The sequence below is a fragment of the Trachypithecus francoisi genome, unplaced genomic scaffold, assembly GCF_009764315.1.
Source record: "Trachypithecus francoisi isolate TF-2019V2 unplaced genomic scaffold, Tfra_2.0 Lachesis_group15, whole genome shotgun sequence".
In the NCBI taxonomy this organism is placed as follows: domain Eukaryota; kingdom Metazoa; phylum Chordata; class Mammalia; order Primates; family Cercopithecidae; genus Trachypithecus; species Trachypithecus francoisi.
Window position 1 is genome coordinate 81,702,779 of NW_022681460.1, and position 72,089 is coordinate 81,774,867.

The 72,089-nt window shown below is 40.3% G+C and overlaps 1 protein-coding gene across 3 annotated transcripts; it reads right to left on the reverse strand.

The window, feature by feature from the left end:
• Window positions 1–12,868: 12,868 nt before the first annotated feature.
• Window positions 12,869–51,041, reverse strand: MYB (MYB proto-oncogene, transcription factor). Of its 3 annotated transcripts, XM_033235389.1 has the most exons (16): window positions 50,788–50,968; window positions 46,346–46,463; window positions 44,457–44,528; window positions 42,420–42,512; window positions 41,955–42,175; window positions 39,726–39,960; window positions 38,069–38,149; window positions 37,528–37,632; window positions 35,984–36,238; window positions 34,672–35,034; window positions 32,665–32,807; window positions 31,524–31,638; window positions 31,308–31,433; window positions 30,280–30,390; window positions 28,716–28,823; window positions 12,869–14,174 (listed from the first exon to the last, which is right to left on the reverse strand). In XM_033235389.1, the coding sequence occupies exons 1-16, from the start codon at window positions 50,808–50,810 to the stop codon at window positions 14,058–14,060; spliced, it is 2,286 nt and encodes a 761-aa protein (XP_033091280.1). In that variant the 5' UTR covers window positions 50,811–50,968; the 3' UTR covers window positions 12,869–14,057. The 3 variants fall into 3 exon arrangements, with proteins under 3 accessions (XP_033091280.1, XP_033091278.1, XP_033091277.1); XM_033235387.1 differs by lacking the exon at window positions 34,672–35,034 and having other exon boundaries at window positions 50,788–51,041; XM_033235386.1 differs by lacking the exons at window positions 34,672–35,034; window positions 50,788–50,968 and adding an exon at window positions 49,026–49,307.
• Between the last annotated feature and the right edge of the window lie 21,048 nt (window positions 51,042–72,089).

Sequence of the window (72,089 nt, forward strand, 5' to 3'; positions counted from 1 at the left end):
ACTCAGAGGAAAACAACTAGAGGAATAGGAAGAGGATGGAAGGAGGGAATTGTGGAGAAACTTAGTCAATTGTCTTGCAGTAGTCAGTCAGGAAAAATTCTACTCCACCAAAATCTGTTATTGATGTAGTACTTTATTCATGGATTTCCCTGTGGACATGATTACTGGGACTTTAGCTCAAGAAAAAAAAAAAAAAAAAGAAAAGAAAAGAAAATGAGGGCCTCTGATACTAGTTTGTAAAAACAAGAAAAAAGAAAAAAAAATTTGGCTGGGTGCAGTGGCTCACGCCTGTAATCCCAGCACTTTGGGAGGGCAAGGAGGTCAGGAGTTCAAGACCAGCCTGGCCAGCATGGTGAAACCCCATCTCTACTAAAAATAAAAAATTAGCTGAGTGTGGTGGCATGTGCCTGTAATCCCAGCTACTCGGGAGGTTGAGGCAGGAGAATCACTTGAACCCGAGAGGCAGAGGTTGCAGTGAGCCAAGATCATGCCACTGCACTCCAGACTGGGTGACAGAGTGAGACTCTGTCTCAAGGAAAAAAAAAAAAAAATTCAAAAATTAAGCCCACATCAAAAACAATCCTGTCACCCTATTGGTTATGAAGATAATATGAGGTTGTAACCATTTTGAGACACAGAGGGTGCTCTTAGTGGGCATGTAGACTTGTGTGGGCAAAGGCAACAGCAACTGAGCCATGGAAATGAAGACTAAAGGGGAAATTGTGCCATCAGAATCACCGCAGCATCCCAGCTAACCAACCTACCAGCTCAAGGCCTGAGTATTGTTGCTGCCGAAACCCTTTGTGTTTCTCCCACACTTCTCTTTGTGTCCTTACAGAAAGGCCCCGTTAGCTGAGACCACCTGAGTCTGAATGTGTCTCGGGTCTTTGCAATCTTCAGTAGCTCAAATAACTGGAAGTGGAGACCTCTAATTCTAAGGTGGGCTAGTACTCTGGACACGGTATGTGTGTGCGGGGGGCAAAGGAAAGAGCTATATAATCTTCACTCACACCTCCACAGCCTTCCTCCTGGGAATTATGAGGACTGTAGATACATGAGAGGCAATCTAATTTCATAGGTGATTAAATAGGCCTGTGTTTATAGCCAGTGGCAATAAGAACCAAGCAGGAACCTAAATCTGACTCCTGATGAAGCTCACTTTTTACTCTTCTTTTTATCTATCAAGCAGTGCACAAGCTCTCTCTCTCTGTCTCTGTCTCTCTCTTCCTGCCCCCATACAACTCATCCATCTTTCCAAGTGAGCATTCTCTCCCTGTTTTCCAGCTGACCTAGTGATGACAGACCTTGGCAAAATGCTATTTATTTATTTATTTATTTATTTTGAGACGGAGTCTGGCTGTGTCGCCCAGGCTGGAGTGCGGTGGCCGGATCTCAGCTCACTGCAAGCTCCGCCTCCCAGGTTCACGCCATTCTCCTGCCTCCGCCTCCCAAGTAGCTGGGACTACAGGTGCCCGCCTCGTCGCCCGGCTAGTTTTTTGTATTCTTTAGTAGAGATGGGGTTTCACCGTATTAGCCAGGATGGTCTCGATCTCCTGACCTTGTGATCCGCCCGTCTTGGCCTCCCAAAGTGCTGGGATTACAGGCTTGAGCCACTGCGCCTGGCCCAAAATGCTATTTAAAAGAGGGATTTTCAGAAGGCTAGGAAGCCCTGGGCTCAGTGATTTCTATGGGCCACTACAGTATTCCATGCTTCCCTTTTGTAGGATTCATACCCACTCTTGAGGTCATGTATTTCTCTCTCGAGTGTATGCTCCATAAGGACAGATATTGTTTGTCTTATTCACTGCTATATCTCAGCATCTAACACAGATGAAGTACCAGCATAGAATCTGCCAGAATTTCATTATCTGCTCAACAAACACATACAAAGGACTTACTATAAGCTAGACACTGCGCCCATGGAAGATGGTAACGGTACAGTGGTTCTCAAACTGTGGGTCCTGGACCAACGGTATCAACGTCACCTGGGAATTTGTTAGAATTACAAATGCTCAGGCCTCATCCCAGACCGACAGAATCAGAAACTGAGGCGTTGGCACCAAAAATCTGTGTTTTCACAAGCCCACCAACTGATTGGATGCATGCTGACGTTTGAGAACCACTATGCAGGATTGCCCCAATTATTTATTATAATTGTCCACATTCTCTCCTCCAGTTGGAAGAAGTCTAGAGCACCCAGCACATGGGTATTGCCACAAGCTCTTAGTTCCATAGTTCTCAGGCCCGGTTGCACTTCAGAATCACCTGGGATGCTTTCCAAAATTACCAGGGGCTGGGTTTCTCCCCTTGAGATTCTGCTTCAGTCGGTCCTGGGTGTGGCCTGGGCATTAATTTTTTTTTTTTAAGTTCTTCAGGTGATTCTAATACACAGCTAAGATTAAGAATAACTGAGGTAGCTGGAAGACTACAAAGGGAATGAGAAATTGAAACTGAACACACTGAAGGAAGCCAAAGTATTAGGTTGAGGCACATGAAGGTGACCACATATTGTAGGTCAAATCAGTCAAATATTGGCAATTTAACCTACCAGATGTTCTCAACTCCCAAAGAGAAGCAGTCATGGTGTGTAGCCAACAAAAGAACCTAGGTAACAGAAAAATCACGGCTGGGTGCGGTGGCTCACGCCTGTAATCCCAGCACTCTGGGAGGCCGAGGCGGGTGGATTACCTGAGATCGGGAGTTCAAGACCATCCTGACCAACATGGAGAAACCCTATCTCTACAAAAAATCCAAAATTAGCTGGGCATGGTGGAGTATGCCTATAATCCCAGCTACTCAGGAGGCTAAGGCAGGAATCGCTTGAACCCAGGAGGTGGAGGTTGCAGTGAGCCGAGATTGCACCATTGCACTCCAGCCTGGGCAACAAGAGCAAAACTCCGTCTCAAAAAAAAAAAAAGAAAGAAAAGAAAAATCATAAGCTCACTTACACTGTTTAACTGAAGCAGAATCCATTATCTTCACCACTAATACTGCTATTGTGATTTTTGATTACTTTTCTTCTAGGGCTGGGGTCACAAACTTTTTTCTGTAAAGGGCCAGATAGTAAATATTTCAGGTTTTGGAGGCCACATGGTCTCTGTTACAACTATTTCACTCCACCATAGCAGCGGAAAACTAACCATAGATAATATGGGAAATAAAAGGATGTGGCTGTGTTCCAATAAAACTGCATTTATTAAAACAGAAAGTGGGCCAGATTTGGCCAGGAGCTATCATTTGCCCACCACTGATCAACAGTATTGGTTTTTCACAAGAACGTTAGAAAGTAGATGTAAGTTGTTTTAGACTTTTGCATGATGAAACAGCTGACCAGTTGGCTTGTGATATGAACTAGCTGTAAGACATACAGAAAGCTTCCTGATGTTGCATAGCATTTAAGTGACACAGCTGAGTATTGCTGGGTTCCTTCCACTCCCATTTAAGCAGAAATTCTGAGGCTTGGGGATAGAGATGGGAGGAGACCCAAAGTGTGGAAATGCCTCCCTTCCTTTACTTGGTGTTTAGCAAATGCTATCATAGGCATTACCTTCATGAGCCTTCAAACAAATGCTCTAAAATCACTGTAGTTTTGTTACCAGTGGAGGGTGTTCAGGTTCTTGGTGTCTTGGACAAAGAATTGGACAAAATGCGCAAATAAGGCAAGGAAAGAATGAAGCAACAAAAGCAGAGATTTAATGAAAATGAAAGCATACTCCACAGGGTCAGAGCAGACCTGAGCAAGTGGCTCAGGAACCCAGTTACACCATTTTCTGGGACTTAAATACACTCTAATGGTTTCCCATTGGTTACTTGGTGTACACCCTATGTATATGAAGTGGTGGCCCATGATCAATCTGATTGGTTGTGGGAGGGGACCAATCAGGCTGAAGTGAAGTTACAAAGTCATACTCCTATGCAAATGAAGACTTGACCCATGACCAACCTGATTGGTTGCAGGAGGGAACCAATCAGAGGTACCTTCAATATTTCATCTGCCATGTGGAAAAAGTTGGGGGATTGTAAAGGGAGTAGCCTCTGGTCCTTTTGATAGTTGGGCATGGCAGGTTGGGGGTTTTCCTTTTGATTTATTTCTAGGAATTAATTGTGAATCAGCCCTAGGTTCCCTGCCTCTAGACCCTATTCTCCTGCCTGTTTCCCATATCTTCATGACTTCATTTACTCAGAGATAATTAGAGTTGGAGGGAATCTATGGCTGAGCTGATCCCAACTAATTTATAGCTGAGCAAGCAGAGACCCACAGAGATGAAGTGGTTGACCATAGTAACACACGTAGGGTGGAGGTGAGACCACTCACAGATGCTCAACCACATTCATACATGGATTGTCTGAATATTTACTGAGCACTTATGTCATGCTGGGCATTGGGTTAGACACTAAAGGAAAAAGGGAGTTTCCACCCTGAAAAAGTTCAGACATGCATTAACCCATGAGCCACAGTTAAGCATGCGGCTCTGAGTGTCTGGAGACAGTGGACAAAGGTTTTGGGGAGCAGAACACCTGCTGGTTTCATTACTAATGAATGTTAAGGGGCCGGGTGCAGTGGTTCAGGCCTGTAATCCCAGCACTTTGGGAGGCTGAGGCAGGTGGATCACTGGAGATCAGGTTTTCGAGACCAGCCTGGCCAACATGGTGAAACCCTGTCTCTACTAAAAATACAAAATTATTCGGGCACGGTGGCACACGCCTGTAATCCTAGCTACTCAGGAGGCTGAGGCAGGAGAATTGCTTGAACCCGGGAGGCAGAGGTTGCAGTGAGCTGAGATCTCACCACTGCACACTCCAGCCTGGGTGACAGAGTGAGACTTTGTCTCAGAAGAGAGAGAGAGAGAAAAAGAAACCTAAGGGGTTCTTTCTGAAATTTCTGCTGGTTAATTTCCAAGCTTTTCCTTTATTTTATGGTATCAATTATAAGACCCTATGGGTTTATTTATTTATTTATTTATTTATTTATTTATTTTTTGAGACGGAGTCTCGCTCTGTCACCCAGGCTGGAGTGCTGTGGCGGATCTCAGCTCACTGCAAGCTCCGCCTCCCGGATTCATGCCATTCTCCTGTCTCAGCCTCCCGGGTAGCTGGGACTACAGGCGCCGCCACGTCGCCCAGCTAGTTTTTTGTAGTTTTTAGTAGAGACCGGGTTTCACCGTGTTAGCCAGGATGGTCTCGATCTCCTGACCTCGTGATCCGCCCGTCTCGGCCTCCCAAAGTGCTGGGATTACAGGCTTGAGCCACCGCGCCCGGCGACCCTATGGGTTTAATAAGGTTTCAACAAAAGAAAAATCAGACCATGTTAAAGACACAGTCTGATGTCAGAAATGGTAAAAGATGAAAAAGAATATGTTAAAGAAATATGGTTATTAATAAAGCAAATTTGAAACAAGCCTGTTTCTTAGTACATCTGGGAGTATCCAAGAAAATATTACTCTGCCAGTAACTTTATATATATGTTATATATTGTTTATATGTAAACATATATGCTGTATATGTAATACATATTTGTTTTGAATTCTGTCTTGCTTGCAGAGGAGGTGCTCAATAAATATTTGTTGAATAAATAAATGAGTTATAGGCTCCTGACAAATAATCTCTTACCTGTTGTTTTCTTTAACTTGTATATTTATGCCCCTTATTTGCTGATTCATTGTCATTTAGTGAAATTTCCTGATGGAGTGGCATTCGTTCCTATTTTCAGTCATGGTATTTAACCAGAATACATGTTCCTAATGTCTTTCATTTTGGAATATTTGAAATGGGGAAGGAAATAAACCTGGGATGTTCAAAGTAAGACCAAACTGGCGAGTACCCTAACCAACGACCACTTTCCAGGGGGCTTCAGGTCATACACTGGGCACTGAGTGCCTTGACTTGGAAACCGACCGAGAAAGGGAAGGGAGTTGTCTGTCCATCGTTAGCTATTTAGGACCATTAAAGAATAGGTGGATGGATTTGTCTTCTTTAGAAAAATGACCAAATGAAAACAAATCCTGAGTCTATCATCTGCCCCCAAACACAGGTGAAGGGTGATTTGTTAACTTAAAAGTTCATTTCAGAGGATGTTTTCTAGCAGGAAAACCTCACAATTATATCGTTGGTATTCCAATGTCTCTGGGCTACTAAAGCTTTCTTTCAATTTTGTCTTTGATCTGAGGTTCTCCCTGGGCTTTGTAACTATATACAGGATTAAATACTTAACTCCATTTAAATAGAAATCCCAAAGCACAGAGGAGTAAAGTGATTTGAAGTAAGGGTTTTTGGCAAGTTGATTAGAGACTGGTTTAGAACCAAGGATTTCTGAATGAAAAGTGTTTTTTTGTTTGTGTTTTTTTTTTTTTTGCTCTTGTTTTGTTTATGTGCTTAACTTCTTGAGATATAAATTTCCTTATGACAGATCATATGCAACTGAACCATATTTCTAAAGAGGTTTAGATATATACAAAATTATGTTTCCCCATATACTATAAAAATCAAACAAAAGATGGATCAGAGGCCAAGGCTAGCCTTCATTAATACCAACATCTGGAACATAATAATTCTCTGGATTTAAGAAAATCTACTTATAGTTAGGGTCTTAATATTTTTCTAATACTCTATAGACAAATGGGCATTTTAATTAAAAATTATGGGCCCCACAGGAATTGAAAGCTCTTGGGGAGTGTTTAGATAGAAAACACAGGGTTGGGGGGAGTAAGGCAGGGTGTTTTAGTGTGGTCCTCTCAGACCACCTGCATTAGAATCAGCTGCAAGCTCGTTAAACACTCCTAGGCCTACACCTGACTCATAAATCAGACTCTCCGAGGGTGAGGTCAAGAATCTCCATTTTAAACAAATTTCCAATGTGTTTCCGAGAATCATTGACTCTACAAATGCATTCTAGATTAAAGAGTAAAAGAAAATATAAAATTAAGCTAAGAACACCTTCAAGAACAAATATTGGCAGAATTTCTTAATGACCAAAATATCAAAATATAATCAAGGATTATTCCACATGAAAAATTCAATAGAAGATTTGCCTTTTGAAAATGATGAGGAAAGTTTTAGATAAATTATTGGTTGATAATATTCTGCTCTTAAAAGAGAAAAGTGTGTTAAGTAATCACTTCTTCCTGAACTAATTAGTGCTATAAGTATGGACTATAAAAGGTGAAAACAGCCCTTATGAACTTTGGATCAAAAGATATGTTTTCAATAAGATTTTTCTGGGATTAAAGCGCATTCTTTGGAAATTAAGAAGCAGTAGGAAATGCACTATGTACAATCCAATTAACTGAGTATAAGATTCAGGCTCTGCCAGGATATGGCCCTGCTAACCTAAGGTTTAATTTTATACTGTGTATGAAAAAGGGATTTGAACAAAATTATTTATATGAATCAGATATACATGAGTAATTTTATATCCCTGCCGAAACCATTCAATATCTCCCCATATCTCTATGGACAAAGTTCAAGCTCTATTTACAGTGCTTTTCTCTCTGGCCTCATATCTTTTTTTTTTTTCTCCAGGTTTCTCTTTCAGTTTCTCAAAACTCACCTCTCAGCCACCACCTTTCTTCTTTTCTTGCTCCCTCTTTCTTCTTCCCTAGCATATTGTGAGCACTTCATAAATATTGTGTCATTACTAATGATGTCATTACAGGTAATAGAGAAAGCAGACACACTTAAGGTACACTTTGCAGGTAGAATATTCAGGTCTTTCTGACCACTTGAGTGTAAGGAGGGTATTAAGGTAAAGAGAGAACCCAAGGATGACAAATATTTGGCTTGAGGAATGAAGAAATTAAGATAAGGGCCAATTACTGCTAATGAGAAAAAAGCATTTAAGTGATTATGAGTTCTGTTTTGTTCTTACTTAATCTAAGATGCTTATTTGGGGAAGATGTTAACATGGAATAGGCTGCAGGAGTCTTGAATTTCAGAGTGGGCTCAGGGGTGAAGAGATGGTATTTAAAACCACAGCACTGATGAAATCCTTTAGAAGAATGATGGAGAGAGAAGGAAGGACCACTTGAGGCCCAAAGTGAGGAAGAGCAGCAAACAGAGGGAACCAGTGAGAAGCAGGAAAACCAGGAGAGTCATGCCTGAAGCCAAGAGAGAAAAATGGTTCAAGAAAGAGGCGGTGTCAACTCTGTTGACTGCTGCCAATAAGTGAAGTAAAATGAGGCTGAAGAAGTGACTACAGGATTTGGCAAAATGGAGCTCACTGGTGACACTAAAGAGGCAGGCATGGCAGAGTGGGTGCAATGAAAGTTCATGTGGAGTGGGCAGCAGGGAGGTAACCTGGGGACGTGGGGACCTGCCATACAGAATTCTCTTAAGCAGTTTTGCTGAGGAGCAGATCAATGGGGGTGATATGATGGGGCATATAAGGGGATATTGTCCACTTGAGTCCAGGAGTTTGAGACCAGCCTGGGCAACATGGTGAAACCTCATCTCTACAGAAAATACAAAAATTAGTGGGGCTTGGGGGCGCATGCCATTGTCCCAGCTACTTGGGAAGCTGAGGTAGGAGAATCATATGAGCCCAAGAGGTGGAGGCTGAGGCTGCAGTGAGCCCTGATTGTGCCGATACTGATCAGCCTGGCATGACAGAGCATGACCCTGTCTCAAAAAAACAAAAAACAAAAAACAAAAAAAAAACTATACTGTTAAGGGAATATTGTCTTTCCTGCTGGGAGTTGTAGACCATGTTAATGTGATGCAATCATTGGGAGAGAGGAAGACAATGAAGATGTCGAGGAGAGAGAACGAGTATTCACAAGAAGAAGCCCCTGAGGATACAGAGGAATGACTTGCAGAGGCCAAATGGATGGGCCATTTCATGATTGTGGCCGGACATGCTCACCCATGCTAACAAGAGACAGACAGAGTAGGCATGCAGGTGTGGCTGTTGATGGCTTCTCTTTTCTCATTCGTGCATCAGTCAAAGTTGTCTGCTGGGACTGGGTAGAAATGGGATGGAGAGTTTGAGAGAAAGGGGTGTGAAACTGTTGTTTGGAGCATGGGAAAAAAATATACTAACTAGATATACTCAGGTAGTAGAATTGCCTGAGTGTCCACATACAATATATCATCATGAATTTAAAGATAAGTTGTTATATTTCGGTGTTTTTATTCAGCAAGTTTAAGATGTCACATCTTACTCTACTGTCCCTTCCAACTCTTGCCTGACTTTATCTGTCAGTCCTGCCTAGGTGTCAGTTCTGTAGGAAACCTGTCTTGTTCTTCCACGTCTAGTGGTGCTCTCCTGTGGTCTCTGTTATCCCTATTCTGATTATTTTGTAGTAACCTTTACTCATCTGCGTCTCCCATCTGAACATAAGCTCACAGAGGGCAGGGACTTTGATCTATGTTGTTCTGAGCTCTAACCCCAACTTCTGACACAGCACCTGGCACAAAATAGAGCCTCGACATGTACTAGTTGAATTAAAGAAATATAGTCTAAAGACAAATATCAAACAACCTCTTTAATTTCCACATTAGCATCAAGATTATTTTCTTTTCATTTCTCCTCCTCCTCCTCCTTCTTTTTCTTCTTCTTCAGATGGAGCATTCCTCTGTCGCCCACGCTGGAGTGCAGTGGCACAATCTTGGCTCACTGCAACCTCCACCTCACAGGTTCAAGCGATTCTCATGCCTCAGCCTCCCGAGTAGCTGGGAGTTACAGGCACGCACCATCACGTCCCACTAATTTTTGTATTTTTAGTGGAGACGGGATTTTGCCATGTTGGCCAGGCTGGTCTCGAACGCCTGACCTCAGGTGGTCCACCTGCCTTGGCTTCCCAAAGTGCTGGGATTACAGGCATGAGCCACTGCACCCGGCCAAGATTATTTTCACTGAATATTAATTTTAAAAAATTATTAACTGTTTATTACTAGAACACTAACAAGTCCCATAAGATTTACAATTTAGCTTCTTTTTGCTATAGGGAGCAAAGTTACTATGTATAATTGTATATAAGTAAACTTTCCTTTTGAAATTTATTTGTTTTCAGAGATGGGGTCTCTCTATGTTGTCCAGGCTGGTCTCAAACTCCTGGGCTCAAGGGATCCTTCCACCTCAGCCTCCCAAGTCGCTAAACTTTATTTTTACAAAGAGGTTTGTATTTTAGCTGACTTCCTTTCCTTAACTCTACCCTCTAAAAATGGTGACTAAGGAAGAACTGATTTTTATAATAGTAATGGTTGAAAGGAGAAAAATAAGCCCCAAAGTTGTAAGTATTTTAAGTGGAGTGTAATAGATCTGCACATCACATTTTTTTTGGATTAGAAAGCAGCAAGCTTAAGGAAAAATATGCCACCTACTTCCCACATACATATTTGCACAAGAAGGAGAAACATATTAACTAAAACATGTTAGAATGATTAGGAATATTTTGAGAAGATATAATTGAGTTTTAAAGTAAGTTTAACATAGAATAGTTTTAACACACAATTGGGGACATGGGTCTCGGAGGTATTCACTTCTCCATCGCTGGGTAACAGGCATTTTTCTCTAATTGATCATAAGTCATCATGGTGACTAATCAACAGGCACTGCAACGTTTTACAGAGATGCGAGAACGTATTTACTTGCAGAATCTTGACTTGAGATGCAATTTTATCTCCAGTGTAATTAAAATATAAGTAAAACGAAGCTTTGAGAGATTAAGTAAAACATACAAAGTCACGCGGCTGGTAAAGGGTAGGGTCTGAATTCAAATCAAGATTGGTGGCCGGGTGCGGTGGCTCATAGCTGTAATCCCAGCACTTTGGGAGGCTGAGGTGGGAGGATTGGTTGAACCCAAGAATTTGAGACCAGCCTGGGCAAGATGGCAAGACGCCATCTCTATTTAAAAAGAAAAAGAGGCCGGGCGCGGTGGCTCAAGCCTGTAATCCCAGCACTTTGGGAGGCTGAGGCGGGCGGATCACGAGGTCAGGAGATCGAGACCATCCTGGCGAACACTGTGAAATCCCGTCTCTACTAAAAAATACAAAAAACTAGCCGGGCGAGGTGGCGGGCGTCTGTAGTCCCAGCTACTCGGGAGGCTGAGGCAGGAGAATGGCGTGAACCCGGGAGGCGGAGCTTGCAGTGAGCTGAGATCCGGCCACTGCACTCCAGCCCCGGCGACAGAGCAAGACTCCGTCTCAAAAAAAAAAAAAGAAAAAGAAAATATGGGTCCCGCTTCAAAACTGATTTTCTTTCAATAAAGCAAGGCAGTGAGTCCCTTATTGGAAGCCCTGATGATATCTAATGTCTCTTTCAGTTCTAATATTGCATAATTTCTAAAGAAAGAAGGAAATGTATCCCTGGGCATCTCTCTTATCTTGAATTTTCAGTCCCATCTAGAGGCCGGGGACACATCAGTCTTCTCAGTGTCTCTCCTGTTCTCTGGATGGACATAGGCAGAAGCAACTTAACACATAGCAACTCACAAGTGCAGCCTTTCATTTAAGTAGTATATAATACTGTTTTCACTTATACTACCTGAATTCCTGCTGTAGAGAGTAGGATGATTTTCAAAATTGATCAGAACAATCAACGTTTTGGAGATGCTTGTGAACTGGGTGTTCTGTGAGTGTGAGTAATTGACCATAACAGCTAAATTTACACTCCTTTTCATGAAGTTAGGTTTTTAGTCTCTAGTTATTGGGTTGCAAGCGTGTTTGAAATATAAATATCTATTTCAGTTCTGTAAGATGTTGAGTTCACTCTTGTCATTAATAATTAAGTGATCTCTCAATCTAACTGTGTAACTGGCAGCGCACATTATCAGCAAGATGGGCATTCCACACACTACACAGCAAGCGTCACTGGACTATGGAAAGTGTACATAATAACAAACATTTGTGTAGTGCATTACTTAATAAAAGTTTCACTGTGGGAAAGAACTCATTGCTCAGATAAGGAAAAAAGGCTCAGAGATGTGAGTGACTTGTCTAAGTTCAAACTGCTAGTAAGTGGCAGAGTCAGCACTTGGCAAAATACTCAGAGACGGCACGAATATAAAGAGCTTCCTAACACTGGGAAGACGTGTCATGTCATCTATCAGCAGGACAGTAAAAGTCCACCAAATCGACTTAAAAACTAGTAATTAGGCGTAACAAATCCTTGGCTCTATGAACACCAAGTGTATCATGCCTATGAGAATTCAGAGTTGGAACAGAGTGAGTAAAGGAAATTTAAATGAATTTATGTTAAAAGGGGTATTACGGTATAGGGAAGAGAACACTAAGCTGAAGATGGAGCCAGCAGAGATTCATCTGTGAAATGGGGTTATTTTGAATGAACGACTCCGCATACCCATGAAGGCTCACAGGCTGGCTCCCATTCCGGGAGCTCCCTTGTCCTCCAGCTTCTGGTTGGTTCTGCCAATGAGGACCCCTGGGCAGAGATAGGAGAAACGGGGAAACAAAGTTAGGGTTTACCCTTGGCTCCCTCCCTGCGAGGTCTCCTTCGATGGCAGTGGTCTCATCAAAGGCTAGTGCTCCTCTCAAGGGCTCCTGCTTTCCTGACTGTCCCCCTCCAGGCGGCCTTCCAGGCGCCTTCAGGCCTGCATCCTGTGGCTCTCCTAGCCCCTGCCCACATCTGTGGTATCAGTACATTTGTGAATGAATCCCCCTTACAGCATCCCTACTCACATGCTGCTGGACACTGACTGATGCATTCTGGAAGAGATTCCTCGCTATCGTCCATGTGATTGTGAACTATTTAACTTGGTTTGCTTGCTCTTTCTTCTCCATTGTAACGATTCCTGGCTTCTTCACACAAAGTGCATATGGTGTGCAATTATTAGAGGAAAGTGCTTTGAGACTGCTCTATTTTTTTTAAAGTGTAACTGTTGTCCATAGTGACAAGTAAGAGAGAAAACAAAGGTAGGTAAAATAAGGGCACATCTTTATTTTGCTACAAGGCAGTAAGTACACCGTCATATCTCAAAAGTTCAGTGCTGGCCATCTTGCATCAAATGTTCTTAAGGCAGTGACTGGCTATCAACCACAGTTTTCTGTCTCCCCAGTTGCAAACACAGGATCCATGCAACAGTTCTGAGACCATACACTTAGAAACCACAGGGGATGCGGATTAAATGCAGAACTCCCAAATTATAAAACAGTCAGGCTACACTCAAAACAAAACATAGAACATCAACAACACAGATCTCCCAAAAAGAAGTGCAATGCATGCTTTTATAAACCAACAATAACCAAAAAAACCACAATAAAAAATGCAGAGTCTCCCAAACAAGTTTTCAAATGTATTACAAAAGGAAAAAAAATGTATATATATATAAAATTAAAAAGTCTGAAATACTAGTGCATAGTCAATTACCTAACACCAAGTTTCTTTTCTTTCCGTCCAAGCTCTACTGCCCTTCTGATACTAGCAGCATGTCTACAGGCTAAGACCATAGCAGCAAAAAACGTTTTTCATTTGGCATTTACAAAATTAAATTACTGAATAAAAATATAATTTTTTATAAAACTATTTCTTACAGTAATAATTTTTAAAGCAAGCTAACAGAAAACTCATAAAATGGTTTGGTACAATAAATGTACCTTCAATGTCATTAACCATAAATGAGCATTTACAATCTGGATTAATTGTCTCATGGTATTAAGTCTATACTTATAGTAATGCTTTTACTGATTTTTAAAAATATATGCATATATTTAGTGATCAAGAAAAGTGAAATACTGGAGTACCTTCTATGTGTAAAATTTCAAAAAACCCATCATAGGAAAAAATACTGATCTGTTGGATCCTTTAAAATACAGATAAATCATTTTATGTTTTTAAAAAAATCTGCATTAAGATATTAACAACTGGCTACAATTCATTACCTAATAATTTAGGTAAGACTGTTATTTATTTTTAAAAATCCTTTTAGTTGGGTGAAATCCAATAAGATTTCATTCAACTAAATGCACCTGGTGCTGCTCTCAACTGTTGTACCACAACAAAAATAGGTTCTTCTCCCATTCATGAAAAGTTTCATGTTGAGGAATGATATATCCCAAGTTAACTTGAAGTGTTCTGAAAACCATAATGCTTTTCTGGAAATGTCTCACATGACCAGCGTCCGGGCTGAGAATGCATTCACGTATTTACGAGCTTGACTGGAAGCTGTCATCTGCTCCTCCATCTTTCCACAGGATGCAGGTTCCCAGGTACTGCTACAAGGCTGATGGGGAAAGAGAGGGCAACAGAACGTCAGACAAGGAAGTTCATTTTATAGTCCCAGCAGGGCCAGCACTGACCAAGAGATGGCAAGTGGTTGACACCAGAAAGGCTTTGTCAGATAGAATCTTACCTCCCTGGCCCCCAGAAATCCGGTGTTCCTAAGGGATATGGATGATCAGAAATTATATGTTAAGAGGGAAAACCCATTCCAAGCAGCTTCATAAGATACAATCACATCTTCACATTTTAATGCCTTCTGACTATCAGGCAATTTTACAAAGCTGGAGACAGGAATGAACATTATTCTCCAGATACCTAAGGTGAGCTATGGCCACTTACTCACTAAGCAAACTGCTGAGTGCCTGAGCCACAGCGCAAAGCAGCTCATGCATGCACTGGAATTGATCAACACCTGCTAAGTGTTGTATATATGTTTTCACCAGTTACTTTAGAAATAGTTATCAGTATAGTTTAATTTTTTTGTTTGTCTCCAAGAGTCATGCTCTGCCATACCAGGCTGATCAGTATCGGCATAATCACAGCTCACTGCAGCCTCAGCCTTCTGGGCTCAAGTGATCCTCCTACCTCAGCTTCCCAAGCAGCAGGCACTACAGGCACGTGCCACCAAGCCCCCGCTAATTTTTGTATTTTTTGTAGAGACAGGGTTTCACCATGTTGCCCAGGTTCGTCTTGAACTCCTGGACTCAAGTGATCTGCCCATTTTGGCCTCCCAAAGTGCTGGGATTACAGACATGAAATCAGAATAGTTTAATTTTGAAAGATACACTAGAAGGCACAAGATGGACCTAATATCTAAGGACAGCATCTCCATGCCAGGGACAGTGGCACTTCACATTTCACATGCATTCTCTCATTAAAACACGAGGCTGGTTCATTCTCTCTCTAGACAGGCTAGAGAATGGAGACAGAGAACGGAGGTCACTTGCCCAAGGCCACTCTGTAGGTAAGTGGTGGACTGGCTTTGAACTTTGCTGTCTCCACCTCCTGCGGTGCCTCTGTGTTGCCTCAAATGCAAACATGTACTATTTATGCCCCACTTGGTTTCCAAAAGGATGTAAGATGATTACAAAAGAAATACAAGACAACAGAGTTTTAAAATGTGTATAAAGCAGAGTCATAGGGAAACAGATTTGGAAAAAATAAACACAGTTGGCTCTCCGCTTCTGTGGGTTCCATATCTGTGGGTTCCACATTTGTGGGATCCACATCCATAGATTCAATCAATGGCAGATCAAAAATATTCAGAAAAAAATAATTGCTGTGTATTAAACATGTATAGGTTTTTTCCTTGTCATTATCCCCTAACAATATAACAACTATTTCCATAGCATTTACATTGTATTAGCTATTGTAAGTAATCTAGAGATGATTTAAAGTATACAGGAATTAATGGGCACAATGTACGTTATTCTGGTGATAGATACACTCACAGCCTTGACTTTGACCACTATGCAATACATCCATGTAACAAAATTACACTTGTACCCCATGAATTTATACAAATAATTTAAAAAAATTATATGGGAAGATGTGGGTAGATTATATGCAAACACTATGCTATTTTATATCAGGGACTTGAGCATCCACAGACTTTGGTGTCCTTGCAGGTCCTGAAACAAATCCCCCATGGATACTAAGGAACAACTGGAACATGAAGATGGTATGAGATCTGCACACAAAACTCCTGCCATAAAGCACAGCGCCCCAGCTAGATGTAATCTCCCTCTTGACTCTGATCTCTCTAGCAGTCAATGCAGAGAGGGGAACAGAAACACAAACAGATGTAAGATTTGGTGCCAGTAGGCTCAAAAGGAAACCCGTGGGTTAGAAAAAGCACTATTCCTGGTATTGCTATCTGGAGGGATTATTTTCCATGGGACAAAAGAATAAGAAAGACCTTAGCTTTTCAGAGCCTCCAGTGTCCTTTATGAGACAGAATGGACACACGTGAAACAGGAGGAATAATAACAGGCAGTGTGTGCAGGCTTCTGGCGTTACCCAAGGGGAGAGGGGATGGGACACTGAGGAACTGTCCAGGCAATGCTGTGGGGAAAGGGTGAAAACAGCTAAGATTAGGGGAGAGGTGGAAACACAGCGATGTCATCCAGGGAGCGAGAAAGCAGGAAAGAGGCAGGAAGCTGCAATTTGTACATTGCCAGTGGGAGGGGATGTGTGTGTCTGGGGAGGAGCAGAGAGAGAAAGGGTTAAATGACAACATAAAACAAGCCCTCACGATATGCCCCCATGCCTCCAAGTGTTATTTATATAACTCCTCTCATTTAATTCTCACACAAAACACCTGTGGCATAGGTACCATTCACCGCATCCATTTTACAGACTAGGCAATTTGAAAGGAAGAGAGGACTTAGGCGCCATACTCAAGGTTACCGGGTAAGAAATGATGGAGCAAGAATGTCACCCACGGGACCACACCCCTATATTCAAGTTCTTATCAGGAACAATAAAAGGAACCTGGAAAATTGTGTGCTCAGGGTACCAGGGCCTTGGAATCCAGGAAAGTGTTGAGATGGGGTGTGACAGTCACCAGACTTCTTAGCAAAGAAATATAATTCTACTAAAACAAGGTACGGGTTACAGTGGTAGGGTTTCCTTGCCTAGTTGCTGGAACAGTTTCCTGACTTTGGGTTTGCAGTGTAATGTTCTAGCTTTTAAACTTTCCTAGGGCATAAAGCTTGTGCCATCTCCCCATTGATGTCAACAGCACTGTCTATGAATAGAAATGTTCACTCTGAAAACTCAGAGGCTCAATGTATAACTTGAAATACTACATAGCAGGATGGATTATCATAATATTTTCCAGGAACTGAGTATCTCAAAAATGACAAGACAAAGATAACAGACAGGTATTCTGAATTGCCTTCTATTCTGAATTTAATGTTTTCCTAAACAAAATTACCAGGGTAGTTACAGTATTTGAAATAATTCTGAATAAATCATGTTTCTCTAGCCGCAAGCATGCAGGTGAAACACATAGCTCTCTGGTGTCTATCTGTCCATACAAATTCCCACAACATGAAACTGACACAGGAAACCAGTTAGAAAACAAAATTTAATGTTATCTTTTCAATTACTGAGCTTGCATTTGCAGTCGCTACAACAATGTGACATATTATAGCGACTACTTGAAGGTGAATAGTAAAATATGGTGAATACGAAGTACGATGCAGGGCTTACGGCAATGATTAGATGCACGTGGAGCCAAGAACTTGGCTCTTAAAGAACAAGTGACAAAACAGGAAGCAGAATAAAATATCTTAATATCATAATATCTTGTATGTAAATTTAAATTTACATAAAGATACACACAGAAAAGAAAAATACTTGAAACGAATGGAAGGCAGGGGAATGAAGGTGAGAATGGAAATGTGAGAACCAAGAAAGAAAGGATTGTTTCTGTTTTGCTCTGGTTAAGAATTTTTCCAAAGTCTTTAAAACGGCCTATTAGAATTTTTTTTTTTTTTCTATTTAGCTGGGCTTCAATCAATATAGAATTTTCTTTTCTATTTTTCTTTTTTTAGACATAGGGCCTCATTCTTTTGCCCAGGCTAGAGTGCAGGGGCATGATCACAGCTCCCCCAAACTCCTGGGCTCAAGCGAGCCTCCCACCTCAGCCTCCTGAGTAGCTGGGACTAGAGGCGTGTGTCACCATGCTCAGCTATATTTTTTAAAAAAATTTTTTGTAGAGGGGGTGGGTCTCGCTATGTTGCCTAGGCTGGTCTCAAACTCCTGGCCTCAAGTGATCTTCCTGCCTTGGCCTCTCAAAGTGTTGGGATTAAGGATAAGCCACTGCAACAAGCCAGAATTAATTTTCTAAACGTGTAAATTAAATGTTATGTTAAAACAATTTTACGCGTGCTATTACTATGCTTCCTGTTAAAAGTCAAGTTCTCTGTCTTTTTTGTTTTTGTTTGTGAGAGAGGGTCTTGCTCCTTGCCCGGGCTGGCATGATCACAGCTCACTGCAGCCTCCATCTCCAGGGTTAAAGTTGATTCTCCAACCTCAGCCTCCTCAGTAGCTCGGACTACAGGCAGGTGCACACTACACTTGGCTAATTTTTGTATTTTTTGTAGAGACAGGGTCTCACTGTGTTGCACAGGCTGGTCTCAACCTCCTGGACTGAAGTGATCCACCTGCGTCGGCCTCCCAAAGTGCTGGGATTACAGGCATGAGCCACTACACCTGGCCTAAAAGTCAAGTTCTGAACCTTTGTAATATAGTCCTTAGGTTGACTCAGAATTCCCAAAGTCAGTTCAGGAGAATCTAGTACTAAGTATTATCAACTGAATGTATTTTCAACTTGAAATTTGACCGTGTTGCTGTGAGATCCCCTACATGGCTCATCACTTTATTCATATTTAGCTCTTCCTCCAGGACTAGGTATTTAAAAATGAGATCACTATAAAGAAGGTACCATATATTTGTAATCAGAGTTCTGAGAGACCTTTCCAAATAGTTAGCTTCTCCTAAGTCAAAAGAGAATTTACCAAGAAACAAATAAAAATGAAATATCCAAATTCCAGAAAGCATAGCATTTCTGAGTCATATATTCCATGAAGCTCAGAGCTAGGGCAGCCAAGATGACTTGGAACGCCTGATTCTCCCAGTACAGACAAACACCAGGATGTGGTAGCCACCGTGTACAAGAACCACTGTGTGTAGGAACAAAAAGGCCACCAAGCATGACCGAGGGAGCTCCTTTTCTGCACCAGGAAAGCACAAGACAAGCACATCTTACCACAAGAAATGAAACAAACCGGTCAGAGTAGACATATGCCTATGCTGTGAAAGTCAAGGAAGATCAGAAGATTGAGTACTTTGGTACAAAAAAAAAAGAAATGCTCCCTTTCTCCCATCTTACCTGAAGCCTGGGGCCCCATGCCAACTTTTCATGCAGACAGAATTATTTTGACAAAGGAAGATTAATGTCTTTGTGCTGGAAGAATATTTTTAAATACTGTCATACATAATCTTTGCAAATTCTCCTTGTTCTCTCTCCATAAACTTTAGTTTCATTTACACTAAAGAAATGCTGAGAATTACGGGTTTCTGCATATGAATTCTTGTGAAGTTACTAACCCATGGTGCTCTTGCAGACATGTCACTCTATCATAATTCATTTCAACATTAATAATCCTACCCACACATCCTCCTCCTGTGGCCGGGGAGTCATCTCGCTTATCCTGTAATGTGCCTTTAATTGCCCCTGGGCAGAAGTGAACTATAAACAGTCTGTCAAAGCTTTAACTGGGATATCCTGTTAAAGCACTTTAAATAAATATTGCCATCCTTTGTAGAAAACAGAAGAAATAAAAAGAAACAAGACCATGTCCACAGGTGGTTTTCTGTCAGAATTAGATGATCTTCACATTTTCATTCAGAACATGAATAGTTTTTTCATCAAGCTGAACAAAAACGGTTCTTATTATTACATTCATACAGCAACTTCACCCAGTATCTGCTGGCTTCAAAAGCCTTGACAAATTATGTGTTTTACAATTTGCTGACCTAATAAGAAACTTGTATAAACTGAAGAAAAAAAAAAAAAGGTAAAACCAAAGCAACTCATCAGATGGTATTATGTTTTTATTATGTTTTGTTTTAAAACAATAAGCAGCCATCAATGGTATCTAAAACAGTAAAAATAAGAATTTTCTGCTTATTCTATTTCACCTATCTGAAAAAAAAAATACTTACTCTGGACTAAAATTCTAAAAATGAGAATTCCTTCCCAAAGGGATATCTTGAAAAAATGGATCAGTTATAAGAGAGACTGTAGAAATCTTTAGTTGTCTCTTGAAAGTCAGGGATAAGCTTAAACTGAAATGTTGCTAAGGTAAGGTTAATGGTTACCTAACTTTTCTCGAGAGTAAATGCTTCCTTAGGTTGGCACAAATCAATTAAATGCCTCCAACTTCAGCACTGCTGATTTTCTACAGAAAATAATCTTAAAAGTTAGGGAATTAAAAGTCGAGATGGTGACTAGAAGTTGCCTCATCCACCAACGCCTCCACTTCCCAAGCCTAAATTAACAATTGCAAATGTGGATGGATGTGGATGGACCTTTCCCAAATTTGGAGTTTGTCCCAGATGTCTCTAGAGGTCTCTTCACCTTAAATGTTGATAGACTTTCTAAGTTTATATCATATAGCCTAGGGTGGCACAACTTTTTGCAATATTCTTTTCCTTAGTCACATATGAGTTCCAGACTACTAAAGATTAAGACCAGAGCCAAATTGCTCTAAAGCAATTCTCTCTTTGCTGGCCTGCCCAAGGAAGATTTTATCTCAATGTTTATTCTCTCTAAGTGTCACCAAACAAAACAAATGAAAAATCCACATCTCAAAATGTCTGGGGCAGGGCATTCTGACTCTGAGCTCAACATAGCTTCTCCCTTCACTTAGCCCTTCTCAGTTCAACCCAAAAGCTGTACACAGAAAAGCTGCTTAATTTATAACATTTTTTGAAAGCAGGTCACTGAATTACTACTGACAGCTATGTGAATTTCTGCCAGGGTAAGTGGAAAAAAGTGACCAGAAGGGAGAACCAAATGAGTGTGCAGGCATCCAGGGGAGCGGGTCAGCACAGCACACTAAATGAAAAAGGCTCAGAAAGGTCTCTGTCATGTGCAGACGGTTTCCATGTCTGCTTAAATGCCAACACGAGCAGCAGAAAAATAGAGAAAACCAGTAAATCAGTTGCTTCATCTCCATCATACCGCAAGGTCTGACTACCTTTATTTCAAGGAATCAGTTGAATCAGCTCTCTCTTTTGCTGACCCACTGACACAGTTCTGTAGGAGTGGGACAGGGAATAGCATGCCAGAGGAAATAATATACCACAATGAAAAAAACAAAACAACAACAACAAAAAACAAAAAACCACCCTGGCCTTTGATGAGGGCTTCTTGCCTGCATTTCAAGGACAGGGATTATGTGGAGCCTCTGCCTAATACACCACCGGTGTACAGTGGCAAGTGTGCCGCCATCTTGAAAGCAATATTATATCCATTTGATCTTCACAGTAACCTGTGTGATGCGTGAAGGATATTCCATGGTCCCGAACTTATAGTTTGCTTAATTTTGTTCACTTGATGAATTAAAGTCATGCCATTTGAAAATGGTGGAGTCGGCTGGGCGCGGTGGCTCAAGCCTGTAATCCCAGCACTTTGAGAGGCCGAGACGGGCGGATCACGAGGTCAGGAGATCGAGACCATCCTGGCGAACACGGTGAAACCCCGTCTCTACTAAAAAAAAAATACAAAAAACTAGCCAGGCAAGGTGGCGGGCGCCTGTAGTCCCAGCTACTCGGGAGGCTGAGGCAGGAGAATGGCATAAACCCGGGGGGCGGAGCTTGCAGTGAGCCGAGATCGCGCCACTGCACTCCAGCCTGGGCGACAGAGCGAGACTCTGTCTCAAAAAAAAAAAAAAAGAAAAGAAAGAAAGAAAATGGTAGAGTCTAGCCTGGAACCCAGGTTCTGTTGCCCCCATATGCTTGTTTATTATACTGCTTATCAATGCCTATAAGGCAAAAAGGATTTGCCTTATTTTTTGAAAAATATAAAAGTTCATAAACAACATAAAGATAGAAGCAATCTAAAACACACTGAATCGAAAGCTAAGGAGAGTATCAACTGCTAGCAATATTCTAAAATTCTTTGATGCTGTGCAGATGTGTTTAAATAATAATGGCTGGAGAAATTTCTTTAACTTAAATTTCTTGTTTTAAAAAAGTCAGGCCACGGGCAAGCCAAGTCAGGAAATTAAAATTTAAGGCTGTCATTCTGTGGTTACGAAAAAGAGGAAAGTGAGTGAGTAGAAAGCCTATGAACACATCTTTTACCCTTGGGTTTTAAATAGGAATAAAAGCAAATTATAATTTAAGAGAAAAATACAGAAGTTCAGAAGGCTTATAACTTAAAATACAGTTTTTGATCTACCAATAAAAATGTCTACCTTAAGAAAAGTTGATTAGCATAATGTGCGTATTTCAAAACATAAAGGAAATGGAAAGCATGCTGAGGAAAGCAGACAACTCTTTTCTCCTTGCTGAGGAGGGAGCTGTGTGTCTGCCTCGGTCTCTCTCGGGTAACTACTGAATGGTGGAATCCAGCAGCATTCCACAGTGCCTTTCCTGCCACAAATGCACGCTTTCTAGGCTGAATGTTTTCACTACTTACTCATGTGTGACCATTTTATAAGCTTCTATACTCTATCCTCCACCCCACACAATGTGGAGAAAAGGCTGAATACTGACAATGATACGACATGAAAATCTCATATATTCTGAGCCACATGAAAGACACAAATATGAAAAAATCTCAGAACATTTTTATTATAAGAATATCCTGTTTGCTTTTACAATTTAAAATTAAAACAACTGTGAAAAAAATAAAAGAAACACAATGATTATAAGATTATGCAGCTGTTGCAAATTCCTTTTGGAAAAAGACTAAGTAATTAAAAAAAAAATAACATGACTGTACATAATGGCTTATAAAAGCCTCTATTTAAGCACTGTAGATTATAGATTAGGGGATACGTGGAGAGTTCCGGATTATTAAAATTCACTGAATCTTGGCTGGGTGTGGTGGCTCACACTTGTAATCCCAGTACTTTGGGAGTCTGAGACAGGCAGATCACCTGAGGTTGGGAGTTTGAGTCCGGCCTGGCCAACATGGTGAAACCATGTCTCTACTAAAAATACAAAAATTAGCCAAGTGTGGTGGCGGGCGCCTGTAATCCCAGCTACTTGGGAGACTGAGGCAGGGGAATCGCTTGGACCCAGGAGGTGGTGGCTGCAGTAAGCTGAGATTGTACCACTGCACTGCAGCCTGGGTGACAGAGTGAGACTCTGTCTCAAAAAAAAAAAAAAAAAAAAAAAAAAAAAATTTGTATCTCAATGACAACCCATATAACAATGGGCAGACTTAGCACCCTGATTTTGGTGTCTATGTACCATTTCTCACTAAGACGATTCAGAGCACCATGGGGAAATGGCTGATTCCAGTAAGAGAGTAAGGAAATATGGCTATTAAATTAAAGCAACTTAAATTCATTCAAATTGAAAATTCTGTTCCTCAGCAGCACTTGCCATATTTCAAGTGCTCAAAAGCCACTGGCTATCATAGTGGATAGCAGCATATTAGACATTTCCTTCACATCACTGTAGAAGTTCTATTAGACAGCACTGGACTAGAGAGTAAAAGAGATTTAAGAGGCTTAACCAAATGCAATGTGTGAAATTGTTTCAATTTTGATTCTTTTTTGGATTAATGGGAAATTTAAATATACCAGAGAATGAGAAGATTAAAGAATTATTGTTAAATATGTAATGATGGTATTAGGTTATATATAAAAATGTCTATGTTTAGAGACCCATCTGGAAGTACATGAGAATAAAAAGTTATATTAGTTGGAATTTACTTTAAAATATTTCAGGCTGGACAGGGTGGCTCCTGCCTGTAATCCCAGCACTTTGGGAGGTCAAGGCAGAAGTATTGCTTGAGCCCAGGAGTTTGAGGCCAGGCTGGGCAACACAGGGAGACCTTATCTCTACAAAAAACCAAAACAAAACAAAACAAAAAACTAGCTGGACATGGTGGCATGTGTCTATATTCCTAGCTACTCAGGAGGCTGAGGTAGGAGGATTAATTGAGTCCAGGAGGTAGACTGTAGCAAGCCATGATCTTGCCACTGCACTCCAGCCTGGGTGATAGAGCAAGGCCTTGTCTCAAAAAAAAAAAAAAAACAACTGGCCGGGTGCAGTGCCTCACATCTGTAATCCCAGCACTTTGGGAGGCCGAGGCGGGCAGATCATGAGGTCAGGAGATCCAGATCATCCTGGCTAACACAGTGAAACCCTGTCTCTACTAAAAATACCAAAAATTAGCTGGGCGTGGTGACACGCGCCTTTAGTCACAGCTACTTGGGAGGCTGAGGCAGAAGAATCGCTTGAACCTGAGAGGTGGAGGTTGCAGCGAGCCAAGATCGTGCCACTGCACTCCAGCCTGGGTGACAGAACAAGACACTGTTTCAAAAAAAAAAAAAAAATTAAAATTTAAAAACAAAATTAAAACTTCATAAAAAAAGAGATGAAGTAGGCCCGGTGTGGTGGCTCGCACCTATTATTCCAGCACTTTGGGAGGCCGAGGCAGGTGGATCACTTGAGGTCAGCAGTTCGAGACCAGCCTAGCCAACATGGTGAAACCCCACCTCTACTAAAAATACAAAAATTAGCTGGGCATGGTGGTGGACATCTGTAGTCCCAGCTACTCAGGAGACTGAGGCAGGAGAATCACTTGAACCCGGGAGGTAGAGGCTGCAGTGAGCTGAGATCACGTCACTGTACCCCAGCCTGGGCGACAGAGTGAGATTCTATCTCAAGAAAAAAAAAAGAGATGAGGTAAAGATGGCAAACTGATAACAAGTGTTAACTATAGAACATAGTATATTTTCCATACTTCTATATGTGTATAAAATTTATAATAAAATGTCAAACACATAGCTTCTTGGCATTTCTAATTTTAAAACAGCAAATGTAATTTATACATATTTACAAATAAGCACGTGCATTTATATGTATGTTAGAAGCAAAACCGTAATGGCCCAGTATATGGGCCTCAAAAACAGTAATAATTGCTTTTCTAAAATGTTATTGCCATAATCAAGCCGGGGTGATTAAAACTGAAATGATAAAACACAAAATTGTGCAGTTCCTGTGTTCTTCAATAAACTGTTCTTGCACCTAAGTTATTTAGACAATTTAGAGGGATAGAGGATCAACTGCATTACACCAGTTGCAAATATTTTACATTTTAGAAGTATTCAAATTTTAAAATATTTTGAAACTCCTATTTTGCTGTTTTAATAAAACCATTGTGACGAAAATGTCTAGATGGTTTGCCTAAAATCCCACTTAATATTTGATTTATTGTAACTACAAATTACAAAAATTAGAGATTATATAAAGTACTCTTAAGTAAAATACATATTTAATAAATGTGCAATATGTTCAATAATACCATGTGTGAGAAATATGCCTAATTAGGTCAAACTGGATTATCAATAGAACTATATGAAATAGTACTGTGTTTTAAACAAATAAAATTAACAAATTGCAATAAAAACATACATAGAAATATTACTTAAGTCAGGATTATATGAAATATAGGCCATACATGTTTAAATATTTAGAGTCACTTGATGCATTTTCCAATAGTTATCACAATAGTCTGAAACATTTTAGAAATCACATATTTCTGTGGTATCAGAAGCTAGAATTCCATGACATAAAATGAAGGAGATACTTGGTGTATAGCATTCACTCACTTAGTGAAGATTTATTTTCTTCTCCCAACTGGCAAGTATGCAGAGCAACATTCAGTAAGTATTTCTTAAAATAAATTAGTATCTATTATAGCAGATTAACTTTTTTCTTTTTCTTTTGAGATGGAGTCTCACTCTATTGCCTAGGCTGAAGAGAAATGGCGCGATCTGGGCTTACTGCAACTTTCACCTCCCGGGTTCAAGCAATTCTCCTGCTGCAGCCTCCTGAGTAGCTGGAATTACAGGTACGCACCACCATGCCTGGCTATTTTTTTGTATTTTTAGTAAAGACAAGGTTTCACCATGTTGGCCAGGCTGGTCTCGAATCCTAACCCTGTGATCCACCCGCCTCAGCCTCTTCAAAGTGCTGAGATTACAGGCGTGAGCCATCGCGGCCGGCCTTAAAAAATTTTTTTTAGAAACAAGGTCTTGCTCTTGTCTCCCAGGTTAGAGTGCAGGGGTATAATCACAGCTCACCGTAACCTCGAACTCCTGGGCTTAAGGGATCCTCCTGCCCTAGCCTCCCAAGTAGCTAGGACTGCAGGTGTGCACTACACCCAGCTAATTATTTTTTAATGGAAACTGAGTCTAGCTATGTTGCGCAAGCTGGTCTCAAACTCCTGGTCTCAAGCTATCTATCCTCCAGTCTCAGCTTCCCAAAGTGTTGTGATTACAGGCATGAGCTACTGAGCCTGGCTTTATAGCAGATTATTAAAATATATCTGGTCAGTGTAAACCAGTGAACTATACAGTTTAGACAGGAGTATTGACTGTAAAATTAACTTTCAAGTCTCAATTATTCAGTTTGGTAGAATTGACAAATACTACCTTCACCATACACAATAATCTCAGTGTACAGATGTTAGAATCCATAAAGTGCCAGTATGACTCACTGATAGACAGGAGAATACAGATTAATAAAATAGAGCTACAACTTAATTTTGAGTTTCAGAGATAACCAATATTTCCATTAAATAAAATACAAATATACTGATAAAGTTCAATACTGAACTATGGGTTTTCAACTTATGTAATGGTAACTGTCCCCAAGTATATTTATGTGTTTGCTTTTTGAAATTTAGAACAGACTTTTCCTATACTACTATAAATACAACTTGGCCCCAGGCTAGGTTAGAAAATATACATAAAACTTAATCTAACTGAATTAAAACATTAATAACACTAATAGCAGTAGTTGAATTCTGTTCTCTAGAAATCAAGGGCCACGTAACTTAGACGGGAAGGAAAAAAAAAAAAAAAGCAAAAGCTTTCCTTCTGGACCTAAGAACAGCTCTCAGGAAAAGTTTGAAATGGCTGCCCTTTGCCTTGGAATCTTTGTAATTCCCTTTCTGGGTTCCTCTTATGTCTGGGTGGAGTTCATTTTCTCCTTCATCTCCCAATTCTTTGTGATTTTTTTTTTTGAGATGGAGTCTCATTCTGTCACTCAGGCTGGAGTGCAGTGGCACGATCTCGACTCACTGCAGCCTCTGCCTCGTGGGTTCAAGCGATCCTCCTGCCTCGGCCTCCTGAGTAGCTGGGATTAGTAGAGATGGGGTTGTACCATGTTGGCCAGGCTGGTCTCGAACTCCTGACCTCAAGTTATCCACCTGCCTTGGCCTCCCAAAGTGCTGGGATTACAGGCATGAGCCACTGCGTCCAGCCTCTTTGTGATATTCTGAGTCTTCTCCACACGGGGCTGACTCTAGACTCACTGACATAGGAATGTGTCCAGATTCCCCATAAATACTGACTCCCTGTCTCACACTCCAGTCCACAGCCATTTTACCAAAACAACCGCTGTCAGAGAAAGGCCAGGAAGGAATAAATCTGATTTAATTAAACAAAATGTGCTTGCAACTCTTATTTCAAAATAATACTAAGCATTGGCCAGGTGCGGTGGCTCACACCTATAATCCCAGCACTGTAGAAGGCTGAGGTGGGCAGATCACTTGAAACCAGGAATTCGAGACCTGCCTGGCCAACATGGCAAAACTCTGTCTTTACCCAAAAATACAAAAAAAATAGCTGGGTGCCAGTGGCTCACACCTGTAATTCCAGCTACTTGGGAGGCTGAGGCACGAGAATCACTTGAATCTGGGAGGTGGAGATTGCAGTGAGCCGAGATCACCCCACTACACTCCAGCCTGGGCCACGGGGTAAGACCCTGTCTCAAAAAACAAAACAACAACAACAAAACCCGAAAAACTAAGCATCGCAAATACTTAAACAGGGCAAGTTTTAAGATTCTCACAATTTGGAATGAGAAACTATCACAAGGATGGAAAACCCCTTTAAGGGAATGGGCAGACTCTCAACGGTTGCTATCCTATGATCGTGCCATTTAACTTACAGCAAGAAATATGACTTTCAACTTCTGAATCCAGGCTCTTCAATTTCTCTAGGGTTATGAAGTTTCCCTCTGCATGGCACAGGGGGATGGAGGAGAGAGGGCTCTGCAGGTGGCTGGGTATTGGGCTATTTAATGTTAGAAACTGCTTTAAATAATTTAGGGAAGCAAAATTTGCATTCTTATTTACATTTGGCTCAGGATTAATTTGGAATTTGTTATATTTCATCAATACACACCCACTTTAGGGTTACAAGGGAAATCTCTTTTGATATTAAAACCTCACAGCAGATGGTCAACTTCAGATTGGCCTCACAACATTGACAGTTGACTTTCTTATTCTGACAGTCAAATACATTGCAATTATTTTCTGTCTGACTAATTTCAGACTTCATTTAAAATTGGAACAGTCTCTGAGCTTTGGTTGCCTAGGGATACAGCATAAAAAATAAAAAATTTGGAACATAAAGTAAACTATATCGATATATTTTTATAAAACATTTGAGGGCAGAAGATAGTGACACACGTGTAATACATGATCTTAGTCTTAGTCACAATAAGAAATGTTTCATTTCATCATGCTTTGGGAAATCTGCACTCAAAAATTTCTAGCATGTCTCATATGAGTAGCAAAAAGGAATTATTGGATTTTTCTAGACATCAAGAAATAGTATACAAGCATTACTCCTCTATGTTAAAATGTTGAAAACAAAAAACAGACCACCAGCACCACCACCACCACCACCACCACCACCACCACCACCGCCATCAAAGATGACAGTTTTTTAGCGAATGAATTTTAAAATACCAATGTTGGAATAGTAATTACCTGCAAGGGGCTCGCCAGGGACCTGTTTTTAGGTACTGTAAATGCTTTGAGAACATTGTCTTCATCTTCTGATGCTGGTGCCATTAAAATGGAGCTTGTAAGAATATTCTAAAGGGAAGAGAATAATTTGAAATTTAAATGAGGTTGGATAATATGAGAGCCAACATTTCTCTAACACTGTGGAGAGTAGATTACTATGAGATGATACACATTAGCATAAAACTACGCAGTTATCTGCCAGAAATTCTCCTCACTACGAGCTAAAAGGAGAACTCAACTATGTCTGAACCTTAATCCCATTGTGGCAAACATCACCACAACACAAAGCTCCTTTGGGATCCCAGAATTCTAGGCATGTGTTAGGCACTCGAAACACATCTGCTGAATGAATTAATAAATACATGCCTTTCAAAACAGAAGATTAACTAAGTTCTGGGGACAGAACACTTTATTTCTATACTGGTATAGAACTATCAATACTTTAGAGCTATAAATTATTGGTAAAAAATGGTGAAAAGTAGGGAATTTAGAACAAGACCTGAGTTCCAACCCAGCACCATCCCTTATTAGGTATATAATATTGAGCGAATGACTAAGCCTCTTTGTGTCTCTGTTTTCCAGTTGACATAATAGAAATGATAGTAATTCCCACCTGGCCGGGTGCAGTGGCTAAGGCCTATAATCCCAGTACTTTGGGAGGCTGAGGCGGGTGGATCACCTGAGGTCGGGAGTTTGAGACCAGCCTGACCAACATGGAGAAACCCTGTCTCTACTAAAAATTCAAAATTAACCGGGTGTGGTGGTGCATGCCTGTAATCCCAGCTACTCGGGAGACCGAGGCAGGAGAATCGCTTGAACCCAGGAGGCAGAGGTTGTGGTGAGCCGAGATCGCGACATTGCACTCTAGCATGGGCAACAAGAGCGAAACTCCGTCTCAAAAAAATAAAAATTAATAAAAATAATATTAACCTTACAGGATAATTGTGAGAATTATTTGAATTAATTCAGTGAAAGCCCCTAGAATAGTACTCACCACTTAGTACCTACTAAATAAATCTCAGCAGTTGTTATTAGCTCTGATTTTCCTTAAGACATAAGGACAACCATTCACAAATTATAAACTTTAAAAATGGTGGTAGTAACCCAAAGCAATTGGGTATAATACTGGGCATCTGCTATAGACACTGGTTGATACCATATGAGATGCTACACAAACCAAACAAGAGACAACAAGAAGACAATATTATTTAGAAGACAAATAAAGGAAAATATAAAAATTAACATAGTTTTTATATCCATGTAGCAGATTTTTTTAAATGGCAAAGGCACTCAAATCATAAGAAAACAAATAATGAAAAAGTCTGCAATGTTTCTAATACATGAAAAAACTCAACTTTATACTCTACATTAATAATCATTTTTTAAAAACCATGCACAGGAGAGTATTTAGAAATAAGATGCCTTAAAGAGGCAGTGCTGAAACCGCAGCAGCCCCACATGCCACACACAGGACTGTGTGAGGCGCCAGCGTCATATAACAACTTGGGGGCCAATGCACACTTACTGGTGCATCTGCCACAGGCGAGGTCTGCGTGAACAGCTGGGTATTCAGACTGTCCCCTTCCCAGTGGTGTGAGCAGAAGAAGTTTCCTGATTTATCAGTTGGAGATTCCACCTGAAAGCATATAGAAAGTGCTTTGTTGTTTCTAGAACTTCCTATGAAACATGTACAGTCAGGAGTATATTTCTGGCCAGTCCCTCAAATACTTACATAAAACTATGTTGCTAACTTACACTATCAGCTCATTTTGCTCTATCTTCTGGATTCAACAAAGAACCACTGATGGCAAATTTAAAATGTGACTAGCTCCCAAATTTACTGCCCATAAAGCTCCTATGTTTTCAACCAACGTTCTGATTCTAGGTGTTTATTCTATTATAAATATATTTTAATGATATACCTAGTAGTGTTGTATCTGTCAAGGATTTTATTTTGGTGACATAAAGGGTCTTTTGGTGACAAAAGACTGGCTTTTAATCATACTTCTGGTAAAACTCTGCATTATTGAATAAGCAAATCAGATTTTTAACCACGAAAAAAATATCAAATACTTATCTCTACATGAAAATAAATTCAAGAAGCACTGTATCTAACCTGCTGGGAAACAACTGTGGCCAACAAGCTAAAACTTTGATCCTTGCAGGTTAGAGTCCCTTTTTTTAATACAATGAATTAAAGATACTATTATTTTAATTTAAATTCCAATTCTTCACACCTAAAAATGAAATATCAACTTTCTATAATCAGTAATGTTTAAAAGTACATTAAAAAGCTGTTTCCCTCCCTTTTCTTGATCCTCTCTAGCATGTTTTCTGTCCAAACATGAAGTAGATAGAGATGGCTTGGCTTCCCAAAGGAAAGGTCAATGATGCCTACAGTCTGGCAGTACCTTTTCACTGCACCTTGTATGAAAATCTTGCATGAAAAGTGGTGGTGTTGCACAGTGCCAATGGCAGACACATCAAGCTGCACACAAGGAACAAAGTGGGCAGGATTCTCAGCTTGTTGCTTCCAAAGGATTTCGTGTTTACCTCTTGTTTGATTTTCTTCAGTAAGGGTGGTCCATTTTCTTGAAACTCAGCAACAATTCCAGATTCATCAGATTCCTGTTTGATCACATCCTGCAGGTCTTCTACTAGATGAGAGGGTGTCTGAGGCTAAAGGGAAGAGTGGGTATTTTTGCATCAGAGAGAACTTCTGACGGGACTAATAAATCAACTAAACCCAAGAACTTTTCTAGAACTTACTAGCATCTTCAGGGGACCATATTTAATTTCTTGAGCTGCAAGCGCGTGTTTGAATGGTGTAGGAGTTCTTGGAGAGCTTTCTAAGATTGACCTTTTGATAGCTGGGGTTCTAAAACTTTAAAAAGAAAAGAAACAGTGGCTCAATATAAAACAATACATGTCCCTACATGGCTTTACCTGTTACATTTAATATTTTTCCACTGAATACAACAAACTCTGTTATGGATTTGGAATTGGGTATGCTGATTAATCATATTATTCATTAAGAAAAAGAGAATATGCAAATCACATATTTTCAAATATTTCAAAATATTATACCTCAAAGAATAAAAGCATTAAATGATTTTCCATCTTTCCTTAATGGCTCTGAAGACACATATAGTGCCTATGATCTGTATAAGACTATGAGCATCAAGAAGACCTGATGTCATTTACAAATCAGTTTTCCCTATTCATGAAAACAGAGCCCATACTACAAAACACATTAACCTTTCAAAATTTACTTTTTGTACTTCGAAATAAGAGTGCATTTCTTTTCAAGGTTTCTGATAATTCACACTTTCTCTACCATTTTTCTGAATTGATTAAGGCTTTATTGAATAAAAATGACTGCTTACTCATCCCTTGGCTTCTAATCATATAATATTCCTGGGGATGTCAGAAGAGGTCCTATCTACACATAAATTCAAAAAGAAAAAATAAGATTAAAAAATACAAACTAAAAATAAATAAATAATAAACAAATAAAATTAAATAAAAATACAACTAGGTAAGAAATCATACTCATTCTTATTCTGAAACTTATAATTAGAGAGGAAAGGAGGTTGAAAATCTGGCTTTCATAAGAAGGCCTTATGGAGGGAACAAACAAACTGGATAAGTTTTATGAAAACTACTTGTGCATAGATAGGAAATTTTGGAGTAAGTTACAAAGGTAATTTAGTTTATCTTCCCATCTACCAGTAGGTAGTGGAAATATGCCCAGGACAGATATATTCAAGGTGAGAATAGACATGATTATATATAAGTGGCCAGTAAAATTATGCACATACAAGTGGATCAGACATCTGGGGACTATATTCTATTAATTAAATATAAGTAAATAAGATAAATAATTTTATTTCCTGAACCAAAGACTTACACAGTATTTTCCTTTTGAGTTTTCACAGTCTGGTCTCTATGAAATGGTGTTGTAACAGTCAATTTGTGACCAATGAGAGGGGTAGAAGTTAAAGAAGGCATTTCCGAGTCTGAGTTTTCATGGTTACTGGAAGTGTTTAAGAACTAAACATGGAGAAAAAGAAAAAAATTACTTAGATGAGATGGCAATTCTTTAAATTTAAAAATCACAATTTAAAAATCACACCTAGATAACAAGAATGTTTTACTGACCCACTATACTAAGTAATAAAGATGCTAACAAGCATGTCATGTTGACTAGGGTATTGTTTTATTTCAACTGAGCACCCAAGATTTGGGTGTGGTTTCCAAGAAATAAAATTTAGGGTCAATGCTGAAAAACTTGCAAAACTGTGAGAAAATAGTCTCAATAAATGACACTTATAATTAAAGATAATGAGATGTGTTCTTCTTTTTTTTTTTTTTTTTTTTTTTTTTTGAGACGGAGTCTCGCTCTGCCGCCCAGGCTAGAGTGCAGTGGCCGGATCTCAGCTCACTGCAAGCTCCGCCTCCCGGGTTTACGCCATTCTCCTGCCTCAGCCTCCCGAGTAGCTGGGACTACAGGCGCCCGCCACCTCGCCCGGCTAGTTTTTTGTATTTTTTAGTAGAGACGGGGTTTCACCGTGTTAGCCAGGAGGGTCTCGATCTCCTGACCTCGTGATCCACCCGTCTCGGCCTCCCAAGAGATGTGTTCTTTCTTAACATTTAAAAGGCTTTAGTGATTTTGGGGAAAATAATAGTTAATAATTAATAGTTTCCTTTCATACTTTGGTTTTTCTCTTTAATAATATATGAACCAAAATTAGTATTACAAAAGGTTTACATTATGTGGAAAATTCTTGAATAATAAACTGTGTCTCTCAGAACACTAAAGTTCTGGGAAAAAACTAGGTGTTCCATAAAGAATTCCAAGGTAAAATAAATTTGGGAAACACAACATATTGTAATCTTCTCCTGGAAATTCACAAGGCACAACGGCATATTAATAACTCTGAGAAGGCCTGCAGTTAAAAAAAAAGTTTTTAAAGAAATGGGGTCTTGCTACATTCCCCAGACTGAACTTGAACTCCTGGGATCAAGCGATCCTCTCGCCTTAGCTTCCCCAGTAGCTAGGACTACAGGCCCATGCCACTATGCCCAGCTAAGAAACCTACTTTTAACTTTTTGTTTGATTCAGTGTTTCCCAAATGTACATACCTATATCATACCTAAATCTGTTCTTAAAACAAATTCAATAGATACAATTGGAAAAATGTTTTAAAGTACCAAATTATCTACTAATTTTAATTATTTAAATAATTTAGGAACACAAATCTCTGATAAGCATTGTAATTTTCATGCCTTAGAAAAAGCTGTATGAAATAAAAATATTCGTTGGCAAAAACTGCACTAGTAATGTGCACTAGCATGGCACAACTCAAAAGAGCCAATGTTGAGAAACAAATTAAAAATATGTTCTCTTCCTTAAGCATTTGTTTCTCCTCTTCCTCCCAAACTCTTCCACTTAAAGATGAATTGGAACCTTTAAATTTTCTAGTTGCACCCCAAATGTTATATAAACACAATTTGGTTCCCTCCTCCCCTGGGTCAGTGAATCGCGTAAGAATAAATGAAAGAGGCAGAAATGATGTTAACAATTTTAAAGGGAGGGATCAGATGGGAGAAACAGAAAGGGACAGAAATGTTAAACTCTAATGTTGAAGGAAATAAAAGTATGTTTCATGCAACTATCTTTCAAAACCACCCAAAAAGTAAAAGAGAGAGAATGATGCCGAAATCAACAGTTAGCCTGCAGACAGCCTAAACTTTGGGAGGCAGTATAACTTAGCAACAGCTAGATTCAACTACGGAATGAAATCAGCGAAGGCAGCAGTAATTAGTCATTTGTTCCGAAGTATTAGTTTCTAGATTATTAAGGCTCAGGTGTCTGTTGAAAATGAGTAACAGCTGTGCAGAAGTTGTGTTCTACCTGCGAGGGAGAGAAGGGTAGGCTTTTGACAGGGGAACGCTTGGGAGTTGAACTGCTGACGTCAGCAAATATGAAGGAGCTAGAGTCTCCAGTGGCTAAGGGGCTGGCTTGGTCCCGTTTTTTTCGAAGGATGACCAGCGGAATTGTGCTGTGCCTTGCAGGAGGTAAGACCTTGGGTGGGTCAAGTGAACTCTCACTCAACATACGTTTGTTCACCCTTGGGCTAGGTTCTCCTGCAGGTCTAGTCCCATTGCCCTCTCTTTGCTGAAGATGTAGGGCTTTGCCTGTGTGATGTTGGCTAGGTGAAAAATCTGCTTCTTCAAAGAATTCAAAACTGCTGAGATCACACCATGATGAAGAATCCTGAAACAATGTGGGAGGCACAGAACTTTGAGACAGTGTGTGCCATCATCACCTGAAACACAGCACTGAGAGAGAGATGCTCAACGCAAAGCAAACACTGGGCCCATTGGTTTGGCTTCTTGAGCAACAGCTTCAAGATGAGCAGTTGCTCTGTTATACCGCAGTAGAGCGGGGTCTAGCAGGCTGCCTCGAGGCTGGCCCTCTGACGTGCTGCAGGGACCTCCCGACACTCTACATCTGCATGCAATGGAAAACAAAATGAAGACCTTTTCTAGATGGCATATTATGGCAATGGTCATCTCCTATCCAATGAGTGCAATAAATGCTTTTTAACCAACTGGGAAAGGAACCAAGTGTTTGCTGAGGAGGTGCTGAATACAAATTTGTTTCACTAAAGATGATTCATCTCAGTGAAGCAATAGGACTAGTAATCAATAATCAGCATTTTGTGGAAAGAGCCAGGTATGACCAAGGAGCTGATTATCACTTCAAATACACTAAAAGATTGCTTTCAGCTCTGAGTAAGCAAACCCTTAATGTGCCGTTCAAAAGCAAGACAAAATTCTAGAGAAGCACCATGAAGCAAAGAAAAAAAAAAGTTAAAAGTAAATCAAACACCATTCCATTCCCATAATCCAGGCTCTGCTTTATAAGTCATCAATTTGACTATTTTTAAAAATATGACTTTTGAAGGAAAAGTGTGAAAATGTGAAAAAAAACTCTTCCTTCAAAAGTTCTGTTTTGTAAGTATTTATAAATACTTTCATCTCGGTAGGCTATGAAATCAGATCTTTGAAAAAACATATGAATGAAGATAAAAATCATACTTCTACCTTTACATTAATATATGCTAATAACATCTTGGCTATAGAAAATGGCAATGATTTAAGAAATGGGTTTTCTAATTCATCTTCCAGAATCGTTAACTTCCCTTCACAATTTTACTTACAGAATCTATAAATTGGAGTGTTTCTGCAAATTCTAAGAGGTTCTTAACATTATCCAGAATGGTGCCCTGGTGGACGATCATGCACCTTGCTGGCGAGGCGCTTTCTTCAGGTAGGGAGCCAGGATCCGCTGGCAGAGATGGAGTGGAGTGGTGTTCTCCCAAACAGGAAACAGGTGCAGTGTCTCCATGAGGTCTGGTGTGGTCGGTAATGGTGGTGCTGTGCCACCCGGGGTAGCTGCATGTGTGGTTCTGTGTCTAAGGAAGGGGGAAGGGTGTAGAAATAAAGAGAGGAGAGAAGAAAGGGAGAAGGAACTTAGCAATGAAGTTGCACAAGGTATCAGATGCTGTTGGAGGAAAGATAAGAGTAGTTGCATCATCCCAAACTTACGCCTATGAAACAGTTGTCAAGATGTTTCCTTTTATCAATGCAAGACCCTGTTTTTAATAGTGCTAGAGGTTGTACCTACTATTATGATTACCTTGCTATCATTTTGTAAAAATGTCAAATCATAGGTCTATATTTCAAAGTATAATTCTCGTATTGTCTTAAAATTCCACTTTAATATAATTTGCCAAGGTCCATAAATGCTTGCTGTGAGTGAAGAACTGAAGAACTGTCCTATTTGCATTCTAACCACAAAAAAGCTAGAGGACTCAGGAGGCAGAGTTGCTTTGATCTGCACATATTCTTGTTGCTTCTATCCCTTTCTAATGCTACAGATTGCATTGATGCAGTGAAGCACTGCCAGATCAGCGTGGTTAGGAAAGCAGAAGAGCAAATTAACAGAAGTCTCCTTACAGTATGACCACACAGCAGGAGAAATTGCAAAACATTAACTAAAGTTAAAAAGTGGTCGAACTAGCATGTGCACATAATCATCTTATTATTTAACAAAAATAAATTTACCCCTAGGAATACCTACTGGGCATCACTTCTCTTTTATTGTCTTTGTTGGTTAACTATATATGTTACAAAGCACAAGGAACCATCCCAGTTGGCTGCCCAGTCACTAAAGAAGATGTCAGAATTCAGTAATGGCCCACATCACTTTCACACATGCAAATAAAAGAGAGCAGCTAATATTATTTATGAAGAGGTTTTATATATAACCTTTTACATGTATATACTGAACATGCATCAAATCATATCTGAAATTATAAAATATGAAAATATAGGTTAACAAAATAATAGAAAAAACCCAAAATGTACCATATACATAGCTCTGTAGAAAATGCAGATTTTCATTCATTTTATCTTTGCTAGTCTTTAAACTGATTATAGTCCTTCTGAAGAAAACAAAATTGATAATAACAATCATAAGTGGATATTGCATTTTTATTGCAATTACAAAAAGACTGCTTCCAATTTAATCAGCATATATTCTGATACAAACTATATTTTACTACAAGCAACTTCTTGTGTTGAGACATTCTGAAAGGATATATAGAGCCTTGGTAAGTGTAATATTTAGAAGAGAAGAGTGCTTAGGTAAACTGAGGCAAAGCTGCTATCCCCTCATTCAAGCACATGATGACAGTCTTACTGGTAGCGCCTGCTGTCCTTTTAGCTCATTCTCAGTTGACATTAGGAGCAATTCTAATTCCTTTATTCGTTTTTCCTTCTCAGGGTCTTCATCATTATAGTGTCTCTGAAATTACAAGGTAAGGGAAATAAAGACAAAGGTCTGACTGGAAGCTGCAAATACAATAAGTGTAGCCAATATGGTCATGAGGTACCACACAGCCCAAAGAGCCTCACTGCGAAAACAACACCAACCAAATTGGCTCCTACAGAAGTCTTTGTGAATGTTATTTCAGACTTAAGGGAGTGATGTGAAATCTCAGAGAAGAGTAGATGCTGACTGATGAGTTATTTCATCTTGCAACATCAAAGAATCAGAAAACTCTAGAGCAAACTCATTCTAGAAGACAAGATTAATAGATTGCTGGCCAAGACTCTGCTCTCCTCTCCATGTTCCCTTTCCTTTTTACTTCAGTTGCTCAGGTGAAAATATGTGTTTAGATGAAAGAAATAAGCATTTCTTAAAAGTGGTGCTTTGAACAGTGAATGATCAATGATCTTACCTGAATGGCGGCGGCAGCTGGCTGCGGGACATTGACTATATTTACATGTAACGCTACAGGGTATGGAACATGACTGGAGACCTAGATGGAAAAGACAAAACAAAGGCCACATCATTCAGGCTACATATGCTGAGGTTTTGTTCTGGGACTGAGAGAAAAAAACACTTTACTGATAAAATACACTAAACAATTTTTAAAAACCTTTTAATGTGAAATTTCGCCAGGCCTTTGAAATGGCTGAACAGCTAAAGGAACATAGTGAAAAAAATGTAAAGTCCTCATCAATCCTTGGGAAGTGTTGACAAGCACTTTAAATTTTGGGATGTGTTCCTTAATTACAGAAAAACACAATGAAAAAACAACAAAAAATATATTCTAAAATACATTAATGAATGTTTGAAAATTGCTTCTATGGGAAAAACTGATGGTACCAGCTGTTTGTAAATAAAAATATTTTTCTTGCCGGGCACGGTGGCTCACGCCTGTAATCCCAGCACTTTGGGAGGCCGAGGCGGGCGGATCACGAGGTCAGGAGATCGAGACCATCCTGGCTAACACGGTGAAACTCTGTCTCTACTAAAAATACAAAAAATTAGCTGGGCATGGTGGTGCGCGCCTGTAGTCCCAGCTACTCAGAGGCTGAGGCAGGAGAATGGCATGAACCCGGGAGGCGGAGCTTGTAGTGAGCCAAGATGGTGCCACTGCACTCCAGCCTGGGCGGCAGAGCGAGACTCCGTCTCAAAAAAATATATTTTTTTTTTTCTTGGAATAATTTTGAGTTTTAATAAAAAGCACAGGATTTATGACAATTTATTCATCTGAGACCTTTCTGTAAAGTTTGTAGTCAAATCCATGAACAGAGAAGAATAAAAACTATTTAAGAACATGCTTTGCATATAATTTGCATATGAGCTCTCTATTCTTGGGTACGTTTCATCATTTATTATTGTTGGTCTTAAGATTAAAGTTTCTCGATTTTTTTCCCCTTTCTTCTTCTTTTTCCACCTATTATGGATTATCCCTTTCCCTAAATGTAAATACTAGAAATAAGGAAGGGATCACACTGATCCAATGGAAACTGAAAGGAGACATCAGAAAATGAATGTCACAAAGTTCTGCTCCTGACTCAGAGTAAGAAGGTAAACATTTACTGAGTGAATAAATTAAGACATGTCTGCCTGATCACTACCAGAATGGAACATACCATAACCGCTGAATTTCAGTGTCAAACTCTCTCCTCTTTAAACATAATACTACCTTCCCTTTTCATTTTGGAAGAGAAAAACATTACATCTACAAATGCGACTCCATTCCCCTATTCTTCAATAGTACCTTAAGTAAATTTACATTCAAAGGTTGCCTTCCAATTAGATTTGAAGCAGCAAGTTAGAATCAGACAGCTCATTTTCTAGTCAGCACTATCTCTATGAGCTGTGTCACCCTGGGCAAAGCACTTGCCATCCTCGTTTCTGGAGACATAAACCAGGGGTAACAAACAAGACCTACATCCTATCTACTTCAAAGGGCATAGGTGAAGACTGGCCATGATCATGCTCAGGAAAGTTCTCTGAAAAGTATACAACTGCAAAGTATGATTATTACCTGGAGCTAAACTAATCATCTCTCTCATTAAACTAGATTCTCAGGAATGGCTTACATTTTGTGCTTCAGAAATGTGGTAATAGGAATAGTCGTTGTTAACAGTGGGCTGGCCAGTTGCAGGGAGTTGAGCTGTAGGTGGAGGCTGAGCAAAACCCATCAAATGACTGTTCTTCTGGAAGCTTGTGGCCACCGCTGGCTGGCTGGCTTTTGAAGACTCCTGCAGATAACCTTCCTGTTCAACCTTCCGACGCATTGTAGAATTCCAGTGGTTCTTGATAGCATTATCAGTTCTGCACAGAAATATATCACACAAATTTCACAAACAAAAATTTCAATTCAGATTAAAGTGAATTGACAGAAAACTGTTTCTAACAGTGACCTTTCCCTTGGGCCTAATAGTTGTTTTCTCTTTTTAATTGTTTCCTTCTTCTCCACCCCCTAAGATCAGGCTTTCTCTAGTGCCTAGTTAGAAATCCATAGATTTCTCTTAATTACACAATCTGGAATGCATGTCGTTTTCTAGAAATATCAGTATCTTTTAACCATTTCATTTCCTTGGTAAAGGAGTACGTTCAATACAATTAACGCTTCAGGTTTATTCTGACCAGTCGCGGTACAAGACTCTAACACAATGTAAAGTTGCAGCTGCCTTGGAGAAATTACTCCTTTGAATGTGGCACAGCAGGGCCTACACACCACGATAGGGACATGGTGAAGTTTAGTGGATGATAAGATGCTGCTGATGAAGAATACTTCACTCTTTATCTCTCAAAGCACCAGCAAGAACTTTTGAGACCAAAAAACCTCCTACCCTTTGAAAGCTACCCCAACTGTTTTTCGAATCAGACAGAGATGAGAGTGGAAAATGGGATCCCAAAGGGAAAGATCCTAACCCCAGTATATTTTCAAACAGCAACGCATTTTTTCTAAAGTCTTTCCATTCTCAGGAAAACAGTTTCTCAATTCAAAGAAACCGTTTAAGCCTCCCTTTTTCTATTTCAATGGGGGTGGGGGAATGTATGCTAAAGAAAGAGGAAGTTCAATAGCCCTGTTAATTTTGAGAAGAATCAGCAGTGTATCCTCTCAGGCCATATGGGAGTAAAGGCCTTTTTTTACCAACCTCTTAAAATTTCTAAGTTTATACTGAACCACAAGGGTGCAAATGCTTTGGAGCATCACTAGAGAATACTACATAAACTTTCTCCTGGATTATGAAGCTCAAGAATAAAACTATTTTTAATATTTTCTATCTACATCATTTTAATGCAAGATTTATCATTAAAAGTATTGCTTTCCAAAGTAATGAAATCTGTTATATACTATTTAAGTGGGAAAAATGGGACAAAAATGAGCTTCCATAGTAATCCCTCATAATGAGGTCATTTTCTTGCCTTGTTCTTTAAAAAGAAAGCATTATTACCCTGACCATTATTTAAAAACCTGGAAGTAGTACGAGAATTCAAGAAATACATTATTTCTTTAATCAACGAAGTAAAAAATTAAGCAAAGTGGTATAATGAAATGAATAATGGTGGCCAGGTATGGTGGCCCATGCCTATAATCACAGCACTTTGGGAGTCGAAAGGATTGCTTGAGGCTAGGAGTTTGAGACCACCCTGGGCAATACAGCAAGACCCCATCTCTACAAAAAATACTTATAAATCAGCTCGGTGTAGTGGGGTGCAGCTGTAGTCCTAGCTACTCAAGAAGCTGAGGTGGGAGGATCCCTTGACCCCAGGAGCTCAAGGATGTATTGAGCTACGATCATGCCACTGCACTCTGTCACACATGAGTGACAGAACAAGCCTCTGTCTCTAAAAAATAATAATTAAAAAAAAACATTAAAAGAAATGAATGATGGTTATCAGGCAAATGATAGCTGAGTTCCTTTGAGTCACTTAACCAGCTATGTGAACTGCTAGAGAGACAAACTGTCTTCAGTTTCTTTCTAGGCATTTAGAGTTTTATAGTTTACCAAGTCCTTTGACATTCATTTTACTTGATCTTAACACTGGCCCTGTATGATTCACTTTGGAAATGGGGAAATTGAGGCTGGGGAAAGTTAAATGTCTTCACCCAGGGCTTACTGTTAGGCGGATCCTGGAAGTTCTCAACCAAATAAACTCTAAGATGTCTTCAATCTCTAAAAGCTATGTAGCTGGTTTACCTAATAAAACACTTATGACTGATGAAATATAATTTACTCACCATACATTTAAAGCAGAATGTTCAATACCCACTCCCTCATTCTTCCCGATCAATATATTTTTTGACATATTATTACCGTCCAGGCAGTAGCTTTGCGATTTCTGCCCATCTGTTCCCCAGTCTCTTGTGTGCCTGGTAAATAATTCTGTCTTCCTCTTCTGTCCAGGAGGTTTTCTTAACTTCTGGATTCAAGTGGTTATGCCACCTCTCCCTACATTGTTTTCCAATTCTCCCCTTTAAGTGCTTGGCAATAACAGACCAACGTTTCGGACCGTATTTCTGTACAAGCTCTATCACCTTCAGATAAACACACAAAAATAACCTATGTTTTAAAGTTATGTAATGAGTCAGTATAATCATTCTGCAGTGTTACAAGATCTTTAGAAAATTTCCGAAATTTGCTTTCATTCACTGGAAATATGGGAATAGAGTCCTCTACTTCCTGTTTGCCCATTTTACCTGCTTCCTCAAATAGGAAAATATTCAGCATTTTGGGAATATTCTTAATTATGATTCACACACCAATGAAGAAAGAACTTACTCTCTGATCTTCTTCTTTGGTCCAAGGACCCTTGATGAGCTCAGGGTTTAGTACTTTCTGCCATCGGTGCTGGCACTGCACATCTGTTCGATTCTAGACAAATAAAGTATGCAGCACCATAAAGATATGATGTGATAAGGACGTGAATTTTTTGTTGTAATAGGAATCACACATAGACCATATGCAGTGAAATTTTAGAGCATGTTTAGAGCCATCTATCCCTCATTACTTACAGGCTACAGAACACGCAAGTCATACATCAAAGTTGCATCTAAAATTAGACACTCCGCCTCCTGAGGGAAACATTCCTGCCACATGATCTAAAGGACCATCATACTACACATGTGCCTGCCAACTTAACCTTAACCTCAGATACTTTTGCAGAGTATCCACATGGCCTAAGGCTTGATACAGATTCTATATTGTCAGGCTTCCACAGAAACCACCATAAAAGACTCAAGTTTGCTTCCCATTCAAACAAGAGATGTGCTTCAATTCAGGACCATAGTATTTATATTGCAGAAGGAATAAAGATGCATAAAAGATAGGTCCTACGTTACAGGAGTCTGTAATCTTATAAGAAGGAAAAGACAAGTAGATAACTGACTATCATAGAGGCTGAATATGATTCATCTGGAAGAAAAGACCAAAACAAAATAAATGATACTGAAGTGAGGAGAGAAGCATCTTCTTAGGAGGAGAAATGGTTTCCTTGGGAGGAGTCTTGAAGAGCTCTTCATAAGGACTTTGAAGAATGGACATAACTTTAATTGGTGACGTAAAGGGAGAACATTCTAGGAGGTGGGAAGACCAGGAGCAAAAGCCCAGAGGAGGGAAAGCAGAAATAAATTCAAGCAAACCTGCTTACAGAGAGGAAGTAGGAAACAGAACTGGAGCTGTAAGCTGGGGCAATAGAGGGGGCCTCTGTGTGCCAGGTCAAGGCAGTTTACTTAATTTGTGAGATTCTAAGTCACTGTGGTTGGTTTTGAAAAGATAAGGTACAGCTGCATTTTAGGAAGTTCCACCTGCCAATGGTGTTTGGGATGAACGGGAAAGTAGAAAACTGGCTGGGTACGGTGGCTCACGCCTGCAATCCTAGCAGGTGGATTGGGAGGCTGAAGTGGGCAGATCACTTGAGGTCAGGAGTTTGGGACCAGCCTGACCAATATGGGAAACCTTGTCTCTACTAAAAATACAAAAATTAGCCAGGCATGGTGGCGGGCACCTGTAATCCCATCTACTCAGGAGGCTGCAGCACAAGAATCGCTTGAACCTGGGAGGCAGAGGTTGCAGTGAGCTGAGATCACGCCACTGCACTCCAGCCTGGGTGACTGGGTGACAGGATGTTCTGTAGCCTGTAAGTAATGAGGGATAGATGGGTGACTAGACTCCATCTCAAAAAAAAAAAAAAAAAAAAGAAAGAAAGAAAAGAAAAGAAAAAAGAAAGAAAAATGGAAAACTACAAGTGGGGAAGCCAGTTAGGAAGTTATACGGTAGTCCAAATGGGAGGGCAGGAGCCCAACCTCAGCACAGCCATGAGAATGAAAAGGATGGGACTGACTATAAAGGAATTTCAGGGTCCTTAGTAACTGCTTAGATGTAGGGGTTGGGAGAATGTGGTAAGTCAAGAAAGGTCTCCAGAATTTTAAACCCTCATGCCAAAAAGTATTGCTATTGACAAAAATAGGGAATTTAGGAAAAACTGACTTGGAGGAAACATCAAGTTTAATCATCTACCATGTAACAAACCATCAAAATACTAATTTTCCTATAAATGAAAAGATAAAACAAGAAGCAATTGTTTTTAAAACTTGATAATCTAAATTATAATAATCGATTCTACTAAATTCTATTAATCTATTTAGAAATCCCAATTATACGCATTATAATATAAAATGTAAGTTATGGGTAGGGCATTTCTCCCACTTCTTAAACATGAGTAAATTATACACTATCTTAATAACCCCTCCTAGAATATTTTATAGAAATCTTTGGGAGAAGCTTTCCTTTTGTTATAAGAAAAAATTACTCACTTACCGGGAGATAATTGGCAATAACTTTCCAGTCATCTGTTCCATTCTGTTCCACCAGCTTCTTTAGTTTTTCATCCTAAGACATTTAAAGGTAATCCTAAAATATCAGTCATTTACTATATAACTCTGTTCAAGTTAAAGTGAATGAGGGAACGAATCTAGAATAAAAAATCTCTCTGAAGTATCCAAATACAGCAGATATAAATGTAATACTCTGACTTGGAAGCATAGATTTATTTAGAGTCAGATCAGAGTTGGCATCTTGACTCAACTATTAATTGTGTAAAGCAAGTATACCATTTTACTTTACTGGGCCTTAGTATTGCCATCTATAAAGTGGAAATTAACAGGGTTATTTGGGGATTACATGAGGCAATTTATTAACATGAAGCTGATATTAACAGGGTTATCTGGGGATTACATGAGGCAATTTTGCAAAACATTTATCACAATGCCTGGCATATATTGAGTGTTTATTACAAATAACTGCTTTACTCTGTTGGGAAAAAATGCATTCCAGTGCTAGATTCAGTACACATTTACCTATGTAATAAATAGGATCTGGAGCAAGAAATAGAATATTTCCAGTTAGTTTAACCTTTTATAAAGAAATAAAGATCATTTTTAAAATTAAACTTGAAGGCTATATAAGAAAATTAGTTAGATTTAGATAGGCCAAATGTATTAGAACATAAAAGACATTAAACATTTCCAGCTAATCAGTTCTTTTAGTTTATATGCTGTTCGCAATCCTACCAGTTCATAAGTATCTTTATAAATGCATTCCTTCTTAGGTTTCTGCAAAGGTAACATTCACACACAATGGAGGTTCCCGGTATAACACAGACACAAGAATTAGGAAACCAATGTTGACAACAGAACTTCCGTATCATAAGGATTATCCAAGTGGACACTCTTAATAGGTAAAATATGAATTTCCTATGAGCCTCTCTGGGAATCCTACCTGCCTGTTAAAAGGAGCTCTGGTTTAAATGAAGCAGAGAACAGTGAAACTGAAGAAGAGCCAAGACCATTTATTGTAACGTGAATCATCTAAAATTAGTTGCAAAAATGTTTGAGAACGTTAGAGAAACTTTTCTCCACATATTAATAATTTTGCTTCTAAAATATTTTTTCATTCCTACAAAATCAAACTTTTGATAAGCCAGCTGAAAAAGAAACAGGGGAAGCAGATATGTCTCCAACCATTATTGGATGCTTTTAAAACATACCTTCATATAGATGGCTCTGTGAAATATATCAAGGATATTAAATGAATACACTGCAAAAAGATGAGTTCTCTGAGTGTTGTGTTTTATTCTTTTGTTTGTTTTGTTTTTGGGAGTAGCAAGTCATTCACTTATTGAGAGAATATTTATTAATATCCTACTTTGAGTCAAGTACTTGTGAATTCAGGAAACACAAAGATGAATAGACATTGAGCCCTGCCCTCAACAGACTTGCAGTTAGCTGGAGGAGGGATATATGTCCCAGCAACAATAAAGTAGAACATGCATCCATGCATGGGATCACAGGAGGACGCATCCAATCCTGTTTGGTGAAGCCAGGGATGGCTTCACAGAAGAGGTGATATCTTCATGGGTGATGTAAAAGTAGGAAGAAGAGGCAGGACAAAAGGGTGAGAACTGAACAGGCAGAAGGAAACATAGACGAAGCCTAAAATAAGAAGAGGACTTTCAAGGAACTGAAAATAATGTGGAAATGGATAATATAATGGAGTGGGGGGTGTAGGGCACGCTGCACATGTGGGCTATAATAAGATCTCAAAGAGGCTGCTAATGAGCTTGAGCACCTGTAGTTTAGTTGAAATTTTGTTTTTTATAAATTATACACTCTATCTATTTTCTGCGTCTTGATAAAATGATTAGTTACCTCTTCCCGGGTCCACCTTGTTTTCCCCAAGTGACGCTTTCCAGACTTGGGAAGCAGCCCATCATAGTCATGGTCACACATCTCAAAGTCCTCATCATCCTCGTCACTGCTATATATGCTGCAGAAATAAGAATGGGTAGACGTGGGCTGAAACAAGAGGATTTAGACTACTACTGGATTACAAAACTTACACAAAACTCCTCAACAATCTTTTCAAAGGTTATGAAGACAAAACTTTGAAAACTTCCACAACAAGATTGTTTGCTGCATTCTGTTGCTCTAGTATTGTAAACTGGTTCTGCTGTTATGGGTATCCACAGATACGGCCAAGGACCTGGCACCTTCCTATTCCCCTGCATGTCTGAACCTGCTGTTACTATTAGACCAGGGACAAGTTACACATTTGGCCACCTTCCAACCAGTGAAGGTTTAAGTTGAAAACTTAAGGTTAAGGACAAGAAAAGGAACAAGAACCCATGTCACATGAACACTCAAAATCTTTGGCATTTGTCACCTCGTTTAAATAATATTTCTCAAACATAATAAACAATTCAACTATGCTATTCCAATGGGGTTTTCATTTTATTAAAAAAAGAAAAAAATCAAGAAGCAATATACCCCAAAACGTAATTATAGTAATCCCATAAAGTCTAGAGGATTAGGAGAATCTAAGAGGAAAGGATTTTAAAACCTAAGGAAAGATAAGAACATTGAGTGATCAAACTTTAATGTTTTGTAAATAAAATTAATACCAAATTGCTCACAACTCCAGGCCTGGTTGATCCAACTTGTGCCCATGTTTACAATACTTAGTTTCTAGAGTAACTAAGTGAATAATTAGGCCACTTGTTAGAGTCTTACTTACTCTTGTTTTTTCTGTCTCTGATAGAATAGTGTTTGAAATATTATAAAATGTAACCTAATCCAGAAGGGATTTCCCCAGAAGAAATCCATGGATTTAAAAGAATCCATTACTATTTTCAAAAGCTTTTTCTTTTATTTAGTTAACCTAGGAAATTTTATGACTTTTGAAGATATAACTCTATGCTTACTGTTTATTAATCACACACTGATTAGATGACAATAATTTTACAGTTTATTTTATAGTTTTTCTTATAAAAAATAGGAAAAATACTATCTTAGAAACTTCACTAAAATTTGTCATAGAAATGTTGAGAAACCCATTAAACTAAGACCAATAAAAACAATGATATAAAGCCATGTCATAATGTAAATCATCGTTTTTAAAAAGAAAAGTTATATTCATTACAGGTTTTGTCTTCCCAAACTAACTCACATATGCATATTACCAGCCCCCTACAAGTCAAGCTAAAGTGCTTACCAAAAATCCTGAATTGGGGGTTCTCATAATTTAAAGCTATTATTTTAAGCAACAATTTGATAGTCCAGGTTGTATGGTGACATGATGTAATCCAAATTTAAAATACCACCACCACTACCAAATAAAACTCCAGGAAATATATATTTATAATCTGTAATAATTCCCTTCATTTAGTGCCTGTGTTTTGAAACAATAGCCTAGTTCTGTTTCCACTGTCAAAAGGGGGCACTAAACAACTTCTGAACAAGAATTACAAAAATATAAAACACGATATGATAAAGCCAAAAAAAAAAAAAAAAAGCTATAAAGCCCAGAGGTGTAAGTCTGCATCTTTTGAAAGATTCATAGGGAACTCCTTGGAAAGCCCCCAAATGCAGTCCCTTGTGAAATGTGAGAGGCACCAAGAAAACCAGAGGAATCTGAAACTGCAGTCATAGATTCAAGTCGAATTAACTTTTCAGGTTTGGCTGGATCTAGAGGTCACATTTTCAGAACTGAGGATATTTTTTTCAGAGCAGTCATTGAGCACCTCTCTCTCTCGGCAGCAGTTTAACAACCCAGGAACAAGCAACCTATTCAGCCGCCCGCAGGGGGCAGCCAACGTCAGGTGAGAGCACGGGAATCAACAGGACTAGGGTTCTGGAGGCAAAGGTTCTAGTCTAGCCTCCACCTTGCTGTATGACTTGGACAAATCACTTCCTCTCTCTCAAGACTTCAGTTCCCCGCCTTTACATAAGGGCTTGCTTGGATCCTATTTCTAAGGTACTTTCCAGCGCTAATACATGACCCCCCCATGTCCTTCCGTGCCTCTTAAAAGCTAAGCACAGAGGCAAAGATGTACAAAACCAAGGTCTTGGAGGCAAGGTGGAGAATGACTTCTGCAGGACCTGAAGGGGCCAGGACGCAGCAGGGCGAGGCGAGTCCAGGGCTGCTCACGCGCCTAGTTCCTGAGTCTCCCTGCCAGGCTGGGCACCCAGGCTCGCCTTTGAACTTTGCATGCGATTTGCTTGCTCTAAGTCGTCCTAGTAGCATGATTAATTTCTTCTAAGGAACCTGAAATAACTTTTGCTTTATCTGCTCTGACGAGATCTCAGACCCAACAGTCAGAGGACTTTCAAAGGCTGATTTCAGGGTTGATGCACTCTACTCCCCACCTGCTAGACCCGGTGTGGTTACAAGAGTACAACTATGAATATTACGTTCTGTCAAGGAAACAAACCGTGCAAAGAAACGAAAAAGAAAAGAGGTGCTGGGGGGTTGGGAAGAGGGAGGGGAGCGGGAGGAAGTGCCTTGTGGCCGCTACTGTGATTCGGAGGGGTTCAAACTCATTTCGCTGACCTGGTTAATATAATCCCTGCCGAGTTGACGCTCGCCCTTGCAAGAAACGGCTCCGAGCCCGCAGTCGGGTTTCTCTTCCCCCTGAGGCAGGTTCAAGGCTCCCGCCCCTCCCGACCGCCTCCCCTCTGGGCTACCTGGAGCCTCAGGGAACCTGCGCGGCCCCGCCCCGCGGGGGCGGCCGAGACCTTGGGGCGCGGAGCCTCGGCCGCGCCTCCTCCCAGCACCCCTGCCCGACTCCCTCCTCCTGCTGCCAGTTTCAGCTCTCGAAAAAAAAAAAAAAAATACAGCCGACCCCAGTAGCTGTCCTGTTAAGTCCTAAAGGCGAAAAGTGGAGCCCTCGAGGGCAGCACCTCCTCGCGCGACCAGGCTCTGGGGGAGGTATGGGGAACCCGGGGCTCCCCCAAGTCGCCCTCTAGTCCTCAGAGCCCAGTCAAGCCCCAGCGCTGCTCCCCGCCCAGCCCAGCCCAGCCCGCGGGTGCTGCTTCAGGGTCTCCACCCACGCTCTTTGCAACTTCTCAGCGCCCCGCGGGGACCAGCGCCTGCAGGCTCAACAACAAACCAGTAGGAGAAAATAAAATAACCTAAGGAAAGGCGAAAGGATTTGCTTTGCCTCCACGGACTTCTCCCTAGAACTCCTTCGCGAGGGTGCGTCCGTTCACCGCGCCTCGGCCGGGGCGACCTAAGGCGGCTGAAGGAGGACGCGAGGAGGCGCGGCGTTCAGTCGCACCCACGTGTGCGCGCCGCGCAGGGACCTCTCGCCTAGGGGCAGAGCTCGCGGGGATCGCGTCCTGGTTGCGCGGCAGCGGCCTTAGGTGCTGCCGGCCTCGGTCCCCTTGAGCCGAGTGGCAACCGCGACGGCCCCCCAGCTAGCCCCGGCACCCGCCGCTCGCAGGGAGCCCCCAGCGTGTGCTGCTGGGGAAGTCCAGAGGCCGGTGGAGGCTGGGGAGCCAGCAACTGACAGTTCGGACGAGGATTTCCCTCCTCCTCCTCCTCTCCCTCTTCCCATCTGTCCGGCCAAAAATGTGAGGGGATTGCACCCATCTTCCCGGCGAGCCTCCCTAAGTGCAGTGACATGTGCGACGCCGGCGCGTGTAGGTGCGCATGCAATGTTTGCAGTGGAAATAAAGCCTTTCACAGAATAATGATTCGAACCTCCAAAACCAGGTCTCAAGACAATTTGCAAAAGTAGAGACCCCTTTATCCCCCTAAAATCTGCTTTTCAGCCGCCTGTCAGCTGACACTGGTCTTCGCCTCCATAAAGAATGAATGAAATTTAAATGAACTACCTGCAGCTACTAAACAATCCAGCATTTTCCCTGTATCTGCCATATGCTCTGCACTTCCAAGTCCAAACATATCTCAATGCATCCAGCAATTACGCTGCGGATCCCTCGCCGACACCCGCGGCATCAAGCCAGGCGCCTGGTGGGGTCCCCGGGGCTGGTGGGCACCGCTCTGCCCCTGGCTGGAACGTGCTGCTTTCTTTTTCCCCCTAAATAAAAATGTATCCCCATCCATGCAACTTGCAAAATGAGCCTCAGGGCGTGCTTCCCAACGTCCGGATACATTTCCCGCAAAGACTCTTCCATTTCATCAGTCTCTGGAGCGGCTTCTGCTGCCGAGACTGGGGCTCCAGGTCCTGGCAGGGTCTGACAGCCCCTCAGATGATCCCGGAACGAATTCCCACCTGCTCCCAGGAGCCTGGCGCCCCGCGCGCCCCCGCGTGCCCCCGCCCTCGGCCGCCCGCCGGGCTCCCCGTTACCTGTGCCGGGGTCTTCGGGCCATGGCGCGGCGGGCGCGGGGCTCCGCCGAGAGCCGCGGGGACCGCACCGGGCTGCCGCCTCCCGCTGCCCGCCGCCTGCCTGCGTCCCTCCCCGGCTGCGCAGCGGCGCTCCGCACCGCCGGGGCGAAGTTTCTCAGGAGAAAGAGGAGGAGGAGGTCACGGAGGAGGAGGAGAAGGAGGAGGAGGAAACAGGTTGATATTAAAGTGTAAACTCTGTAAACAGAGATGCCATCAAACAAAGAGCTTTGGACACTCCCCCTCCCGCCAAATCTGGCGCCCCTGCAGTGCGCACGCGCCCTGCCCGCCGCCTCCGCGGTCGCCCTGGCTGCCGCCCGCCGGGCTGCCGGGCCGGCAGGGCGGCAGCTCCCATTCGGCGCTCGCGCCGCCGCGGTGCGCCTAGCGCGCCGTGAGGCCCGGGAGGCGCGCGGGCGGGGAGCCCGGGGCCAGGGAGGGGCGGCCGGGGGCCGCGGCGGCGCCTTTTCCTGCGCAAACCCCGCTCCCGGCCGCGGCGGGGCCGACCCGCGCCGAGTCCCGCCGCTTCCCCTCCTCCCCGGCCGCCGCACCGCGGTCGCCCGGCTCCGCGTGCTCCCGGGCAGCGGGACCCGAGCTCCTCCAGCTCCCACTCACGGTCGCGGGGGCGGCAAGCGGTGGGGCGAAATTCCTGCACAGAAGATTGGATTTTCGTCAAGGTTTACAACTATGCCCTCTGGAGACGGGGAAATTAGGAGTTGGAGGAGTAGGGGATGGGAGCATATGTGTTCATAGGATGTTTGGCCAGGGTTTTTTTTTCCTTCTTCTTAAATAAATAACATCTATAATTTAACTTGTTAGTGACAAAGGACGCTTCAATACAAGTGGGCGGCAGCTATCACCGCTCTCTAATGGAGCGCCCCGGCGGAGCTTTCACTCCCCTCCCAGATCCTACAGCCGCCACCGTCGTATTGTCACATGTCCTTCACTCTCACCCCAATACACACCCGGGCCCCACCCACCCCGCCCCGCCCCGCCCGGCCCAGGCGATGCCCACAGCACACCTCAGCTCCCCTCCCTGCACGACGCGCACGCCCTGGATTGCACAGCTGCAAAAAAAAAAAAAAAAAAAATACTCGGGGGTCCAGACAGCCCGCCCCTAGCAGAACTCAGGAACCCTACGTTTGCATGCGTGGTTTTAGAAGTAAAACAGTTTGTGATTTTGGGGGTCGGTATCCCTTCTTAGTGTCATTTGAGCGCTCTATTTTACGAGATAAAATCAGCAAAGGCTTTCGTGTTGTTTAATGAGGGTCTCCAGAAGTAAAGGAAGAAGATAAGTGCTGAATTTGTAAGGATTGATGATTGGGGGGATTTTAGGGGAGTTTTAGTTTTACTTCCGTTTATAGATTAGAACCATTGGGGATTTTTTTTTTCATTCTCTGTACACACTAATGTATTTTTCCTTTAATCTTTTAGGAGTTTGAGACTTCTGCTGACTGGGTTTGTGGGTGTCCCATGTGCCCCAGCAGTTCAAACTTAGCTCAGAAAGCATTTTTTCTTACTAAAAAAGCATGTTCTTACTAAAATGAGTCATGATTTTATTAAACGGTGAAGCATGCGAGGTTTCAAGACTATCTGGTGTTTTAGACTTTCTTTAAAATTGTTATATAGTTTAAATCTTTATCAAGTGTTAGTTGCTAGTAAGGTTTTAACATTCCTCCTGAGAAGAAAATAACACTGAAACAAAATTATTGTGAGGCATTTCGGATCACAATTACAAAGGACAAGTCAAATTAATACTTTTAAAGCCAATATTTATTTCTAGATTCTATAATAATTTTTTCTTCACATCAAAAATAAACAAAATATTTTAAAAATATCTAGAATAAACATCTAGAAACCACCCCTAAGGGAATTGCATTCTGGCTTTGGGATTGCTTTATGAATCTAACCGGCAAGATTCCCAATTGCTGAGTCTCTTGGACACAATATGAGTATCTGAACCCTTTGTGAAGTGAGTTCATAGCCTCTTTTCCAAGATTTTAGGAGGTGGAACTACTCCTAAGTTCTTGAACCCCTTTAAAGTAGAAAGATACTAAGTTCAGTTTTCCTTTTTTTCTTTGTAAATCATTTTCCTATGTATCGTTTTGAGAATTTATAATTTTTCATTTCCCAGATATTTTGGGATATAGTTTTACATTTTTCCCTCAGTTGTGTGACAATAATATGTTTGGGAATATGCATAGTCCAATAAAGAATACACATGCAGTAATTTTATTAGGCTAATGTTGGATATATTGCTATCTGATAAGCTTATGGAAAAACAGAATCAAATGGAGTTATCAAAATTTTTGTATGGATGAAACTACATTTTAAAACTAATTACAGTATGTTTGTATTTATACATTTTCTCTCTCCACTTATAATTATTACAAAAGTATTTTTAGATGACAACTTTACACATTTCATAACTTTTTTTTTTTTTTTAAGATCTGCTAACTACATCAGTTATTTTAGCTGTGGCAGGGCTGCACTGGAGCTAAATTTGGGTACAGCCTTTCATTTGCAGTGCACTAGAAAGGGGTCAGGAAACTCTTCTGTAAGAGACCAGATAGTAAATGCTTTGTAGGCTATGCAGTAAATGCTTTGTAGGCTATGTTGCATATTCTTCTGTGTCTTTTCTTGTCTGTCTTTCTTTTTGTCTTTTTTTACAACCCTTTACAAATGTAAAAACCGTTTTTAGCTCAAAGACTGCACTGAGTCTGCAGGCCAGCACTAGAGTAGTTGGCCAACACTAGAACAGTGATCCTCAATGTTTAGAGCCTCGGTGTCCAATCTTTTGGCTTCCCTGGGCCACATTGGAAGAAGAAGAATTGTCTTGGACCACACATAAAATACACTAACACTAATGATAGCTGATGAGCTTAAAGAAATATCGCAAAAAAATCTCATAATGTTTTAAGAAAGTTTACAAATTTGTGTCGGGCCGCATTCAAAGCCATCCTTGGCCATATGCGGCCCGCGGGTCACAGGTTGGACAAACTTGCTTTCGAGTGTATCAGAATTGCTGGGTGTATCCATGAAAGATGCACAGTCCCAGGCTGTCCCCTAGAGACCATGATTCAGCAGGTTTGAGATGAGGCCCAACAATCTCCATCTTTAACAATGGTTTCCATGGAAGGCCTCCAGAGCACTGGTTGATAATCTCAGTTTCAGAGTGAAGACAGACTGGTTTGATACACTTTTACCTTTTTAAAAAATTATATATATATATATATATATATTTTTGAGACAGGGTCTCCCTCTATTGCTCAGGCCGGAGTCCAGTGGCAGCATCACAGTTCATTGAAGCCTCGACCTCTCAGGCTTAAGTGATTTTCCCCTCTTGGCCTCCCAAGTAGCTAGAACTACAGGCATGCAGCTCCATGCCCAGTTAATTTTTAAAAATTTTGTTGAGATGAGGTCTCACCATATTGCCCAAGCTGGTCTCAAATTCCTAGGCTCAAGTTCTTGATCCTCCTGCCTCAGCCTCCCAAAGTGCTGGGATTACAGGTGTGAGTCACCGCACCCAGCCCACTTTTACCTTTGCCATTTGTCTCTCACCACCTTCCTCTCCCTCATTCACTTTCACCTCTCCTGGGCTAAAGATTCAGGCTTGCCATAACCCAAAATAATTTAAGCACTGGGGAAGGGCTGAAGGACAAAATATGTATAAAAGATACAAATTCCAGTTTCTTTGCTTCTGATTGCTGGGAAATCCTGGGCACATGATGGATCTTTAATCCTCGTGATCTGTACCCCAAAGATGAATGAGGATCATCAATGGTGAAAACAGACCGGATTAGGGGACTCCATGTCTCTACCACCCACCTTTCCTCACCCCCTCAACCCAGTTTGGCTCAGGGCATTAAGAGGGAAATAGTTACAGTAAATGGTTAAAATGCAGACAGTTCTTAATTATTTCAGTTAATGAAGAACAGCTGTGGCATGTATAATTGAAAGCCACAGGTTTGAGATAAATCTCATGTTGGCTCCCCCAGCAATTCTTTTAGTAATGACAATGGGCTAAGTGCTACCTCAGTGTAGTATGCTTCATAGAACCTCCATAACACTGTAGTATGTTTCATAGTACCTCCATAACAGTATAGCATGTTTCATAGAACCTCCACAACAGATAGTGACCAAATAAATTTTTATTTTTAAATGATTCCTGGATTTGGCACTTCTTGTTTGTTTCCTCTTTCCAGATTCTCATCAACTTATATATTCCTATGACAACCAACCCACATGTTTTTATTGTCGTTTGAGCTGTCTTGTATAAAAGGTATGAGTCTTTCCATAAAGAGGGAAGGACATTCCAGAGAAAGGCAAAAGTGGGAGCAAAAGCACACAATCAGAATCCACAAGGCATGTTCCCAGCATGGGAAAGAAGGAGCTAGCCAGATTGCCTGAAGCAAGGAGAGCTTTGAAGGCCGGATTCGTGTATGTGTGTTGAATAGCAAAACTATACTATCAGAGCTGTGTGTGTGGAAGATTAATCTAATAGTATTGTCAGATAGATTGGAGGGAGAAAAGACAAGGGGAAGAGGCTAGTTAATTGTCTGGGGTAGGACAGTAACCCTAAATGGAATGAAAAGGAGAAGGCAGATCAGAATATAGGCAGAGCCTTCAAGACTTAGCAGCTGATTGGGTTGCTAAGGATATTAGAGGCACCATTAATAGAAATAGGGAAGTCAACAGGGGAAGAGAAGTATGCACTGGGAGATTCAAAGAGGAAAGTGTGTTTAGATTTCGGTATGTTAAGTTTGTGGTTTTTTATGGAAGACATCCGGGTAGAATTGTTCAGCAGGTGGTAGAGAGTGTAGGATCAGAGCCTGCTGGAGAAGTCAAGCTGGGTCAGGAATACGCTGGAGTTAAATTTTGTGAGCTAGTTGTTAGACACAGCCATTATTAAAAAGTAAATTATATAAACTTACAGTTAAATATATTTTATTTTGAAGACAATAAACATTCAAAACTCATCACTTCCCATTTTATGACATTTTCCTATTATCTACGTACTTGAGGTTATTTATGTCTATCATGCGTACAGTGGACATACAATGTAATATGTGCTGTTGTGCATCTCTTTACAATTTCACATCTAGTGATGTAATGTTAGTAGCTTGAAATTGGCTCTAATTGGAGTATTTACACCACAGGAAATGGCAAGTGCTACAAATAAGGGCTTTTTCTTATTGGAAAACTGATTGTTAAACATTTACCAGTAACACATCAAATAAATGCTTTATTTAAGAGATTTACATGAAGGCAACAACTGTGCTATCTCTTAAAGTTGCTAATGTAGAGATCTGACCAAGGGAAAGTCTTTGGATAATATTTAAGAGGTTAAAAAACAGGGCTAAGACTGAGAGGTAGAGGCTGGGTGGAGAGATTTGTTGGGGAATAAAGAAAGATATATGTGTGTGTATATATATATATATATATATAAATGTTTATCTATACACAAATGTTATATATATATAAATGTTTATATATATATACACAAATGTTATGTGTGTGTGTGTGTGTGTATGTATATATATATATATATACACAAATGGATATATACAAATCCCAGCCTCCCAAGTAGCTGGGATTACAGGTGGCCACCACCATGCCCAGCTAATTTTTGGTATTTTTAGTAGAGATGGGGTTTCACAATGTTGGTCAGGCTAGTCCGAACTCCTGACCTCAGGTGGTCCACCCGCCTCAGACTCCCAAAGTGTTGGAATTACAGGCGTGAGCCACTGCACCCGACCTCAAATATTTTTATATGTGACTTACGATAAGAAGCGCGTCTTACATCCTGTCTCAACACACACACACACACACACACACACACACACACACACATACACACACAGCTAAGAAAAGTTCTGGCCATGTGTGGTGGCTCACACCTGTAATCCTAGCACTTTTATGGTATGCCAAGGTGGGAGGCTTGCTTGAGACCAGGAGTTTGAGACCAGCCTGGGTAATATAGTGAGACCTTGTCCGTATTAAATAATAATTTTAAAAAGTTTCACAAAACAATACTTACTCCTTACTACCAACCATGCAATCTGAGACCTATTCTATTCTATTCTATTCTATTCTATTCTATTCATTCTGGTCAGGATCCCAAAGTTGTTTTGGTGCCCTGTTTATAGGTAGTGAATCACGGTTTGAAAAACATTGCTGTAGAGGATGAAGGTCTTGCCTGTTTCTGCTTTAGAATATCTGTTTTATGGAATTGTTAACTTTTCTCCAAATGGCAGTTGTACGTATCTTTTTAAAGCTTTGGGGGAAATTCTTCAAGACCAGTTTACAGATGTAATTCCTTCCTTCCTTCCTTCCTTCCTTCTTCCTTCCTTCCTTCCTTCCTTCCTTTTTTTGAGATGGAGTCTAGCTCTGTCACACGGACTGGAGTGCAGTGGTACAATCTCGGCTCACTGCAACCTCTGACTCCCCGGTTCAAGTGATTCTCCTAGCACAGCCTCCCGAGTAGCTGGGATTACAGGCGCCTGCCGCCATCCCCGGCTAATTTTTGTATTTTTAGTAGAGACAGGGTGTCACTAAGTTGGCCAGGCTGGTCTTGAACTTCTGACCTTGTGATCCGCCCACCTGGGCCTCCCAAAGTAATCCCTGTGCTGGGATTACAGGCATAAGCCACTGCATCCGGCCTACAGATGTAATTTCTCTCCTATCTCTTCTCACAACTGTTCTTAGTCAATTCCCCTCCTTCTCTATACTTTCCCCACATATGTTATAAATGTAAAATAGCAGCTTTCAAAGTTAGTCAACAAAATAGTAAGCTTTTATTAGTAGAGATGCTAATAGAAACAACAACAACAAAGATTAATAACATTTAGGGACTTATTGGAATAACAAATAACAAAGTGTTTAAGGCAGGTTCATCAAATGTACAAGCAGAATAGTTTCTCTGAGCCTCATATTTCAAACCTTCAATCCATGGAGGTTGCGGTAGAGATCTTTAAAAATGTTTCCAGTCTTTAATATTCTGTTTCTTTCTTAAATACGCAGGTCTCTCAATTTGCCTTTGTATCCCTGACAATGTTTCCATAGTTCCTTATAGTTGATAAACACATGTGTTTACTTAGTGTTGAGCACTGTGTAAGGCTTGGGCCCGCAGAAAGAAAGAACTGGAACTTTTACTAGATGATTCCTGCACATTCAGGGCCTGTTTTCTCTTTCTATTGTCACCACCTTCTCCTAGGCTATTATTACTTCACCTTGAACTACCATAACAGCCCCCTAATTAATTTTCCACCCTGCGGCCACTTTTTCCCCCATCCATTCTACATCCCACTGCTCAATAATCTCATTATAATCACTTTTAGCAGGTTAGTCATCTGTTTAAAAACCCTTAACTGGCTCCCGAATGTTGACAAGATAAGATCTGAACTCCTTAACTTGGCATTCCCTATATTGAGCTTGCTCTGGCCTCTGTACCCAGACAACCTTACCCCCAGGGGTGATAGTATTTAATACCCGAGTGGCTCATGTATCGGCCAATCAGAGTGGGCCTGGCTATAGACAACCTGCAGGGCTTGACTGGGGCACACTGACTGCATGCCATTTTGCCTTACAACACAACCTACCTTCCAGCGTTATCTCTTACCATACTCTGTTCACTCTGTTTCCTCCCCAAGAAACCATTGGCAATCTCAGGACTTTGGTTACAAGCATGCCTCCTGCCTGCAATGCCTTCCTTTCTCCTCTCTGCTTATGTAAGTGCTACCCATTCTTCAGGCCCTGCTGAAGTCCAAATCTTCCTTCTGAAGCCTTCTTGGACCTTCCTAATCCACAGTCATCTCTCCTACCTGTGAGTTGTGTTAATGCCTACCTTCTCTGACTCTTATTGAGTGTATGGCCTATGTTACCTTTCTTTGCTATCATATATCTATCTATCTATCTATCTGTCTATCTATCTATCTATCCATCCATCTATCTATTATCTATCTATCTAAGCATCATCTATCTATCTATTTATAAATGTGCCTTATTTCATCTGGAGCCTTCATTATAGGTCAGAGAGGAGAGACAGTATCTTTTACCCTTTCTACCTACTCAGTTCCTAGAACAGGGTCGTGAACACAAGTATGTGCATAAACCTTTGTTGTGCTGATGACAGCTGATGAGAAGTATTTGGAGCTGTTTTATTTATTTTTTTATTTAAGATACTTAGTAGCACGTTATATTTGGCTTTAGAGATTACAACAGGCTATGCCATATATTATCTCATTTAATCCTCACAACAGTTCATACCTTTTTGCCTATGTCTCGCCCGCAGGTATTATTTTCCTCATTTCCAGGTCAGGTAACTGAAATTGAAACAGATGAAGTAATTTGCACAAGGTCACACCGATAACGTTTACCAGAACTGGGACTGTTTAAATGAAGGTTTTTTTTGTCCCAAATCCAAAAGTTCTTTCCACTACTATCTGGCAGCCTTCAACTTTTAACTCCTATGCCTTTATGTTCTTGTAATTCTTCCTGTACTGTGAGTCCTTCAAATGGATTCAATTCTGTCCTCAGATAAAGGTTGATAACCTTACAAATGACAGTAACATCATAATTTTAAGCTTACTTGTAGTACTTTATTTCTAAGATTTGCATAGATTGCTGTCTGTTTGGCAATATGACTTTGGAACTGTTTTTCTTTTAAAGCATGATGTTTCACATATTATTTTTCTGAATCTTACTTCTTTCTCTCCTACTTTATCATTGTATATTTATCTGTTTGTTGACTTTACTATGTCTTTATATAATATTGAATTTACCTCAAGCAGTCATCTATTTTAAAATTAGTCATAAAATCAATGAGTGAATGAGTGCTTAATTCCAGCAACCGTGAGTTTTTTTAGGCTTTGTGAAAACCATTTGGTAAGAACTGGCATGTTTTTTCATCACCACTATGTCTTTTTTTTTTTTTTCGGTCGTGGTGTTTTGTTTTTTTTTTTTACCAAAGTCTAAGAAAATAAAGTGTTTAACTCAAACAGAACAAGAAGAGAGGAATGAATTTAAGGGAGTTATTTTTCTTGGGCCCTTCACATAAGTGGACTACATAATTTTAAATGTGAACCTTGTTAGGATGAAGTGTACAATAACTCTACCCTTTCTTTTACATTTGTTGCTAGAAAGACAAAGTTTGTGGATGTGAAAAATCAATATTACCAAGTTTTGACATCTATAGAAACTGCTTATTCCAGTTTACTCTTCAGTTAAAGTAATGGTTCTGAGAAAAATAAAAATAATCAGCTTATGAAACATATCAGTTCCTAGAGTTATCTTAATTTGGTTTAAATCTTTGTGTTAAGCAAAACATTCAGCCTCTAAGGAAACGATATCAAAGTGTTTGTAATCCTTTGTTTTAAAATTTTGCCAAAGTTCCAAAGTGCTAGTTCTGCTGGTAACTTGGGGAGGCTGATTTGGTCCTTTAGTTCAGAGTTTGACAGAGAGCACTTTGGCCCCAAAAGGTAGAATTTGTTTGAAAAATGACAGGTACACCAAAATTCTGATATAAAAGTTCTTATTTCTTTATTGGTAATTGATAATTGTCCCAAATCCAAAGTTCTTTCCACTCCTCTCTGGCAGCCTTCAACTTTTAACTCCTATGCCTTTATGTTCTTGTAATTCTTCCTGTATTGTGAGTCCTTCAAATGCATTCAATTCTGTCCTCAGATAAAGGCTGATAACCTTACAAATGACAGCAACATCATAATTTTAAACTCACTTGTAGTGCTTTATTTCTAAGATTTGCATAGATTGCTGTCTGTTTGGCAATATGACTTTGGAACTGTTTTTCTTGTAAAGCATGATGTGTACATATTTATAGGGAACAATATATGTGTTTATAAGTGTACATATTTATAGGGAACAATATGATATTTTGATGTATGTATAAAATTTCTAATTATGTTAATCTACGTGACATGGAGTTTTGAAAACTTTTTATTTTATTTTAGTTTTGAGATGAGATGTTGCTATGTTGCCCAAGCCAGTTTTGAATTCCTGGGCTCAAGTGATCCTCCTGCCTCAGCCTCCCAAGAAGCTGAGACTTAGAGGGTGTGCATAGCACCTTAGCTGACTTTTAGATTGCATATAGTTTTTTTGTCTGAAAACCCTTTTGCTGCTTTTTTCTTTCTTTTAAATAACTAGTAGTTAAGGATATCCTCATGGAACATTTAAAGAACAATATCTATGCAAAATACTTTTTAAAAGAAGATACCTTTTACCTTTACACTGTTACATATTTTTCTCAATGATTTGACATATATGTAAGTATATAAAGTAGGTGTTACTACTATTTAAAACTCTGGAAAAATCTCACTCTATTGCACTTAAAGGTACCTTTCAGTGTGTAAATATCAGACTTTTAATAACGATAATGTTGATGAAAATCCCCAAAACATTTTGTCATAAGTAGGTCTGTTTGAAAATGTAACACAGGAACAGATTTTATTAATACAAAACTTGATGCAGTTCCTGCATAGTAATATACAGTCTTGTGCCATGTTATGGCTTCATTGGTTCCTTTTGAAGACTGTCAACAGATTTTGCATGTAATGACTCATTCAAAAGAACATGCCAAGCAAAGTTTTGAAATTAGAACAGGCTTGGTTGTTGACGTTCTCTCTCAGTGAATGGCATTACCACCCTTTCAGTTGTAGTCAAGCCAGGAACCTGGAGTCACCCTAAACTCTCCCCACACCAACATTCAGTCAAGTTCAAAGCCCTGCTAAGTTCATGGTGTTATTTCCCTCCTTTTAATCTTTCTTACCATCACTTTAATTTAGAGAATGATCAACTCCCTTGTGCTGGGCTAGCCCCTCTCAAAGCCATTTTCCTCTCACCTGTCAGGCAGAAAAATTCCTAAACATAGTTCTGGCTGTAATACTCATTTGCTTAAAATGCTGCTGGTAGCAGTGACTCTTGAGCAGAATATCAGGGTGATCTGGAAACTGTCTTCAAACGACACATGCCTCCCCTATTTCTTCCACCACTGTCCCTTTTACCCTAAAAAAAACCCTACTCTAAAGATTAAAGCATTTCATCTAAGATTTTTGTAGCCTCATATTGCACTTATGCTCTAGTAACAGTGCACTTCTCATAGGTCCTCATATATGCCATAAGGACATGTGCCCAGATATCTCACTCATTCTGAGCCTCTGCTTGCTACTGTCCTCCCAGCCTTCTTTGGTGACTAATTCCTGCTCGTCATTACAAATTCGTTTAGAAACCTGCTGCTCAAAAAGGTCTTTCATGGTACACTGCGAATGCCTCCATGCCTCCAGCAGAGTACTTACACAATATCCACTGTTTCATGTCTCTCTCTTGCCCTCTGGAAGAGGGAGTCATATTTTAGTGGCATAAGAATTACCATTTAACACTCAAGACTCCTGAGTAACCATCTCCAGAAGCTGAATTCAATAGGCCTAGCTAAGACTTAAGAATATGCATTTTTAACAGGCAGAATCAGGTGATGTGGGTGTGATGGTTTCTGGACCACGTCTTGAGAAATACTGCACTTGGATATAAGCACCTTAGAGGCTGGAATTTTGGGCTCTATTAACCTTCACGTAACAAATCACTTGCACTTTGTAGATGTCCCATGAATGTTTGAGGCAATGAATTAAACTGAGCATAGCTTTTAATTCAACAGTTATGTCAATTTCAGTAGTTTTAGGCCTTTTCACTTCTCTAGTCCTATCTCACCAAAGAAAATCCCACATTCTTGCCCTCTGTCTGCCTGTCTTAGAGAAAGTAACTTCTTTGAAAACCCTCAGTAGTGAAGAATGTGAGACTCAGGTCTGTCAAAAATGAAAATTAGTTAATAAAATAAAGTGGGGGGCCAGGCGCGGTGGCTCAAGCCTGTAATCCCAGCACTTTGGGAGGCCGAGACGGGCGGATCACGAGGTCAGGAGATCGAGACCATCCTGGCTAACACTGTGAAACCTCGTCTCTACTAAAAAAAAAAAAAAAATAAAATAAAATAAAATAAAATAAAATAAAATAAAGTGATATTATCTATGATTTTCTCTGGTTACACAGATCATTGGGTTTCGTTTAGGACAGTGCTGCCAGATAAAATTCAATTCGAGCTGTATAGCTACTTAAAATTTTTTGTGCCATTCTAAAAACAAACAAATAAAAAAAAAAAAAACAGATATCCTTAAAAAAAGAAACAGATATCTCTAATTGTAATTATATATATATACACACACACACACACACACACACACGTATATATATACTTTTTTTGAGATAGAGTCTTGCTCTTTTGCCAGGCTGGAGTACAGTGGCGTGATCTTGGCTCACTGCAACCTCTGCCTCCTTGGTTCAAGCAATTCTCCTGCCTCACCCTCCTGAGTAGCTGGGATTACAGGCGCACACCACCATGCCAGGCTAATTTTTGTATTTTTAGTAGAGACAGGGTTTCACCATGTTAGCCAGGCTGGTCTTGAACCCTTGACCTAAAGTTATCTGCTTGCCTTGGCCTTCCAAAATGCGGGATTAGAGGCATGGATATGTTTTGCTTAAATGAATATATCTAAAATGTTATCATTTCAATGTGCAGTCAATAATAAAAATTATTAAGAAGATACTTTACATTTTTTTCTTGGTACTAAGTCTTTGAAATCTGGTGTATATGTTATACTCATGGCACAACTCAATTCAGATACTTAATACTCATCAGAAATACTTTATAAATTTAGAATTCATAAAATGTACACTTGAAAAAGTAGATTACTTACTCAAATTGTTTAAAACATACTTAAAATTTTTTTATACTTAAAAGTTTTCCTGTAACTAAAGCAACTGTAGGTTTTAAATTTAATATTAAATTAATATTAGTTATAAATAAGTGAGTCATTAACTATCAGTAAATTAACAATCAATAATTGCTAAATTAATTAAAAATAAATAAATTTTAAAATTCAGTTCCTCAGCCACACAAACTGCAGTTCAATTGCTCAATCGCCATATGTAGTTATGGCTCCTATATTAGGCAGTACAGCTGTAGGGCATGGAATTATTCAAGATCAGATACCTTGGCTTAAGGTATTACACTGTCTTCAAGCTATTCATACTCATCTTCATCATTTTCTTAAAGATCAAATTTGTAGAATTCCTGAGTACTGGAAAACAAAAATATTTATCCCAATAGGTTCCAGTTAGATCATTTGATGTTCAGCTTTTGATCAAACAATTAATATTTACTTTAAATGGATGTGTAGGCTGCCTGGGTCAGTGATAGGAGAAAGGGTAGCAGGAGGGCAGGACACACATATCTGACTTGGAGTCAGAGACCCTGAGCTTGAGTCCTATGGCTCCAAAACACGCTGTGGAACTTTGGGCAAAACGTTTAATATTTGACCCTAAATCTTCATCAATATAGGAGAAATGGTACCTGTTCTGTGCATGACCCCACAGAACCAGAGTAAGGATCTAGTGGATAATATGTGTCCAAGTGTTTCATAACCTGTGGATAAGTTACTGTAAGAACACAAATATGGTTTAATTAATAGATTGAGACACTAGATTAATAGCTACTATTTATTAAGTATTTGCCGTATGTCAGCCACTTTTTTAGACTAATGCTAACCTTCAAAGCATCCTTGCCATTCTGATCATCAGATCAGAAATGAATCTGATCTCCATTTCACTGAGGAGGAAATAGAGCAGTGTAGAGTTTAAGTACATGTACAAATTTACACAACCTTTAAAGTTTAGAGCTAGGTTTTGAACCCAGGCTTTTATGATCACAAAACCTTAGGGTTTTCCTAGGAGATTTTTAAAAAAGTGATATTATTCCTAGATTTCTTTTCAGTAATTGAATAGTTCATCTATGAGTATTGCAAGTGAGTGAACTGAGAATACAACTCTTTTTAAGAGGGAATGTGAAATTCCAGACCTATAAGAGGGTTAACTCATTGCAACAAATAGAATAAAGAGTAACTCCATGGAGATTTTTGAATAAGAATTTACTCCAGATAATTATCCAAAGAACGAATACGTGACCTACTGAGGTCAGTAATTATTGGCATTTCTGGCTTTGAGTCATGCCTGGAGCCATAGGAATTAGTTGGCCATGATTAGGCATAAACTCATTCAGAAAACAACTGGAATTTAGTAGTAGTGTGGTCAGTTTTCGTGTAAAATGTAAAAAAGCTTTTCCTTTATGAAATATTTGACTTGGTGTCAGTGAAGGCAATGAAGGGAATCAACAGCAAATCCACACCTCTGATATTTTGAGTGTCATCATGCTGAAATCAGCTTCCAAAAGACCCAAAAGGTAGGGCTTTAATTTTGTTTAAGCTATTTCGATATCCTCTGGATCACTGATTTGTACCAAAAAAGATGCAAGTGAGCTCTAACAACAGGACCTAGAAAATGTATGTTGCCTCCATGTAGTAAAAACGAAATGTATCTGTCTTTTATTTTTCTTTCTGGGATTTCAAAAATCATTTTTAAGATTCTTAGTTGGCATGGTGCTGTGCTGGATGTATCACAAAAATAGGGCATTTATCACTTCTTCTTCTTCTTTTTTTTTTTTTTTTTTTGAGACCAAGTCTCACTCTGTCACCCAGGCTGGAGTGCAGTGGTGCAGTCTTGGGTCACTGCAACCTCCACTTCCTGGGTTCAAGCAATTCTCCTGCCTCAGCCTCCTGAGTAGCTGAGATTACAGGTGTGCACCACCACGCCCAGTTAATTTTTGTATTTTTAGTAGAGACAGGGTTTCACCATGTTGGTCAGGCTCGTCTCAAACTCCTGACCTCGTAATCAGCCCGCCTCGGCCTTGCAATTTATCACTTCTTTGGAGGCCAACAAACACTGAAGGAGGGTTTAAATTGTGACAAGCACTTGCTAGGAGCTTGCAGACAAAAGATGAGTGTGACAAGTACCTGCCCTTGAAGGTGCTTAGTGGGAGGAGACCAGCATGTAGTAATTACCATACAAGGTGCATAAAGTTCTGTCAGTGGGAGCTTAGGTTATTTTAAATTCCAAAACAACCAGGTAGGAAGTTGGTGAGCACTTGCCCTATGTAACCCAGGCTTTTCTTTTCTTCTTCTTCTTTTTTTTTTTTTTTTTTTGAGACAAGGTCTTGCTCTGTCACCCAGGTTGGAGTGCAGTGGCACAATGACACTTCACTGCAACCTTGACCTGGGCCCAAGTAACCCTCCCACCTCAGCCTCCCGAGTAGCTGGGAGCACAGATGTGCACCACCATGCAAGGCTAATTTGTTTTATTTTTTGTAGTAATAGGGTCTCCCTATGTTTGCCCAGGCTGGGCTCAAACTCCTGGGCGCAAGTGGTCCTCTCTCCTCAGCCTCCCAAAGTGCTGGGATTATAGGTGTGAGCCACGGCGCACAGCACAATGTTAAGTGTTTTCAGTAGATTGCCCTGAGCAAAGTTACTTTCCCTGTCATTCTGACACTTAATAACCCTAGGGTGTTATCAGACTCCTGTTCCAACCATTGCTTTGAATTAAATGACCATATTGATCTATTTATAACCATTACCTCTTGGTGTACATTAGTTTTTGAGTTGGGGGTTTGGTCAACAATAGGCCCACATGAGACTCTGGAGTAAAAAAATCTCATTAACCTCATTAGGTATGTGATAAATCTTAGCAAGTGTATTGCAGTTGGTAGCCTTGGAAAGAGGACTTTTTCAGCTTTGCTCTGCCTCTCTAATATATATAGTACCCATAAATGCATGTTATATTCAACAAGTTATAAAGTGTTTTTTAAAAATAATTTCTTCAAAGACATATGCTTTTTTGGATATCATCAAAGTCTTTAAAAATTGTAGTATTACATTCTTATTTTCCATGTGGTACATATACACCATGGAATACTATGCAGCCATAAAAAAGAATGTGAGTATGTCCTTTGCAGGGACATGGATGGAACTGGAGGGCATTATCCTTAACAAACTAACATAGAAACAGAAAACCAAATGTCACATGTTCGCACTTTTAAGCAGGAACTAAATGATGAGAACACATGGACACATAAAGGGGAACAACACACACTGGGACATACCTGAAGGTGGAGGACTGGAGGAGGGAGTGGAGCAGAAAAGATAACTATTGGGTGCTAGGCTTAGTACCTGAGTGATGAAATAATCTGTACAACAAACCCCCATGACCCAAGTTTACCTACATAAACCTGCACGCGTACCTGTGAACCTTAAAAGTTTTTTTAAAAAACTAGATTCTTATTTTCCTTACTGTAAACAATCATGCCGAGGTCTCTTGAACTGCTCTCTGAGAGCAACTACTCACCTAAAAGAGATGAGTGAATCCACTGTGGCGTGAGGGACTCCATTTATTGTCCAGTCTCCTGGGAGGAACTCTTCAGCCATGCATGTCATACCAAGAGAGTCGCTCCAGTGATTACTTCCCAGAATGAAGAAAACCTCAGGCCAATATTAAATATCCAAATCTTCATGTTGTGTTTCCACCTCTATATAGATCTTAGAGAAGCTTGATTTTGAAGGTAGCATCCCATAGCCTAACTGAAGGCTTTTAAATAAGATCATGGCTTGTCTATCACCAAGTGAAAGAAAGCAACAGATATGGCCAGGAGACTGAGATCCTTCCTCTGAGGCTGGCTGCAGCATCTCTCCTCCTGAGATGCTCCGTTTAGTGAGTGACAGCACTGGGGGTGATGTTCTTTGGGATACAGAAAACAAGAGCAAGTTCTCCTATTTTCTATTTTCTCTTCACAGTTCTGCCTGCCTTGCCTAAGGGGAGTTTTTGGAAAGAAACCTCCCTTCTGAGCCATCCTTCGCTTTGAGAATATCACGTAACTCCTGAAGGTGGGGGAATTCAGAACTAAAGACAGAAGATGACAATCTGGAGCCAGCGGATAGACCTGCAGAGGCTGCGTCACCTGGGAGTCAGCGATGGCAAGGATCGCTGACTGGATCGGAAAGACAGTGTTACCTCAAGAATATGTTAGGAAATAGTGTATATATACATAAAATGAATATTCTGAAGCTATATGAAAATTAATTGAAGGAAGGAAGGACGGGAAGCAGAACTAGCAATATTTGCAGTGTTTGTGTACTAAAAGTTGGTCTAATTTCCTGACCAGTGTATACATTAAAATATTGCCAGTATTCTATGTGGCATGTGATTATCTGCCGTGATTTTCTTTCCTTAAAAGTTTTTAGGCTGGGTGTGGTGACTCACTCCTGTAATGTCAGCACTCTGGGAGGCTGAGGTGGTGGGTGGATTACTTGAGGTCAGGAGTTCAAGACCAGCCTGGCTAACATGGTGAAACCCCTTCTCTGCTAAAAATACAAAAATTAGCCAGGCATGATAGCGCACACCTGTAATTCCAGCTACTTGGGAGACTGAGGCAGGAAAATAGCTTGAACCCGGGGGGGGGGGGAGTTTGCAGTGAGCCAAGATCACACCACTGCACTCCAGCCTGGGTGACAGAGCGAGACTCCAATTCAATAAGTAAATAAATAAATGTTTTTAATTAAGTTCTCACTCTACTTCAGAGCTCCTGATAGAAAACACTAATACAAATTAAAAATTCAATGTACATTTTAGGTCTGTGAGTAGACTATAGGAGACAAAATTTTATGTAAAATACAATGAATATATTCAAGTTTCCATGTTTTAAGGGCAACAGTTTCCATAGCAATCATTAGATTCATGAAGTCACTGTTGGACTCAAAAAGTGAGGAGTCTTATTATGTGCCATTTTGTAGAATCAACCGAATTCTGCCTTACAGAATGAAGCTGAAAGAAGTTCAACTAATTCAAATCTAGTTTTAAGCAACTATTTCATCCATAAATGTGAATTTGATGAAACCATAGTCAAGTATGTTATTTGCTACATACAAAGATTGGAGACAAATGGAAGTATTGTATTTTATAATTATTAAAAATTAAGTCATGTGGTTTTCTGCCAAAAGTCAGAAACTTCTAGTTCAAAGAATTTGCTTTTAAAATGTAGTTGTTGATTTCCAAAAAAAAGATGAAACCTTGTGTAAGATTTTGGTATAAGAACGTTAACCTTTTCCTCTCCCCAGAAATACACATTAAAATAAAGAGAATCAGAATTCTAGTCATAAGCTTTTATTTTTTGCACTTGAAGAACTGAAAGCTTTCTCTGTTTGTTATTTTCTGAAGGAGGGGGTTTCCTGTGTGTCTTTCTGAAGTTCTGGGGATCCCCTCATCTTTTCAGTCCTAGGCACCTTTTTCTTTATATTGAGCATCCTTTGAACCAATAAGAGTGTCTGTGGCCACCGTTTGCCATCCCCTGGCAGAGCGATCTGCGTTTTTTTCTTGACTGAATCAGGGTGCTGCTTCCTGGTATAAGGTTTGAAGTACCTTCAAGTGCTGACTGCAGGGTCAGCCTCAGAAGGAGACAGAAACGGACTGATTTGAAGGCATGAAAGACTGGATTCTCAGCTGCACTTATCATACTCTTGATGTCTAAATTTCTTTTTTCTTTCTTTCTTTTTTTTTTTTGACAGCATCTCATTTTGTCACCCAAGCTGGAGTGCAATGGTGTAATGATGGCTCACTGCGGCCTCTACCTCCTGGGCTCAAGTGATCCTCCCACCTCAGCCTTCTGAGTATCTGGGATTACCAGCGTGAACCACCATGCCCAGCCTGAAATTTTATTTTAAAAAATGTAGTACTTTGAGGTTTTTCTACCTCTGACGATTATTAATCTAATATTTTGGCTAGGGGCATTCGGACATCTATTTACATATAAGCGCTGAGAAAATAGGTTGGTTGGTAGGTGCATGAGAACCTAGGAGCGAACAGTTAGGGCGGATTCAGCATGGGAAACAGGGAAGTTCTCCCAGCATGAGCTTTGGTTGAGCCTCTTCCAGGAGGAAGAGCCCAGGGCTCAGGCGCTGCAGCTCCTGCTGCAATGCCAAGAATGGCCACTAGGGAACTGGGCCCACTTGTCAACTTGCCTTCCACCCAAGTTGGTAATAAAGAAAGCTTAAAACCTGCGTCCGTTTTTCAAATCATTGTGGAGTAAAAGATACTATGTCTTTTATGCTAAGATCTGGAACTTTAAAAAATCACAAGTGGTGTTTTAAATGTATTATTAATGCAGAACACTTTATTATAGTTCAATAAATAATTCTATGTCTCCATTACACAGGCTAATGACACCTCCAGACATATTTATAGTAATTTTCCCAGCTGATACAGTTTAATTAATGATATAAGGACATAATTACATGTTTCAGTGATCTTTCACATATTTACAGGAACTGCTGTAACTAGCTTAATTAGAGTAATTATGTAAATAGCTGATAATGCACAACAAATTACAGGAAAAATGCTATAGTCTGGTGTGTTCAATTTCTAAGCAAGCTTATAAAAGAAAAACATTTACATCTTGGGATAAAATGTAAGACTATATGGCCTCTAAATTTTGTTGTTCCTAACCCAGCAGAACATAACTGTTGGAGGTTTAACAGTTAACTTGTCTTCCTTTTGTAGTTCTGTTACAGACCTCATGTCAGTTGTTGGTTGTGTTCTATGAAATTGCACATTCTGCTTTGCCACTGGCTGAAGTTTCATGATGAGTTTTTTTGTCATGTTGAGTAGTTATTATACTGCACTCACTGAGAACTGGAAAGGGCGCTTAGGGAAAAGGTTGACAAATCTCACACCTCTTTTTCATTTCCTTTCTTGTCCTTCCTTTAACTGATATCTTCTGTTTCCTTCACACTCATATACAAAGATGTTTCTTTGGACTGTCCTTTAAGAGCTCTTTCTGTAGTTAAACACATATTTGTAAAGACTACAATTGATGTTCTCCTGTGGAGTTCTAGTTCTGGTTACCCACCACTCAAGTCCTTTCAATGTTGTCTTTCTCATTGAAGTGATCAGCCTTTGAGTCCTTAGGGAGAAGCAAGAGCCCCTTTTTAAGTGAAATAATGCCCCTCCTTAATCAGCTGGTGTGTTTCCATTGGCTGACATCAGGCACACCCTCTACCTTCCTTTACTTTTGCAGACTACTGGATCCATATCGTAGTGCTTCTTGAGGAAGAAGACCTAAGGAAATCCAACTGAGTCAAAAGAAATATCAGCCTTAGGTAGAGGATAGGGTCAAATTTTGACTCCATTTTGCTCAAATCAATGACTCATTGTTTTGCACATTCATGCTCTGCAGAATTTTTCTTTTACCTGCCCTACTTTCTGTCCTGCTATCCCACAGCATGAGACCTCTCTGTTGGTCAGGCCAGACTCTTGACTATCCTGTGAACATGCTTCTAAATCCATGTGTTTATTTCCTTTTTGTCTTTCTTTTTACTGGATTTTACCAGTTTTTGAGCCCCTCTTAAGTTTACCTCCTGCAAGAAGCCTTTCATTACTCATCCCATTGATTTTTCTCTTCCAGGACACAGCCTACACTATGAAAATCAATCAATTCTACACTGTCACATACTGCGTATCCACCTCTTCTCTCCAACTACATGGAGGCCCCTGGAGGATAGAAGAACTGTGATTGATACTTTATCTCCCACCAGATATCAGGCATTCAGTAAATCCTCATTCATGGATTCAGGTGTATTTAATCAGGACCTCTACATGTGACTGTGCAGGCTATGTACACACAATTCTAGAGGGCACCATCCAACATCAACTTTGCAAGGCTTTTTACTGTTACAAATATCTGCCCCTTTTACAGTGCCTCTTGCTGCAGCCACTGATATCTATACCCTCATCTTTAACAATTGGTCTCACCCTGTGGAAATCTGGCATTAGTTAGTTCACCTCCACACAATAAGATTCACTAACTTCCCTCAAGGAATACACAGTCTAACAGGTGACACAGACATATAAGTAAATAATTGCTAAATCTTTGGATATATGGAATTATAAAAGTATACAGGAGGGCTGGGCATGGTATTCCACATCTGCAATCCCAGCATTTGGGGAGGCTGAGGCGGGCAGATCACTTGAGGCCAGGAGTTCAAGACTAGCCTGGCCAACATGGCACAACTCCATCTCTACTAAAAATTAAAAAATAGTTGGGCATGGTGGTGGGCACCTGTAACCCCAGCTACTCAGGAGGATGAGGCACAAGAATCACTTGAATCTGGGAGGCAGAGGTTGTAGTGAGCACACAGTAAAAATTGATGAATGAAGGAAGAGAGATGAAGCCACTGCACTCCAGCCTGGATGAAAGAAGACTCCATCTCGGAAAAAAAAAAAAGTATGCAGGAATTGCAGAAATGGCATAGGGGAGAAAGTAATATTTAAAT

Bases quoted from the DNA above. Each gene is read 5' to 3' on its own strand.
- MYB (XM_033235389.1), bottom strand. From the start codon at position 50,810: ATGGCCCGAAGACCCCGGCACAG. The intron at 42,513-44,456 runs GTAAGTGAGTAA...TTATTTGTCTAG, and splicing joins TTATTGCCAATTATCTCCCG to AATCGAACAGATGTGCAGTG. The intron at 28,824-30,279 runs GTAAGTGTGCAT...TCTTCCCTTTAG, and splicing joins CGCCTGTGGCAGATGCACCA to AATATTCTTACAAGCTCCAT.